The 65,009-nt window shown below is 56.6% G+C and overlaps 2 protein-coding genes across 9 annotated transcripts; both read left to right on the top strand.

Annotated features, from left to right (window-relative positions):
* Window positions 1–4,462: 4,462 nt before the first annotated feature.
* Window positions 4,463–6,043, top strand: LOC124089258 (basic proline-rich protein-like). The gene has a single exon (XM_046439253.1). It carries the CDS (start codon window positions 4,463–4,465, stop codon window positions 6,041–6,043), a length of 1,581 nt encoding a protein of 526 aa, XP_046295209.1.
* Window positions 5,329–51,019, top strand: Prdm15 (PR/SET domain 15). 8 transcript variants are annotated; one of them, XM_058577240.1, is made up of 26 exons: window positions 5,928–9,267; window positions 9,984–10,265; window positions 14,212–14,256; window positions 14,803–14,896; window positions 16,436–16,589; window positions 17,111–17,363; window positions 18,921–19,022; window positions 23,756–23,992; window positions 25,283–25,412; window positions 26,214–26,395; window positions 26,522–26,616; window positions 26,913–27,000; window positions 27,727–27,786; window positions 30,894–31,061; window positions 33,220–33,314; window positions 35,381–35,512; window positions 36,300–36,434; window positions 36,939–37,102; window positions 37,859–37,938; window positions 38,211–38,330; window positions 41,113–41,244; window positions 43,385–43,468; window positions 43,842–44,020; window positions 45,610–45,690; window positions 46,273–46,482; window positions 47,820–51,019. In XM_058577240.1, the coding sequence occupies exons 2-26, from the start codon at window positions 10,259–10,261 to the stop codon at window positions 48,294–48,296; spliced, it is 3,504 nt and encodes a 1,167-aa protein (XP_058433223.1). In that variant the 5' UTR covers window positions 5,928–9,267; window positions 9,984–10,258; the 3' UTR covers window positions 48,297–51,019. The 8 variants fall into 8 exon arrangements, with proteins under 8 accessions (XP_046294877.1, XP_046294878.1, XP_058433223.1 ...); XM_046438921.1 differs by lacking the exons at window positions 5,928–9,267; window positions 9,984–10,265 and adding an exon at window positions 5,329–5,389; XM_046438922.1 differs by lacking the exons at window positions 5,928–9,267; window positions 9,984–10,265 and adding an exon at window positions 5,333–5,393.
* Window positions 51,020–65,009: the final 13,990 nt, after the last annotated feature.

The following is a 65,009-nucleotide window of genomic DNA, read 5'->3' as shown; positions in this document are numbered from 1 at the left end:
AATGGAAGCACTTGTTTCTAAAGAATTCTCAACTCATTTTTTAAAAATTCAGATCTACCTGCCACTCACCCACCTCTCACCCAGTTTCACCCACTGGCCACGCCTGCCCTGCCATCTCCCTGTGTCCATCACACATCCACTTGTCCTTCACTGTGTATTTGAGGTTGTGGGGTGCACTGTGACGTGTCACCCTCGGCCCTTCAGCAGGCTCTGAGAACAAAGCACCCTACTGTCACGCACTCAGGATCACCCTGGGAAATTCGACCCTGTGTGGTACTGTCACCCAGCACCACAGACAGCATCTGAAGTTCTTACCCACAAGAACACCCTTTACAGTGAGTCGGTTTTCCTTTTTTTCTGCCCATGATTCAAAGATTTGTTGTGTCAGGGTTCGTAATGAAACTGGACATTTTTTTCTAACTTTGGAATTAAGGATATACATTTATTTGCCTTAGAAGGTATTATTTCCAGCCTTTAGTGAAGAAATATCCTGAACCCACAGAATTTTCTTGGCAACACAGTGACTGTTGTGAGTGTAAATTGAACACCAGCCGTATTGTGGGCTTTGACGTGAGAAATGGCCGGGGACTGAGGTGTGTCATAGACAGCCTTTTTGTTACCGTGACCGAAAGACCTGACAAGAACAGTGTGGAGAAGGAAAAGTTCATGTGGGCTCAGTTTCAGAGGGTTAGTACATCCTCGGGCAACCCCACAGCTCCAGGCCTGAGGTGAGGCAGAACTTCCTGGCTGAGGGTGTGGTGGAGAAGGGCAGCTCAGGATAGGTAACTAGAGCAGGTAAGCAGGTAACAGGTAGGCAGAGCGTGAGTGACAAACTATAAACCCCAAAGTCACAACCCAGGGACCCACCTCCTCCAGCCACATTCTACCTGCCTACAATCCATCAGTAGATCAATCCACTGACAAGGTTACACCTCTGATAATCTACTCGTCTAACCCCCGAAATGCTTGCATTATCTCACACATGAGCTTCTGGGAGGCACTTCATATTTAAACCATAACTTTCTATCCTTGGCCCCCAAAAGCTCATACCCATCTCACAATGCAAAATACACTTGGTCCATTTCCAGGAGTCCCCATGGTCTCAACAGTTCTACCACTGCCCCAAAGTCCAAGTCCAATATCTCATCCAAGACTTAAGATAAATTCATGGATGTTGTCCCCTGTAAAGGTCAAAAGCAAGTCACATATACCCAATATGTAATGGCCCAGAGTAAACATTCCCATTCCACAAGGGAAAAATAAGGACGAGACCAAAGCAAGACTGAAATCCTGGGGGGCGAGCAAGTCCTGTAGCTCCATGTCCAGCACCTGGGCACTTGGCAGGGTGATGGTCTCTCCAGGGCTGTGGGCTGCGGCCCACACAGCCTCTCTGCTGCTTGTCTCTGCCCGTACCTGCAGCTTTCCTCGGTGCTGTCCTATGTTACTGCCACCTTTGGGGTCTCCACTGAGGCTTCTGGCTTCCTTCTCACCTCTTCATGTATTGGCCTCTCAGGGGCGTCCCACAGGGACTCTGACCCGGCTGCACCCTGCCAGGCCTCCAGGCCTTCCTTTGCAATCTTGGTGGAAGCCTTCACGACCCCAAACTCCAGCATCCTTCATTCCTGCAGCACCAGCACGACGTGATGGATGCCAAGGTCTGCCGCCATCTTCAGCTACTAGGAACTGAGCCTGCTGGGACCGCGGATGCAGCAGCCTCTGCATGCCTGGGTGGCCAAGCATGGTAAAAACAAACCCCCAAACTTACTAGCACCCCCTCCCCCAAGCTGGATGCCCCTTTGGTCTCTTCTCAAAAAAATGTCTTCTTTTACACCCTGGAGAGAGAGAGGTGTGGTCTTACCAATTCCTGAGAAGCCCTCAAGCCATCTTTCCTATTATTTCTTTAGTGGTTCTAATTTCTTTAACAGCCACACATTCCTTAGCCTCAGTTTTGCGCACACTTTTCTGCCTGGAAGGTTTTCAAATCTTTCTGCTCCTGGTTATCATGGTAAGCTTGGCTAAAATCCACCAGCAACATTCATGCACTGTCTGAATGCTGCGCTACCTCTAAATTCCCTCCACAGACCAATCACTACATCCCCTTTAAATTCAGCCTCCCAGTCTCAGGACACGGGCAAGATGTAGATACCTTCTTTGCCAGAATGTGATATGAATGGCCTCCAGTCCAACTTCAACCGCATCCTCTCCTCTGAAACCTCAGTGCCACTGGCGTTCAGGTCTTCTGAACTCGCTGCAGTCACCCATCAAGCTCTGCTTACAACATTCTACGGCTTCTCTAAACTTTTCAAACACCCCTCCCCCCCATGCCACACAAACCAGCTCCAAAAGCTTCTGAGCCCCATGGTCGCATCAGTCACAGCAACGTCCCACTCCTCAGTACCAATTTCTGTTTTAGTTAGCTTTTTCATTGCTGTGACAAAAACAACACAGAGGACAGGTTTATTTTGGCTCATGATTTCGGAAGTTCCGTCTATGACCACCTGACTCTGCAGCTCTGGGCCTGAGGCGGGTCATCATGGCAGAAAACAGCAGCTCAGGACCTGAAAACCAGGAAGTAGAGGGCTCTGCTCAACAGGGACAAAATAGCAACCCCCAAGGCACACCCCAGTGACAACCTTCCTCCAGCCACACTCTACCTGCCTATGGTTATCATCCAGTTAACCCTGATCAGCAGAGTCACACAATCTCTCATAATCTAATCATCTCACCTCTGATTGTCACACATGGGTTTTGGGGGGACACCTCAGATCTAAACCACAAGGTCTTTGTTACTCTCAGTCCTTCACTCTTGCTATGCCTGCCACTTTCTGTCGGTACCTATTTAGTGTGCAGAGACCCAGAGAACTGGCCACCTGAGTGATGGCCAGAAGGGGTGCACAGGGGTTGCTGTGGTGTATATCAGCTATAGGTGTGTGGAGGGGGCTGGAGAGCATTTGGGCAAAGACCTGGATGAAGGGATGGCGGTGGAAAACCTGGGAGAAGGAAGGCTGGCAGGAAGCGGGGTCTGAGCAGGAAGAGGGGAGGGTGGACAGCTGAGTGTTCTGGAAAGGTGAGGGATGCTCTGGGTCAGCTTCCTGTACTGCAACTGGGAAGCCACTGTAGATGTTGGGGCAGGGAGCCCCCTGAACATCTTTCCTCTCTGCTACATGACCTGGCACCCCAGGAGCACCCAACTCTTCCCTTTGAATGGCACTTAGTTATGACTGACCTTACACAGGTGCCCCTCTGCATAGTGCATCTCTGCAGGGTGAGCCACATGTGGAACTGGTGGGCCAACGGCATCTGGAATCTCTACGGGTATGTACATTTACCTTCCCCCTAGCCCAGGACGGCAGTGCTCCTCTAGAATCCCTCCAAAGTAACGCTATGAATCTTTTATTTTTTTGCTAATCTAATAAAAATCCCCTCACTGGAATCCTGTTTGTTGTCTTATTTCAGATACGAGAGTTAGATGTCTTCTCATGTGCCTAAGAGACACTGTATTCTCTTTCTGTGAGTGACTCCTAGGACCTCACATACACGGGAAAGGAGCTCTTTGTGGTCCCAGTTCAAATAAATCTCCCCAGTTCCTCCTCCTCCTCTCACGGGAAGTCTTGGCAGGCAGGAACCGGGGGACGCCAGGACTAGATCAAGAGAGCCAAGTCCCTTCTATTTCCAGTGTTTTGTCATCACACACTTTTTATTTTAGAGCAGGCCTCATGAATGCCGGCCAGGCCCTTTAGCACTGAGACACATCCCCAGTCCTTGTAACTTTGAGGCAGGGGGTTGTTGACTGGCGCAGGCCTGCCTGTGCCTCCTGATCTGAGTCTGGGGATTACTAGCACAAGGTACCGCACACACACTCCATGGCAGGGTGCTTCCATGTCCCAAGCTTTTCACTTGGCTGCTCCGAGGCAGCTGCTGGAGTGAAGCCCCTGTGAGGATTCCGACTCCGGGCGCTGGGGCTGCTAGGCCTGTGACTTCACGAAGTCCTTATAAACCAAACAAAAAGCCAGCCCAGAATGCCAACACCAGCTAAACTCAGAAATTAGGACAATCTGGCAACCCCAGACCTGATCTGGAGAAAACTCGACCCCCTCCGTGTCACCACCACCTTCCACCCTCGGAAACCACAGTAACTAGCAGCTGTAGGGAGAAAAGGGACCAGTGGGGCTGGACCTTGCGTGGCGGCAGAGCGCCCTCCGCCCCAAGCTGGCGGCGTCCAAGCCTCCCGCTCCCGTCCTGCCCTTCCAGTCTGTCCAGAACACGGCCAGCCACCCACTCCTCCAGGTGCCCCGTCCATGCAGCCTGCTCCCCCAGCTCCTGGGTCCACGCTGTGCGTCACACGTTCCCCCAGCCCTCCATCCACACCGCCCCCCCACGCTCCCCCAACCCCTAAGCACGCTGCCCGCTCCACCGGGTCCCCATCGACGCCGCCTGCCACACGCTCCCCGACTCCTAGTCCATGCCCCCCCCCCCCGTTCCCCAACACCCCATCCATGCACTGCCGCCCGCTCCTCAACACCCCGTCCACGCCGCCCGCTCCCCGACACCCCGTCCACCCCGACACCCCGTCCACCCGGTCCGCTCCGGCCCCTCCATGTACCCTCGCCCGGTCCCCGACACCCCGTCCACTCACCGCCGCCCACTCCCCGGGCATCCACGCACCCGTGCCCACTCCCTCACACCCCATGTCCACGCAGCCGGCTCCCCGACACCCCGTCGGCTCCCCGGCCCTGCACGCACCTCGCCCGCTCCCAGACACCCTGTCCACTCACCGCCACCCGCTCCCGGACACCTCGAAAGCTCCCCGGCCCTCCACGCACCTGGCCCGTTCCCAAACACTCCGTCCACTCACCGCCACCCGCTCCCGGACACCTCGTCTGCTCCCCGGCCCTCCACGCACCTGGCCCGTTCCCAAACACTCCGTCCACTCACTGCCACCCGCTCCCCGACACCCCGTCTGCTCCCAGCCTTCCACGCACCTGGCCCACTCCCAGACACCCCGTCCACTCACCGCCGCCCGCTCCCCGACACCCCGTCTGCTCCCGGCCCTCCACGCACCTCGCCAAGCTCCCCGACACCCCGTCCACTCACCGCCGCCCGCTCCCCGACACCCCGTCCACTCACCGCCGCCCGCTCCCCGACACGCCGTCCACTCCGCCCGCTCCCCGACACCCCTCCGCTCCCCCGGCCCTCCACGCACCTCGCCCGCTCCCCGACACCCCGTCCACGCCGCCCGCTCCGCCCCGCCCCGCCCCGCCCGCGCCGGGCCGCGCACTACAACTCCCACGATGCCGCGCCGCCGCCCCCCGGCTTCCGGTGCTGCGCAGTTTCCGGAGCGGATCGCAACCCGGAGTCCGGATCCGATCCTGCTCTGCACATTCCAAAGGCAGGTAAAGCCCCGGGCCCGGCCCGCCGCCCGCCCCGGCGCGCGCCCCCGGCCCGGCCCGCGCCGCCCGCCCGCCGCCGCCCGGCGCCCGCCCGCCCCGCCGCGCCCGCCCGCCCCGGTCCAGCCGCCATGCCGACTGTTCTTTGTTACATTCGCCGGCCGCGGGCGCCGTGGGCGATCGGAGTCAAAACCCGGCTGGATTTCCGGAGCCGCTCCGGGATCGCCCTGCGCGCCCGCCCGCCGCCGCCCGCCGGGTCCCGCCGCCGCGGGCGCTCCGGGCCGTTCGCGCCCGCCGCCCAGTACCGGGCCTGCGCCGCGCCCGCCGCCCGCCGCCCACGGCCCGGCTCGCACCCTCCGCGCCGCCCGCCCGCGCCCACGCACGCGCCCCGCGCCCCCGGCCGCCCGCTCCCGCTGCGGGGCCGGCCCGGCGCCCACCGCCCTCCGCGCCGCCCACCGCTCTCCGCGCCGCCCTGGCGGGCCCGCTGCCCCCGCGCAGCCCAGTGTGGGCGCCAGGCCCCGGCCACGCAAAACGGCCCCCGCCTGCCCAGCGCGGGGTTTCCGCGCCCTCCGCCTCGCGTGGCCTCCCTGACGTCGCTTCCCGCGTCCTTCGGCAGAGCCCGGCAACACGGAGAGGCCCCGGGCCCCAGCCCCTAGTAGGAGTAGAAAAGCGGAGGGCTGGCGGTGGCCTCCCCAGGGCCCCTTGACCTTACTTGGGTGAACCCTTTGGTGCCAGAGGGAAGGGCGTGAAAGCGGCGACAGGTGCCCAGGGAAGAAGTGGACAGGTGGGGCGAGGGCCACGCGCGGCCTCCTGTGTTTTTGAGCACACAGACCTGATCACTACTCCCTGGAGGCCAGTGCCATGCACCAAGCCTGGGTGTAGCCCATGAGAGCTATTTTCACACATGCTCAGAAATTGCCACCCCTCTCCCCTGCCAAAGGTGGTTTAAAATGGCAGGAACCAGTGTGCCATCCAGAAGCAGGAAGACCAGTGCCTCCACTAGTGGTCCACCAGTGCCAGCATTTGCAGAAGCCACACCTAAAGCCGAGTGTGGGGACCCTACTGGGGCCTGAGGCATTTTGAGGGTGAAGAGTGTGGGAGCACCTGGCTGCACAGACCTCCTGAGGGCACAGGACAGTTCTCCCCAGGTAGTGCTGGGGTGAGCACTGGCCTGAGTGACACCCACATACACACCAAGCCTGGCCTTTTCCACCTCATTTTTATAGCTCCTCTCCACTTCCCTGGGTTTCCTTGAAATCACAGCCTTACAGTGAATCCTTAAGAAATAGGACTGTTAGTCTGGATTTGAAAAGGGAAAAATACAAAATTTTCTCATTTCTTATATCTGTGATTACTACTTTTGCAGCAAAGTTACCAAGAAAGAACATGTAAATATGTTTAGTTTTGAAGACAGATGCAACAGTTATTTCTCCAGAAGACAAACTTTAGAAAGCAACCATAGTTGCAAGGCTAATAGCTTATCTTAGAATAATTATATTTGAAAAGGAACTCTGCCCACTGAGGATGTAGCTCTGATATTTTTTTCATTGTTATTGGTGCACAAGGCCTCAAAAGAAAAATCATACTTTACAGACTTGAGGGAGACTTGGAACAGCTTCTGTGATTGTGAGCAGTGACTTAAGTGCTTCTCAGGCTCAGTTTCTCGTTTGCAAAGCATAGCTCACTCTGGCTGGCTCACCGTGGTGTTCAGGTGCACAGATTAGGTGATTTGGCCAACTGTTCACTCGGTAAATCTCTACAGAAGGACACTTTCATGTGCCCGGCACTGAGTAAGAGAAAGCCTGGGGGACCCCAGTTCAGGCAGGTAGGGGAGGCAGTGTAGACAAGAAGCAATAGGAATCCTGGGTAAGACAGTGGCAAGGGCTGCCAGGTGGGCAGGGATGATGCACAGGGCTGGGTGCCATGGGCCTGTCCTCCAGGGACTCCTACTGAGGAAGGACCCCTCTTGTTGCAGAGCAGGAGACTCATGGTGAGGGCTGGGGCATGGGCCCTTGGTCCAGCTATGTGGCGGGGACAGACCCTCAGTGGCTTGCAGGGTCCTGCAGGCTGATTGCAGCTATGTGCTTGGGACTGTTGGGGGCAGCCCAAGGCCCGTGTGCAGACCTTCCACTCCGTCTCACCTGTTCCCAGGCCACAGGTGCTCGTGTGCTGGGGAGGAGAGCTGCAGAGGGGAACATTTGTCCACCCAGGACTGGTGGGAAGAACGCCCGTCCACCTGCTTGAGCACAGCTTGCTGTGAGGTCGTGATGTTTGTTTGGTGTTGCGGGCAACACAGCGATGGCCGGAAGCAGCCAGCCAGCCTGCGGTCCTGCAGAATCAAGGCCAGTGTCCTGACACACTGTGTGTTGCAGAAAGTTGCAGTGAGGCATCAGTAGAGGAGACTCAAGCGCAGTGTGTGGCACTGGGCTTGAGTTCTGCAGTGGTAGAAGCAGGAATGGATGGAGCAGAAATGTGGTCAGCTTCCTGTGGCCACAGAAGGGTTTGTTCACATGTGCTGTAGATAGCAGGCCATCTCAGCGTAGGTGCAGATATCAGTAGATTTACAAGAGTGACAACGGTTTTATTTTAGAAAGTCAAGTTATGTCCCTTGTAGCTCTTGAAACTTGGTGTGAACAGGGCAAGCTGTCAGCTGAATGCAGGAAAGAGCAAGACCCTGGTGGAGAGAGGTGAAGAGATTCCCACACATCGTAGCAGGCATCAGGCTGCCACAGAGAGAGGGCCTGGGAAGGAGCAAGGGCTGTGGAGCACTGGCTTTGGTCAGAACTAGAGGGAGGGAGGACCAAGGAGCCGGCCTGGGCCATCCACTGTGGAGGATCGGGATGCTGGATGGAGGGGCGGCCAGTAAAGGGGCCAAGGAAGGAGCGTCCAGCCAGAGGGAAAGTGACCAGGAGACTGTAGCTCAAGAAGGATATCCAGGGGGGCCGGGGCCTCCCTGCCGGGAGTCACTGGAGGAGGGACAGACACGGGCAGGGGTCTGGTGGAGCCAGAGGCAGCCCACTCACATGCCAAAGGAGGGGTGAAGTGGGCCAGTCCTCTAGGAGGACTTCAGCAGTAGAAGGGACAGAGAAACGGAGATTTGCGTGGGGAAGGGACCTGCAGGCACACAGTGTGTGCTAGTGCTGGGCTCTGAGTGTCTTGGGTGCTGTAGGGAGAGGTGTGGTGTGTCGTGTGGCAGTCGTAGCCAAGAGGACTTTGGGCAGGAGGGGCATTTGGGTTGGGCTTTCAGAACTGAGTAGGAGTTTGACAGATGGAGGGCAGTTTCTGCCTTAGCCTGTTTTCTGCTGCTATCCCAGAATACGACCGACTAAGTAAATTATAAAGAAAAGAAATTAAACCTTAGCACTCTGGAGGCTGGAAGCTCGAGATCACGGTGCTGGCGTCCACTGAGGCCTCCATGAGGCCTCCTCCGTCCATGTGAAGATGGTAGGGTGCACGCCTTTCTCTCCCTCTTGCATGGTGAGAGTATGTGAGAGAGAATCTGCTTTTGCAGTCTGTCAGGCGCTGTATCCTGGGTGTCCCAGGTCTGTGGGGTGGATGAGCTCCAGTGGCCCTCAGCTTCCCGTTGCCACAGACTCGAGTGGAGGTGGATTCTCGGAGGCCCTGCCCCTCTCTGCCTCGTGTGCGCTGTCTGTCCTGGCTCCGCTTGGCCTGTTGGTGGTGCAGCAGTCTGGGCTTCAGGTCACAGGTCACCTTGCCCAAGCATCGGAAACCTCCACCTCGGACGAATGACACGGCTCAGGTGCAACAGCGCTGTCAGCCACTGACTTGCCCAGCGGGACCATTTGGGTTCTCGCTCCCACCACTCTGGGGAGGAAGGACACCTGCACCAGGGCCCTGCCTTTGAGAAGGGTGTGCACAGGTATGGTAACTCAGGTCTTTGCTCTTTGTAAGTGTAAATGTGTGAATTTGTAATTTTGTGGGTTTAATGGACTCATTAGTTATGCTGCTGGTGGCTGTAGAGTGAGCAAAACCTGCTACTCCAGCACTGTTGGGCAACAAGCCCGCCGCAGCCCTGCTGACCAGGCTGCTCAATGCAGACCTGGCGGGTTGGGTGCTGACCCAGGTGAGGGTCCACTCTGCCTCTGACCATGTGGAGATGGTAGGGCGCGCGCCTTTCTCCTCTTGGCCCAGAAATTCCTCTTAAAGAACCAGAAGTGAAAATGAGAACGCAGATGTCCTTTTGGGGGAAGCCAAGAGGTTCAGAGAGAGAACAGGGAAGAAATAGTGACAGAAACCTCAGGGCTCGGGACACAGTGCCAGGCGGAGAGGGCTGCCCCAGGGCTGCCCAGCGTGACGCTGAGGCCGACCTTCCAGGGTGCTGTGGTGGAGTGGCACCTGGGGCCTCTGCCAGCTGCAAAGAGATCAGACTGGTGGCTGTGGGGACATCCAGAAGATGGACCTCCAGGTCCCTGTCAGCCAGGGAAGCTCCAGGGAGAATGTCGCCAGATCCAGGGAGTGGACCCAGGAAAGGAGACAGTGGGCAGGAACAGGCCAACAGCTAGGAAGCTGCGGAGGATGTGGGAAGGCGGCCCTGCTGCCCCTGCTCCACAGCATCTGCAGGGCCTCTGCACACAGGCACAACGTCCAGACCCACCCAGGCCCGCCAGCCGGCACAGGACACAGGGCCCGCAGGAGACAGCTAAGCACACCCAGTACTGCGGCTTCCCTGTGCAGCAGAGCGTCATCGCACATGCACACAAAACAGCAAGCAGAACTGTGCACCAGAACCAAGCCAGCCCGAAACAAGCAGCAGACTTCAGAGGCGGGCTGGAGACGTGTGGCACACGTGTTGATGCCCAGAGGTTTTCAGAGTCACGCGTCCCACACTCTGACTTACCAGACCTGGGGGGATGCCAGGTGAGCATGCAAGCTCGTGCGTCCCGTGAACAAACGCTGGCTAAGGGGCAGCAGCAGAGGCCACAGGACAGCCAGAGAGTAGGCTGGAGATCTGCCTGTGGGTCTGGGGGCGGGACAGGGATTGACATACTGGGACGACAGGGGACCAAGCATCCCCAGCCCCATTCAGTTGAGTATCAAGTCACCAAGAACCATGGGGGGATGGATGCCTGAGAAGCAGTCTCGTCAAACTGGGGTCTGGCTCGTCAACATCTCCCAATGCTGTGAGGTCCTGACATCGTTATTGCCCCAGGAGCCCCCAGTTCCCCTCGGGGGCGACCTGCCTGCAGGACTCACTCTTCCTCTTGACCATATGGTAGCTGCTGTTCCCTTGGTGTCCTCATCTTGAAGGGGGACAAGGTCAGTTAGGTCATCACTTAGGGTCAGTCCACCTGCAATGCCAGGTTTCAGATGGACCTCCATAGTGGTGACCGCATCTGTGTGCAGAGCTGAGCAGGCTCCGCCCCGCAGTTTGATGTGGGAGGACAGATACAAAAGGAAGGCACCTTGGGCTGTGCGCTGGGTGTCTGCAGGCCCAGCGAGGAGTCCACACCGTGAGCAGATGCAGTGCTCAGTCCCTGACTGCGGCAGAGGCCCACTGTCTGGTGCCCGCTGTAGTCTAGGACATGTGCAACAGGACTCTAGAGTGCCCACTCTGCTCTCCTGGGCCACCATGGTGGCAGGGCCAGGTGGGGAAGCAGAGGCCAAGTAAGTGGTGCATGGAGACGTCTGTGGGCAGAGCAGCGCCCGACCTGCGGCCTGGGAACCTGTACCAGGCCTGCCACGCCCCCGGCAGTTAGGTCTGCCCTCCTGGCGTGTGGCTCTGGCCAGGAAGGAAGGTGTGGCTCATACAGCTCCATCCTCTGAAGCTGACGAGAAGGCCGGAGAAGAAAAGGTGAACCCCGGCCAAGAGCAGCGCAGGGCCGGGGCGGCCCAGAAGGGAGCCCCTTCCTTTGGCGAGAAGAGGGCGCTGTGTGCCGGGGAGTGGGGTCAGGAAGAGGGAAGCTACAGAATGGTCCATGCCAGGATCCCGAGTTCCAGCTTTGTGGGGGGTGGCAGGCGACAGCTGGATTTTCCCTGGGCTCGCAGTGTTGCAAGTGTGCTGTCTGCACTGGACTGCCACAGTGGTTAGGTCGACCCAGGTGTGGCAGCGCTGGAGGAGGAGGGAGTAGGGGAGGAGGAGTCGGAGGACACTTGTGGCACTGATGGCCTAGAGTTTAAGCGGGTCCAAGGCATGCAGAGAGTCCAGTTAGCCTCTCGTGGTACAGAGGAGGAGACAGGCTGAGGGGGGCCATGGCCAGCTCAGGTGCTTCACTTCTAGCACGCAGCAGTAGCAGGTGTTCCTGGGCTCTGGCCGCCAGTCCCCTTACAGCAGGACCCCAGAGCCCAGCTGTGGACTGTGGCTCCTCAGCTTGATAGTCAGTGTGCCTGGGAAGTGCCCTCTGCCCGGTTATGTTCAGAGGCTGTCATCCTGAGCAGAGTCTCTCAGATCTTGACCTTGGCCTGCAGGTATGCAGCACCCTCTGGACTGGGGTCTGAAGAGGCCTCTCAGAATGGCCGCAGAAGTCCTCTCTGCTTACCTGCTGACCTATCTCCTCTTTCAGAACTGTGCTGCGCATGTTTTTGAAGATGGTTTGCTTGCTTCTTCCCTTAGTGATCCCTCCCTTCGTGTCTCTAGGCCTGTCACCACTGTGGCTGCCACGGAAGCTCTGGTGTGAGTAGTCACACAGGACATTTGCTTGAGGTCCACTCTTCCTGCCACACCAAGGGAGGCCCTGGTGTCCTGGCCTGTCCTGGTGCAGCGCACTTTAGACCTGGGCTGTGGGGGTCTCCCCTAGGGGCCGTGGGAGCCCTTGCTGGCCCCACGGAGTCCCACCGAAGTTCTGGGTGGGGTCAGGGTTTACATTTCCAGGAAATTCCAGGCCACACTGGTCCTGCTGCCTCCTGGTTCGGGGTCCACACTGAGCACAGCTGGGGAGGCAGGACTAGTGGTCAGACGACAGACGCTCATGCTTTCCATCTATTTTCCTCCCTTTTGTGTGCACCAGAGCATCCTGTGACCTCACTGTGGGGGGCTTGTGGGCCAGATGCGGGACTGGAGTCCCCCTTCTCCATCGGCACGTGTTGGGCAGGGGAGGGTGCCATTTTCCTGAAGGCAGATGTGCTGTCCCTGCACGCTGCCCGGGGAGGCTGTGGTCTCTGTCTTGGGCTGCGAAGAGCTGTTCAGAGAGGCCACCCTTTGGGGACCAGGTTACTGAGAGTGTTGTCCCCAAAGCTGTTCGATGAGCGCCATGTGAGAAGCGCCCGCCCTCCTGCTGTGTGTTGAAACTTCTCCTCCAGCACCTCAGCCAGGTGTCCTCTCCCTGCAGCTCTACGGGGCACATGGAGGGCAGGGCTGTCTGAGGTGCAGGTCAGAGGCAGCTGCTGCCCCAGAAAGAGGCGGCCAGCCGGCCTCGGTGGACTCCGCGGGAACGAGTCCCTGCTCTCTCTGCTCCGGTTCTCACATCCTCAGGCTCTGTGCCCTGCTGGGGTCTGACTGCAGCCCTGGGTGGCCTCCCCCCGAGACCTGGTGTTCCCGTTACAGACGCTCCTGACCCAGGCAGAGCGGAGGGGAGGGGAGGGGTCCTGTGGCAGGTGTGTAGGTCCTTAGGCCCAGTGCCACAGGAGCCGCCGTCAGAGCAGCCCCCAGCCCACCCCACGCATCTGCCTCCTTGTCTGTCATGGTTTGGATCTTAATGTCCCCTAAAGCCCGTGTTAAAGGCGTGGTTCCAGCCAGCGGTGCTCATGCTTCACAGCTCAGTGTCGGTGTGCACATGCTCAGGGGCCCTGTGCAGTGATGGGAGGTACGCCGTGGCTGTCCCTGGCTGCTTACAGGAGACCTGGCAGCCCACCTCCTCAGCCTCGTGTCCCTGTAGCTGACCCCTCTCATCATGGAGCTTTCTGCTCTGCTCCGTCCATGACCACACGTGTGCTCAGTGAACCCAAATGTGCATCTGGGCTGCGTGTTGCCTGCTTTTCAGTCTCCCGGCTGCTGGGGCCGGTGGACGGAGGGAGAGTGGGGTCAGCATCGGGAACCAGCATGCACACTCTCCTGATAAGAGGCCCAGCAGAGGCCCAGAGGGAAGGCGGGAGGGGTGCAAGGCCATGCGGGGGCGGGGGCCCTGTGCCCCGCTGCCCAGCATGGAGGTGGTTTTAAGGTGGCCCCCAAAGGATAGGTGGGAAACAGAAGGGGCCAGGTTTGACCAAGGTCCGCGTGGAGCAGGAGAGCCTCCGCGATGTCATGTGTAGGGAGCTTATGGGACACGAGGCACAAGGAGAGACAGGGAAACCAGCCGCATTAGACATGACGGCTCCTGGGATGGAGGACGGAGGAGGGGCGGTGTGAAGGCTGGCGGCTGGTGTCTGTGTCACCAGTGGACACTGAGGCCTAAGGTGATGAGGTGGAGTCTGAGTCACGAGGACTCCTAGTCACAAGGCCCTTCCCATCCTCTGGGTTCATTAAAAACAGTGATATTTTAGTGAGGAAGTGTCCCAGAGACCTCCCCTGAGCGGTGCTACCCGCTGTTTCTTGCAGCACACAGACGTCCCTGCATGGGTCAGGGGAGGCCTTGCTGGGCTCTGTGTTTAAAAACGCTCTTCTGACTGGGCACAGTGGCACAGGCCTGTAATCCCAGTGGCTTGGGAGGTGAGACAGGAGGGTTGCGAGTTCGAAGCCAGCCTCAGGAACTCAGTAAGCTGCTAAGCAGCTCAGTGAGACCCTGTCTCTAAATAAAGTACAAAATAGGGCTGGGATGGGGCTCAGTGGTCCAGTGCCCCTGGGTTCAATCCATGAAACCAAAAAAAAACCAAAACCAAAAACGCTGGGTGGGGGAGCACATCAGTAATTGGTTCTCTTGTGTCCTGACAGGTGTGAAGATGGCGGAAGATGGCAGCGAAGAGATCATGTTCATCTGTAAGTGACTCGCAGACCCATCTGGGCCAGGAACACAGAGGGCCGGACACTTGCTGTCTGGGCAAAACCACTTCCATCAAAAACAAAAACACAGAAGTCTTTTCCTTTTAAACTGCTTGGAGGACGTGGCTCACTGCGCAGCAGTGCCCTGCCCGGGTGGGGTGTCCAGGGTCATCGTCCTCAGGACTCCTGGCAGGGTCGTGTTGCAGGGTAGCCCTCGATTCAAAAACAGAGTCCAGGGTTTAGAGACAGGGACGCATGTTGGGTTGACAGGCAGGCCGGTGCTTGCCCGGCCTCCCACCATCCTCAGGACTTTCTGGCACCCTGCCCTTGGGAAGGTCCTGGTCTTGGCCTCCACAGAGGTGGTGTGGGACTGGGATGCAGAGCTGGAGCTCTTCTGGGGAGGGGCGTGGTGTCTGTGTAGGCTCTGTTTGGGGATTACAAAGGGGAGCCGTGCTCTGCAGGGTCCCTGCGTCCTGGGCTTGTGGCTTCGGGTGTCTCCCTCCCTGTGCACTGTGCCCTCCGACACTCCGTGTCTGTTTGCAGGGTGTGAAGACTGTAGCCAGTACCATGACTCCGAGTGTCCTGAGCTGGGCCCAGTGGTCATGGTCAAGGACTCCTTCGTGCTGAGCAGGGCAAGGTGAGTGATGGCCTTGAGTTGCCTCATAGCCCTGTCTGTGGCGGGTCCTCTGTGGGGCGGGTGTCTATACACAGGAGTGGGGAGCCAGAGGAGTGAGGCCTGTGCGAGTGTGAGTAGGGCGCTGGGCGAGCGCAGGAGGTAGAGGCCATGTCCCACGCAGTGGGATGCTCTGGGGGCCGGGCCACCTCTGGGCGGGCTGCATTCTTTACGCCCTGAGCAGCAGTGGCCAAGCTGTGGGTCTGCTTCTGGGGTTTCCCCCGGGTTCTGGATCCAGGCCTGCCCATTGACAGGTGCACACCACAGGCAAGGTGGCTGGGAGGCAGCCCGGGCAGGGAGGCCAGGCAATGAGGCCAGGCCACGGCAGCCCCTGGGAAAGCACCTGCAGGTGTGTGGAGGTGTCTGCGGCCACAGCTGCTCCCCGTCCCTCATTGTGCAGGCCGTGCCCCTGGGGCCAGGGCAAGGGAGGCCATGCCAGGTCTGCCATGTGTAGCCCTGTGAACTTGGGCATGGTGTGTTCCTTCCCAAGACTCCGTCGTCTCTGAAATGTAGAGAAGGTACGGCTAGGCTGTGGGCTTGTGGTCTCACCTGTGATGGTGCCAGGCACAGGTGAGGCTGAAACAATGGCTGTTGGCACGTCAGTGCAGTCTCTGGAAGCCCCCAGCTGCCCCACCCCAGCCCACTTATTTGTTTTGCTTCAGACAGACTTAGTGTATTCAAAACAAAGAAGTGAATATTTTTTGCCCAAAGCAGAGAGCTGATCAACTCTCCTCTTCCCCAAACCCTCAGGGCATTGCCCGTTGTCCAGGAGCATCCAGGGGGGACATTGGCCACACAGTCAGAGCCCCGGTGCTGGGCTCCTCATACCAGCCCAGCCCCCGCTTGCCCCCACGGGGTCTGTGCTTCTCTCCACTTGTGCTTTTGGCCACATCTTGGTCCAACCCTTGTCCCATGCCAAAGCCCCAGTTCATGTGCTCTTCTCCTCCAGCCCTGCCCTTGACCTTCTCGGTTAATTGAAAAGGCCACTTCAGTGCTCAGGAAGAGTACTGTTCTGTGGTGTGCATGTACCCATGCGTAACAGCAGATCCCGCCACCTCGTACAGCTATGATGCACCAGTAAAAAACATGGTGGGAAAAAGGCCACATCTTCAGTGAGACAGCGGCCCGACCTCTTGGTACCCTATTCTGGTCCTTGGCATGCCCGACCCCTTTAAGTTCTTCCTCCCGCCCTTGAAGGCAACAACCCATCTTAATTGGGCTCCCTGTCTTTTGTGGGGTTCTTAACCATGTCCTTTGGTAAACATCGTGGGCACAGGCACATCTGCCTGGCCTGGAGGTGGTCTCTGGGTGACCAGGCCTGGGGGTCATTATGATCTGGCCGCGTGCTGTGGAGCAGCTGAGGAGAGCTCTCCTGCTGCTATCTGGAGAGTCACCTCAGCACCTGGTGGTGGTCAGGGAGGAGCTCCCAGTCCCCTGAGCTCTGCTGCTGCCCAGGGGGCAGGTAGGCAGAGCCTCCCAGGAGTCATGTCCTCTCACTTCCAGGTCTTCCCTGCCTTCCAACCTGGAGATCCGACGTCTGGAAGATGGGGCGGAAGGCGTGTTCGCCGTCACGCAGCTGGTCAAGCGGACACAGTTTGGCCCCTTCGAGTCCAGGAGGGTGGCCAAGTGGGAGAAGGAATCCGCGTTTCCCCTGAAGGTGAAGCTGCTGCAGGAGTTTCAGGATGGAGGGCTTGTGACCGTTCCTGAGGGCACGGCCAGCGGGGGCTGCTGAGTCCAGTGATTCCAGACCTTGGAAACAGCCGGGGGATGTTGTATGGATTTGCAGGAAAAGCTCAGGCGAGGGGCGGGGTCTCCCTCAGTGAGGGACCATGGTCAACTAGAACGTAGGGGCCCTGCCCCTGTGGGATTGACTGGAACCAGAGCACGTGGGTTCCCCTGCCCGGCCTGCATCTGCTCACCAGGCTGTGGGCTCTTTCAGACCCGGGCCCTGAGCAGGAGGTCCCCTCGGGTCACGGGTATAACTCGGGTATCCTGATGACACAGGGGCCGCCCACTGTGTCTCCTGCTTCCTTTGCCTATGGCCGCCCATCCGCCCCTTCCACGCGGTCTCCCTTTGACTGCACACCTAGGTCCCTGCACAGGTCCCGTGGGGCCCCTAGGCCTTGGGCACGATGCACCAGGCGGGCCCCTGAGACCCCGCTCCTGGCCGCACCCCAGGTGTTCCAGCAGGACGGCCACCCTGTGTGCTTCGACACCTCCAACGAGGATGACTGCAACTGGATGATGCTGGTGCGGCCAGCAGTGGAGCCCGGGCACCAGAACCTGACGGCCTTCCAGCACGGCAGTGATGTGTACTTCACCACCTCGCGGGACATCCCTGCTGGCGCTGAGTTGCGCGTGTGGTATGCGGCCTTCTACGCCAAGAAGATGGACAAGCCCATGCTGAAGCAGGCCTGCTCCAGCGTCCACGGTGGGTCCCGTGACCGTCTCCCAGCTCCTGTGGGTGGGGCGGGCCAGGCAGGTGGGTGGACAGAGGGTAGCACACACAGCGAGGCCTACACAGTGGGTCTGTGGACCTGCTTGCTGAGCTCAGGTGACAGGCAGGTGGAAGCTTCCGCTCCTTGGGATTCTTGCTGGTGAGGAGTGCCACCTCAGCCCCTCCAGGTAAATTGGGGCTCTTGGATAGGATAGGATAGGGGACAATGGCCATGCGCTTGGCCTCCCATGGTGACTTATCCCCCCAGTGCTGTGTGGGGAATTTATCCCTGAGGTCAGAGTGGTTCAGGAACGGGCTCAAGGTCAGTGTAATAGGTAAAGGAACCCCTACCGGAACCCCAAATCCAGCTGCAGTCTTGCTGCTCTGCCCCAAGTAGCAGCCTGCACCCTGCCTCGGGGACTGTGTGTGTGCACGTGCACATGTGTGCAGGTGTGAGTGCCATGCCTAGGCATGTGTCTTAGTGTGGGTGCATCTTAGGTGTGCGTGGTACACAGACATGTGCACATCTGTGCAGGGGTGCCTAGGCATGAGCGTGTCTTTGTGTGTAGGTGCCTAGGTGTGTGCATCTTAGGTGTGCAGGGGTGCTTAGGTGTGTGTCTGTGTGTTGGTGCATACACAAGCATGTTTTAGTGTTGTGCATAGAAGCATAGGTACACAGGTGTGTGTACAAGTTTGTATGTGCAAGGAAAGACTCGGCAGGTGCCATGCAAGTGCCCTGTCTGCCCCGTGTGTCTGCTGGAGAAGCAGATCCACGGTTGTGGTGCTGGTCAGGTCTGGCGCATCTCCACCCCAGAAGCAGGGTGGGTGGGATTCCAGGTTGTCCTCCCCACATTGTGGGCGTGGGACCTCGTCATGTAACTTTAAGAGACCGTGTGAGATTATGGGAATTGGACATTCTGACCTGCAAAGCAGTGGTCTCCTACGGCTCTCAGGACCCCTGCCCAAGGGAGCTCAGGGTACCTGTTGTCATCGTGAGGAGTGGCTGCCCGCCAGGGGTGGACGCCGACTCTCCTTCTTACTCTAAAGTGAAGGGAGTCTCACTTGAGAATGGTCTTTTTTAGCACAGCCATGGCGTGACATAAGCAGCCACATGGGACAGTATTGTGTCCTGCTGGCTGGGGACGGCTGTGTGTCCTGCTGGCTGGCGTGGCAAAGGTTTCGTGGAATGTGGCCTGGCACACGGCAGAGGAGTCAGGAGAGGCCTGTGGTTGTCCTGGGGCTGCCCTGAGAGTGCCCCATTCTGGGGAGCTGGGACGCAAGTGCACCCACTGCTCACTTTCTTCCTGAGGCCTTATAAGGGGTGCGCCTGGTCCCACCGGCTTTGGCCCCTGCAGAGGGTGGCTGTGACACCGCCTCTGCTCTCTGGTTCCTCACCTGTGAAACAGGGTCTGTGTGCACGAAGCTGAGACTTGAGACTGCAGCCTGGGCTGCTGCTGCTGGCACGTCACTGTCATTGTCACCCGCCAGGGTCTGTTCTCCCAGCTGGGGCTCCGTGGACCCTGGCCGCTCACCTCTGCTCCTCTGTCTCAGCTGCAGGCACCCCCGAGCACAGCGGCCCCGTGGAGTCGGAGCGCAGCCCGTGGGCTTGCAAGGTGTGCTCCAGCGCCTTCCTCGAGCTGCAGCTCCTCAACGGTAAGGGCAGCCGCTGGCGGGTGGGGGACGGCCGCCAGTGGGGGGGCCGCCTCACCCCCCCCCCCATGCACACTACCTCTTCCCCGTGGCTCCCAGCCTGTCCCAGCTCTGTCCTGTCTGCCCCGTGTTCCCTCCTCTGTCATGGCCACACAGCCGCCTGCTGAGGGGCTTGAGGTGGGCATGGGCCCCCCTGCTGCCCCTGCTCTGCTGCTTCCTCTGCAGGGTGCTTGTCTGCTCAGGCTGCCTTACCCGTCTAGTGGCCGGCCGGGGACAGGATGGGTTAGAGCCCTGTCCACAGGATGGCTGGGCTTGCGCAGGGTCGTCTTCACTCTTCTGCTTGGGGAGGACTTTTCCTCTTGCCTCCTGGGGACTCTCAGGACCTTGTATTCTCTGTGGGACGTGCTCAGAGGCGGGGCCTCGGAGGTGATTGTGAGGACGTGGCCCAGGCAGCTGCTGGACTGGGGGTGCAGGATGACCCCTGCTCCATCACCTGCGGTTGGGACGTGCTGGAACCTGTGAGGGGCTTCCTCCCAGACCGGAAGGGGCCACTCTTTAGTGGCCATCTCTTAGAGACAGATGCTGCTGGCTTTGGTGCCCTGGTCCTGTGTCCTGGGATGGCCTTCTAACCCTGGCCAGGGTGTATCGCACACTCGGGCAGTGAGAAGCCTCTGTGTTTGTTGCAAGGTGGGAGCAGCGAGCTGCTTCTGAGCTTCCTAGGAGTGCCATCTGAGATGGACAAGGTCCAGCTGCAGGGACTCTAACAAGCAGGGGCAGCGCACCTGAGTGGAATGTGGTCACTCGGTTCATGAGCACTTCTTGTTTTATGCCCCCACTTTGGCGGTAGAGTTCTACCAGCACGCATTGACTGAGGTCTCCAACAGCCTCTGAATGGCTCGGCACCCATTTGAGATGAGCATACTGAGGCCAGAGTGGACAATGACCTGCCAGGTCGTGCGGCAGCCCAGCCTGCCCCTGGCCCCTGCTGACCTCAGCCTACCCTACAGAACCCCCCACAGGATCACAGGCTTTCCTTTCTGCTGCAGCCTCTCTTGGGGTGTCCTGTGGACAACCTGATGGCCCAGGAGCTGAGGGTGGAGGGCCCTGTGTCACCGTGGACTGGCACTGAGGACAGGTCCAAGCCTGTGGTGAGCCAGTCTGCAGAGGATGGACCATGCATTTGCACCAGCAGTGCTGCACGAGGACTCCACGGTGCCACATGGCGCATGGCCACACCGTGCCAAAGCTGCCTTCCGCGGGGCAGTGTCTGGGAGGCTCACCTGTCTGACATGAGGAGGCTCAATTTTACAGCTTCAGGGCCCTGGAGCTTGGTTAACTTCCAAACCAACTTTGAACTTGAACTTCTGTGTTTCTCCTTCGCTGAACTTGGAGGAAGCGTGACTTCAGGCAGTTGGCTTGTGCGCTGCAGGCCACTGTGCAGAGGGCCAGGACCCAGGGGCAGTTGTTAACTGGGGAAGTAGATGCTCTCGTCCTTTTCCCTGAGGGGCCAGCTGTCCTGGGTGCCACAGAGCCTGCTCATGCCTCAGGAGTCCACCGAGGCCCTGGCTGGGTGGGGAGCACCGGTGGGTGCACTAATTGAGTGCCCTCTGGAATCCTGTGGGAATGACGGGTCTATACAGAGTGGGGAGCGTGAGGCAGCAGGCCAGCCTGGAAGCCAGCAGGTGGGACGGTGACGTCTACCAAGCCAGCAGGAGCCACTGACACTGGCCAGGACCCAGGAAGCACATCCACTCCTGCCACAGCGCTCCAGAAGTGTGGGCAGCTGGGAGTGCCACGTGCCTGGAGGAGAGGACAGGGCAGTCGCTGGGAGTCTGCCTGGCGTGCTCAGGCCTTGGCTCGCTGCCCCATTCCTCAGCTGCATCACTGCCCTGTCGGCCCAGCAGAAGGCCAAGGGTCCCCCTTCAGGAGGGGCCAGCACAGAGGAACACAAGACTGGGGACACCAGGAGTAGAACTGAGCCCCGGGGACTCGGCAAGTCTCAGTCCTGAAATGTGAGACCCTTTCCCTTCTCCCTCATGTCTTTCTCCAAAATAGAATCCTTCTCCCAGAACAGGGGCGGTCAGGGTTCATTCCAGGGAGGGAATCCCTAGGGAGAAACTGGCCAATCCGAAAGAAGAGATGGCTGTCCCCCACAACATGGCCACTCACCCCAACCATCCTGCAGGGAAGCCCAGCCACGCCCCCATGCACCCATCTGGAACATGAGTGTTGTGGACATTGAAGAAAGTCCAGTGCAAGAGAAGACCCCCAAACCACCCTTTAAAATGGCTTGTTCTGAGGAAACTGAAAACCAAGCCAAGTCCAGAACCCCAAGAGGTAGCAGTCGGTGAGTGGCAGACACTGCACCTGGAAGCCAGGGCAGCATGCTGTCTCAGACTTCAGGACAGCAGGGTGACAGGAGAGAACAGCTGTGGTCGCAGAGGACAGCATGGGGGAGTCTTCCAGGAGGAAGGGCATGAAGACAGCATGCCCTGGAGAAGAGGTGAGAAGGCTGGAGGACCCTGAGCCACCCTGCATGGCCAGGGGCGGTCAGGGGAAGGGGAGGGCAGAGGACATGCCCAGAGCCTGAGGACTGGGTTCCACGCTGGAGGAGCCAGCGGCACCTGATGAATGAAAACTTGAGATTAGAAGAAGAGCCTAAGAGAGAGACAGAGAGGGCAAATGACACATGACACAGAATCCAAATGGCGTCACCCTGCTTTGCCCCAGATGAAAACACTTTCCCAGCCAGGTGTTGCTTACAGGTTAGGTTTGAACAAGGGCATTTTCACACGGGGCAGGGGTTTCAATTTGAACCCCTATGTCATTTACCCCCGGAAGCTGGAGGATGGACCACTGGAAAAAGAGGGCCTCTGTCCAGACAGGAGGACACCTTCCCACTGGCTGCTGCTCCAGCAACAGACCTCGCTTGCTGGTGCTTGAATGGGAAGGGGCAGGTCCAGGCCGTTAAGGCAGCAGGATCCCCAGGAGGGGTGAGAAGGAGCGACGCCCGCCGCAGGGCTGTTGCAGCAGACCCCTGGGCTCAGGCGCCGCCACCCACACTGGCACTGAGCTCCAGCCAAACTCTGCAGCCTGGACAGCAGACGCCTGCTCCGACCTGCCAGGAAACACATCCCGGGGCTGCTGCTTCCTCACTGCCCCAGAGCCAGGCCGCAGACCTGCAGAGGTCCGGGAGGGGGTTCCTGGGAAGGTGGGGCACAGATGGGGAGATGTCGCAGAGCACAGGAAAGGTGTCTGACAGATGGCCAGAAGTTGTCACAAATGCCTGCCACACCTGGGTGCAAGGGGGAGAGGAAGCCCTCATCTCCCAGCCCCCGGCCCTCTGCCAACTGAGCCTGTGTCTCCCAGTCCATGTGGAACTCATAGGTGCTTAACAATGAGCTTCATCCTCAGCCTTTTTTCATATTTTATCTAAAGATACGGTCTCACTGAATTGCTTAGGGCCTCACTAAGTTGCTAAGGTTGGCTTTGAACCCATGATCCTCCTGCCTCAGCCTCCTGAATCACTGAGATCATAGGTGTGCCATAGTGCCTGCCTTATGGACCTGAGTTCGCGTCTCCCAGCCCCTGGGCCCTGAGTGCACTAAGAGCCTGTCCCACGGCCACAGCCCGGCTTGCCTCTGATTCAGCGTGTGCCCACGCTCTGGCTGTCAGCTCCCTCTGTGTGTTGGGCAGAGGCCTCGTTTCCCTTGCTGGGCACCTGCCTCCCCGTGTTTTCAGTCAGGTGGGCGCGTCGACCACTTGTCCTGCTGGTTGGCTGTGTGACATTGGCTGTGTCTTTCTTGTTGTCTTTCCTATACTGGACCTGGGTTTGGGGGCTGCTTCTCCTGCAAGGTTCCTCTAAATACTGAACCAACGAGGAGAAATAGCCTCTTGAGCCTGTGCCCATGGTGAATAGTTCAGGTTTTCCATGGGAAGAACTGATCTTTGGCACGAGTTTGCAGAGGGGCCTCCATTCTGCATGTGCCCGGTCCCCTCGTCCCCTGGCCACTCCCTCCTCCTCCTTTCTGTGCCCGGCAGCTCAGCTCCTCTGAGCCACTTGCCTTCCATTTGCCGTGGTGGCCGCCTTGGCCTTGAGTGCCATTCCTGCCTGCCGTTTCCTGTGCTCTCTGTGATCTGCCCACTGCAGTCTCCCAGGCTTTCCCAAGTTGAAAACAGAGCAAAGCCCTTTTGCTTTGATGTAGTGTTTTTAAAGAAAATTTTATTATGGGTTGAGTTTTTCTTAATCGTCTTCTTCAGATGCTACCTTTTTAGTAAGTACCACTTATTCACTGCAGGAAAACTAAAAATAAAAATAAGAAAATAAAACTAAAATAAATAGAAAATAAAAATGAGCTTAGAGGTGTCACCTGTAATTGCATCACAGAGAGGGCGCCCTGTGCGTGTGTTCTGTGCTGGTGTCTGCGTGTGCTTTCATGGTGTGCAAAGCTGCCTTTGTGGTGAACCTGCCCTGCCTTCCTCACGTGATTTACAAATTGGGCATCCCTCCTCTGAAAATCCAAAATCTGAAAGGCTGTGAAGTTCTGAAATCCCAAGTCCACAGTCCTCCTGAGTCTGAAAAGCTCCGGCCGCGGGCACGTCGGAGAAGGGAGGCTTGGCCTGGCTGTGTTGGGTGCAGTGGCGTGTGGTCTTCGTTTCCCGTGCCGAGGGCCCACTGTGGGAACAGGACGGGGCAGGGCGGGCACACTGCTCCTAACTGCTGCTCCCTCCTGCAGAGCATCTCCTGGGCCACCTGGAGCAAGCGAAAGGCCTTCCTGCCGGCAGCCATCATGAGGCAGCCCCAGAGAAGGAGCCTCAGCCGCCCCGGGTGCAGCCCCCTGCAGTGCCGGAGAGTGCCAGCGTCCAGAGCAGGGCCACCAAAGAGCAGAAGAAAAAGCCTCGAAGGGGGAGAAAATCCAAAGCATCAAAGCCGGAGCAGCCTCTGGTCATCGTGGAGGACAAAGAGCCAGCAGGTGAGAGCCATGCTGGCTGACGGGTGGCCTGGGACCACTCACCTGTTCCCCTCCACACAGAGGCCATGTGGGAGCCCGCCCCGACCCCTCAGCCCTGTGAAATGCAGTTTCCCCGTGACACATCGTACACAAAAGGGTTATGGAGCCTGACAACCCAGCATACCGTGTGACCCGTCCTGCCATCAGGACAGAGGACACTCCCACCTCCCAGCACTCCCCTGTGGTCTTGGGCATGGATTAGGCTGCCCGTGCCAGGACTCCCAGCTTCTCACAGGAGCGTCCAGGCGTGAGGCTTGTCCATCAGGTCTGTCAGTGTCCGTCTCCTGAGCACTGCCAGCATCTGGCCCATTGTGCAGATGCCCACAGTTTGCTCACCCACTCCTGTGCGTGGCCTCTGGGGCCGGCCCTGGTGGAGCTCATCGTGCGGGCCTCACTTCCTGTGTGTGCAGCCTCCACAGAGCTCGGCCCTGCAGTCCTCGCGTGGCCTCTGCCCGAGCTGCTGGCTGCAGCAGAGCCCCAGTGGCCTCATGCCTGAGGACAGGGCATGTGGTCAGAGGCCAGCCCCTCCCACCCACACCACTGGACTGGACTTTCTTCTGACTCTCTGGGCGGCCCTGGGGTTTCTTGTGAACGAGGAAAGTCCTGGAGTTGGAGGAGCTCTGCGAGTGGTCTTCACTCTCCCTGTCCTCCCCGCCCGGCCCAGCTGGTTGGGAAGTGACAGAGGAGGAACAGTTTGCTGTCCCGGGCGGGTGGAGAAGATGGGAAGGGGCAGAGGGGTGTGCCACTGGTGTGTCACTCGTGGCTGGAGAGGTGTGCCGGCACGTGGCCGTGGTCTTTCCAGGTTTCATCCATCCTGTCCTGGCCTGGGCCTGTCACTGTGGGCATTTGACATTTGACTCTTTCGCAGAATGGTTACTTGCTTTTTGAACATTCTCAAGGTGGTGTATCTAATTCCAAAAGTTCTACATTTGTCTGAACTAGCTTATAAATTAAAAGATTCCATTACCTGTACAGAATGTGTTGGAGAGGCAAGTAACGTTACAGCGATGTAGCTTTAAAACAGAGCCACCATGACGAAGCTCCCTGGGTCCAGGAGCTGTTCTGTCTCTCTGTACTGGGAAGGCACAAGCGTGGGGCTCCGAGTGAGCCTACTTCTCTTCCTTTCTGAAGTTCAACAAATGGGTCCACCATTATAGCCCTCTGCTGTCATAAAGAACACACGCTCCTGGAATAGACGGGCTTTGTCCCCGTCCAGGGAATGACATGGCTTGTCATGTCCCCTTTGCACAGAGCAAGTGGCTGAGATCATCACCGAGGTCCCGCCAGACGAGCCTGTGAGCGCAACTCCAGATGAGCGGATGGTGGAGCTGGTTTTGGGAAAGCTGGCTCCTCACACACACGACGGCAGCACGGTGCCAAAGTAAGTCCTGCCTGGACGCTGCAGCCTCGCGGGGAGCGCCCCGTGGCTACCCGCCCAGGGAGCCCCATGAGTGGGCACGAGCTGCCCTCAGAGCCCTGCATGCCTGGGAAGCATCAGAATGTTCTGGAGCTCAGGAGCTTACTGGTCATCCACTGTGGGAAGTTGAGGCTTTTTTTGTGGTGACAAAGTGCACGTGACATGAAACGCACCCCTCTGGCCGTTTTAAGTGCTCAGCTGGAGGTGCAGGTGTTCTGTGGCCATCACCGCCATCCATCTACAGAACCTCCTGTCCCCCACAACGAAACCCTGACCCCATCCAACGTGACTCCCGTCTCCCCTGCTGCTGGCACCCGCAGTGCCCCGGTCCACATAAGTAGCCTGCTGTGGTCGTCCCCTGGACCTAGCCTGCTGTTCTGCAGGTCTGTCCATGATGTCGCATGTTGGCACGCCTCCTCTGTAAGGCATGAGAGCACCCCAATGAGGAGTGCCTCACTCCATCTCTGCGTCTCTGGCTCCTGTGACTAGGACCAAGAGGGACACTGGAACACAGGTGGTACAGTCCAGGCTCCACCCGAGCTCCGGGCTGTCTGATGGAAGTGTGTCTGTCACAGGGCACCTGGCGGTGCTGCCTGAGGTCCAGGCCTTGCCTGTGAGCTGCCTGGAGCTGCAGTGGCGCGGCCCTGCCCTCCTCTCTGGCAGTCTCGGTCTCGGGCAGGTGTTGGTGGGAGGCCCCTCCAAGGTGACGGCAACCTGGACTCGTGCTCTCTGAGCGCTGAGTCTCCACCTGTCTCGACTGGGCAGGTTCACACACCATCAGAGCAGCACCATCGCCCTCAAGAGGAGCCTGGTTCTGTCCAGCAGACACGGCATCCGGCGGAAGCTGGCGAGGCAGCTGGGGGAGCACAAGCGGGTGCACCAGTGTGGCATCTGCAGCAAGGTCTTCCAGAACAGCAGCAACCTGAGCAGGCACGTGCGCTCCCACGGTGAGTGCCAGGCCGCGTCCCGCCGCACAGGGCCACTGAGCTTCCCACGCACCTGGGCCGTCAGCAGAGCGGGCGGCCTGCCTGGTGAGTGCCTGAAGCAGTGACCTGGTTCCTTCGGTTCCTCAGGTGACAAGCTGTTTAAGTGTGAAGAATGTGCAAAGCTGTTCAGCCGCAAGGAGAGCCTGAAGCAGCACGTCTCCTACAAGCACAGCAGGAACGAGGTGGGTGGACTGGTAGCCTGGGGAACAGGCTGTAAGGAGCTGAGCCTCCTGGAGTCCTGCTGCACCCTGTCCTCCGGCCCTGGCCTCCACCAGCTGCCCAGCCTGGTAGATGTCGGCGGGGCATGGGGAGGAGTGGTGGGTGCTTGGAGTTTGGTTTCCCAGCATGGTTCTCCCTCTAGGGCAGCTGGACAGCCCCTAGGTGGAGTAGGAGAGAAGGGCTGTGGCATAGCCAGCCCAGGAGGGAGTGGTCTGGCCCCACGTGCGGGCCTCCCTTTCTGACTTGTCTCCTCAACCAGGTGGACGGCGAGTACCGGTACCGCTGTGGCACCTGTGGGAAGACCTTCCGCATGGAGAGCGCGCTGGAGTTTCACAACTGCCGGACAGGTGAGGCTGCGCAGGGCTGTCCCATCCCATGTGGCCCGTGCTCAGCAGGGCAGAGGCTGAGCCTCAGAAGCGAGGCCGTGCTGAGCAGCGAGCAGCCAGCTGGACCTCCCGCTCCTTCTGCCTGGGTGCAGTCGCCACTTACTCTGGAGATAGGTCAGAAGTGCTCGTGCCAGAGAGGATGTGTGTCCTTTCCTGTGCTCCTGGGACCCCTGTCTAAGGCCACTGTGGAGCAGGGCCCCCGAGAGAAACGAGAAGGTGGGGACAGGGCTTGGGAAGAGAGGGCCCTGCGCCTGTGGGACAGTTTTCCACCCGTTGTCTCGCCTGTGTCCCTGCTGGCACCCAGCAGAGGGCTTTGCTGCCTCCCTGCCAGATCACTTGGTTCTGAGCCTGCTCTGTCTACCAGTCCCCAAAAGGAGAGTGAAACCGCGTAATTGTCGTGAGAGGCTGGAAGCTCTGTGCTCCGCGGAGCCTGTGCTGGGGAGGCGGCCTCCCTGGCGGGACACCTCAGGCTGTGCTCACAGCAGCCATGAAGCGTGAACGTAGAGGCATGTCCGTGAGGAGGGAAGCACGCTACAGGGCCAGCAGGCACCTGTCCTGCCTGGCTGCACCCCACTGGGTGGGGGAGCCCTGCTTCTCCCAGTTGCCCCAGTGGAGGCCCAAGTAGTGGGCAGACCAGAGGGAGCTGGAGGGAGGGTCACTGTTGCTTTGTGTTCTCCCTCTCTCTAGGACTCATAGCAAACCCGGGAGAGGGGGGGACCAGTGGCAATCGGCTTAGAGACCTACCAGGTTAGCCCTCAACCCCACCTGTTCTTGTTGGTCGTGCTGTCCGTCCGCGCCTCCGTTTGAGCCCTCGCCGGGGTGCTGGCCAGCCGCCGTGTCTCTGAGCCCTGTTGCCCCTGCTGCCCAGCCGGGCTGTCCTTCCTGTGTCTGCCACTCTTCCCCATTTGTCTGTCTGTGTGTTTCTTCTGTTTTGAAGACTCTGCTTTGAGACCGTGGCCTGTCCCCTCTGCCTGGGCCCAGGACGCCTTCCTTGCTGCGTCAGGCTGAGCAGGGCAGCGGGGCCGCGTTCTCTGGGCCTTCGCACCTGGAGCATTCTTGTCTGGGGCAGGTGCAGCCTCCAGAAGCTTCCGGGTGAACGTCCAGCGTGCTGCTTCCTGACTCAAAGCCCCCTTCTCAGGTGTGCCCAGGGCCTGGCAGGCCTCAGCCTCATGTCCCTGCTCTGCACGCACCGGGCAGGCAGACAAGCCAGTCTCACTCTGCTACTGGCCAGTCAGGCCTAGGAAAGAGACGCTGTCCTCTTCTAACTGTTTTTGTGCACCCGAGTGAAGCAAGGTGACCAGAACAGTAGCAGATACCTGCCAGCTCAGAGTTCCGCTGAGCCCGACCTTGTCTCTGTGGGCTGTGTAGAAAGGGCAGGGCAGGTGGGCAGCGGGCAGCTCTCCTCCTTGGAGGCTCTGTTTCCAAGGTTCGAGCCAAGGCTGAAATGGAAGGCCGCCTGTGGTCTGCTCATCTGCACGACTTGTGCCCTTGGCCTTCTGGGGTGCTGCCCTAGGGGAACGCACGTCCTCCCACCATTGAGTTCAGATTTGTCCAGTGAGGGAAAGTCTGAAGACGTGGTTGGCAGGCTTTTCACAAGCTGCCCAGCAGGCCCACCTTTGTGTCCTCCTGGGTCCCCTGGGTCCCTGTGTCCCTGTGCTGTGACTGGTGTTGCTGTCTTCTCTGTGTTCACTGCTGTCTTTGACCTGAAGAGGGTGCTAGGGAGCAGCAGAGGAGCACGTCCTGTCCTCAGGCACAGGGGGACCCTCATTCTCTGAGAGGGTGGCTCCTAGCAGTCCACGTCCCCTCAGTGCACCCTTCCCGGGCCCCAGGCGTTGTCCTCTGTGCTGCATTTATTACCTCATAAGCGTGGACTTCCCTGGCAGTGGGGTCGCTGGGGCAGGGATGGTTATTGGGACACGGAGCCTGTCTGGGTTCCATGTGTGGGGGTCAGGAGGCAGAGTCCAGACGGCTCTGCCCCAGCTCTGCCCTCACTGAGCACAGGCCACTGTGGGCTCAGGGGATGGTTTGAAGTGGGGGTCTCTTTCCAAAGCTGGGACAGAGAATGCTGTAGCCCAGCGCAGCACTGTTGTGTCCCAGGGTGCCAGGCCCCCAGATTAGTGAGCCCTCTGCTGAAAGAGGCTTACCTGGGCTGCTCAGCACTTGTCATGAAGAAGGCTCCCCTGGGCTGCTCAGCAGGCTCAGGTGTGGGGGGGTCTTTGGTAATTTAATGGAACAACCTACAAATGTGACTCACAAAGTCTCACAGCAGCGGGTCCCCAGCGGACCCATCCTGAGGATGCACATTTAGGAAGTGAGTGGAAGGTAACTTGCACCACTGAGGAGTGCATTGCTGAGTCACCTGCAGTGCCAGGTATCGCGGAGTCGCGGTAGATGAACCAGGTAGAACTCGGAGCACCCTTGGAAACGATGGTGAAAATGCTGCATGTCACAGGCACACGCATCCTGCAGGGGGTGCATGAGTGTGCACGCGTAGCAGGCCCTGAAGGGGGCAAAGCTTTCCAATACTGGGCCACAAAGAAACCGCGCATCGCCTCGAGAGGGACCAGCTTAACCATGAAAGTGATGGCGGGGAAGGGAGGCTGCGTAGTGTCCTCCTGACAGCTTCTCCTGGCCCGGGTGGCGGAGGCCTCATGCAGGGCCTGCAGCCAGGCTGTCCTGCTGGGCATGAAGCCCACAGAGACACTGCTGTCCCCACTGCCCCCTCCCCTCGGCTCCCAAGCCAGAGGGCTTGTCCTCGTGCCTTTACCTGCTGGGGTGGGAGTGAGGCTGCGTGACCCTGGGTGCGTGTGGTCTTCCCTCCCTAGGTGCACGCTGGAGCCACCTGAGTGAAGCTAAAGACGTCCTGGCCAGCAGGCCTCAACTGCAGGGGCAGGGGCAGTGTCTGAGGCATCTCGGGCGTCACAGCCGCCTGGGGCCAGCGGGAATGCAGCATCTAGTGGGTAGAGGCCAGGGTGTCACTCTGCATCCCCAGGGCCCAGGGCAGGTGACCCAGCTCAAACGTCATCCCTGAGAGCACCTGGGTCCATGGTGGCTCCAGTGCAGCAGGCAGGGCCAGCACAGGGGGCAGCAGAGCACAGTGGCTCTTCCTGGGCCTCAGGGACGTGCCTGGCAACACAGACTGTGTGGGAATTGGTCAGTGGGCTGGAGCCTGGTGCGTCACTCTGGACAAGGGAGATGACCCCTGTGTCACACACCTGTGTACCTGCGTCAGGTCCACTGCGTCGCAGCATAGGGAGGAGGGCAGCTCTGCAGGGCTCGCTGAGAGGAGCCGGGGCCCTGTACTTGGAGGGAGGGAGGGTGCCATGGGACAGAGATGGCATGGAGCAACTCAGGAGCTGAGGGGTAGGACCTGCTGTTTGATGGGCTACCTTCAAGAAGGGACTAGATTTAGGACCCAGGGCACAGGGTGTGGGTATCGCTGGGGGCTTGGAGAGTGTGGGGAGTGTGTGTTGGGGTGATTTGTCCACTAAAGAGAGACCTAGAACTAGGAGGCAGTTTGCGGACAGTGGAGAACTCTGAGGCGCTGTGTGGTGGGGAAGGAGCCTGTGGAGGGTGCCATGGGGGGCAGGTGGGCTGAGCCTCGAGGGGGAGGACAGCCCCCTGGGGTCTGGGTGGTACAGGTGGACGAGCTGAGGGCGCAGGCTGGGGGTCTCGAGTTTGGGGAAGGAGGAGGGCTATGGGGCGCACGCGCTCACCGTGTGCCCCGCGTGGAGAGGCCCGCGTGCTGGCAGGCTCCTGCCCCAGCCCTGCCCTTCTCTAGCACCAAGACACACGCTGAGCCTGGCCAGGAGTTATTCACCCGGAGCCTGTGTGTGTGTTTGCTCTCTGGACAGATGACAAGACGTTCCAATGTGAGATGTGTTTCAGATTCTTCTCCACCAACAGCAACCTCTCCAAGCACAAGAAGAAGCACGGGGACAAGAAGTTCGCCTGCGAGGTCTGCAGCAAGATGTTCTACCGCAAGGACGTCATGCTGGACCACCAGAGGCGGCACCTGGAAGGTGGGCCGCAGGCACCCGCGAAGGGCGGGCTGGGGGCCACGGCGGCGTCCTGCCGCCTCCAGGGAAGCAGTTAGGCAGTGCCCAGAAATGCCCGCTGCCTGCCTCGTGGCTCCCCAGGCCCGGCCAGCACGTAGCGCCCAAGGGGTGGGGGTGGTGTTGTGAGCGCTCGGGAGGAGCCCGGGAGAGACTCCGAGGACCCTCGGGCGTAGGGTTTCACGCCAAGTGGTCAGTAGAAGAATTTCCTTAAAGGCTTTTATAATGTTGTGTGACACTACTTCCAGTGGGGCAGCAGGTCAGAGGAGCTGGGCGTCAGGCGCACGGTGGGCTCTCAGCAGAGTGCAGCACAGAGAGCTGCTGGGCGCCGTTGGGGGGCCACAACCGTCCCTCGTTCCTCACGCTCTGTGCCTTCGTGGTCACCAGCACAACTGGCCTGGGGCTGTCCGTCCTCACAGAGGGCTCGAAGAGCCAGAGCAGGGCCCGTCCACAGGGCCAGTCTGGACCCTGGAGGCAGCAGCAGGGTGAATGGGACCCAGGGAGCTGGGCTGGGGGCGAGCAGTCGCCCAGCCGCCGCAGGCCTAGGAAGAGCCCTGTGCGCCGCGCAGCTGCTGCTGGTTGGGGGACCCCGGGGTGACCCGAGGGTTCCGAGGCCTGACCCAGGACGTCGCGTGTTTTCACTGTTTCCGCTCCAGCAGTCCTGGGGCAGCTGCCCTCGTGAGCAGAGCTCACTGACGCTTGGAGCGTCACAGAGAACCGCAGCCACGCACTCGTGAGGGGGCCAGGGTGAAACCGCGGCTGCTGTGCTCTGTGACTCGCCTGTGTCCTCGTGTGCCCCGGGCCCTTACAAACAAGGCTGGGCTGCAGCCCACGGGGTCTTCAGCAGGCCCTCCCTGCGCTGCTCCATAGAGACCCGCAGCCGGCCTCCAGGGCGCTTCACAGCTGCGCGGGCTCTCTCCGCGGGGACCGTGGCCCCCCTCCCCAGGTCCATGTCTGGTTGCACCAGACCCTGCTCAACCAGCTCCCAGCACGGCACAGCACAGAGCAAGTGCTGGCAGCTGTCTGCCACTGTGGTCCCTGTCAGAGGCCCCTTGTCCCCATGTCCAGGTGGCTGGGCTGCAGCCATAACTCATACCTCCCCCAGACCCCGTTTCTGTGGCGTCTGCTCTTGGCCTTGAGGCCATTCTGTGGTGTTTCCTTCATCTAGACCACACCCTGCCTCAGACCCCGCGTGGCACCTTTGTGCCCTGGAGCCTTCTGGACTCTGCCTGATGCATACGCGCTGGCTCTGCCCATGGCTCAAGACCTGAGGACCTAAGGACGTGTTTCTCTCTGGTTGAGAAATGACCTGTTTCACATGAGCTCTGACTTGAATTTCATGTTGTTTTGAACCCCTGGGCTCCAGCTGCTCTCCTGCTCCAGCCGCCCAGATACTGGGACCTCAATTAAATGTCACAGTTCCTCTGAAAGTCTGTTTTGTTTATGCTTTAATACTGGGTATTGAATCCGGTGTGCTTTACCATTGAGCTACATCCCCAGCCTTTTTTAATTTTGTATTTTGAGATAGGGTCTTGCTAAGTTGCCTAGGGCCTCACTAAGTTACTAAGGCTGGCCTCAAACTTAAATCCTCCTGCCTCGGCCTCCCAAATTGCTGAGATAAACAGGCATGTGCTACCATACCTGGCAAAAAAGTCTGTTTTAACCCTGGTCTTGAAAACTTTTCCTTAAAACCAGAGATTTTATTACCTGCCGACTTTTTATTCTGATCCTGATTTGACTGATTTTAGTTGGAAGACATGAAAGTTAGTATCTTTTTAATAAAAAAATGAAAGTCTGCCTGCTTACAGCCATCTGCAGGACTCGCTCGGCCTCGAGCTTTCGATCAGGTGCTGGCACAAGAGCACCGCAGCTGTGTGCTGAGGCCCGGCGCTGGGTGCCCAAGCTCTGCAGCCTTGGGTGCGAGGCCCTTGCCAGTCCCGAGGGCAGCACACCACTCTTCCTTCCCCAGGAGCTGCTGTTTGCTGCTGGTGCCCCGGTGTGTAGGCAGCTGGTCCGTCCTCTGAGGACATTCCAGCCCGCTGTCCAGCTGGGAGGGCCGGCCGTGCTCCACCCCACCTACTCCTTGTGTGCTCACTCTGCCTGGTGGGGGTTTCGGGGATTTCAGGAGTGCGGCGGGTGAAGAGAGAGGACTTGGAGGCTGGCGGGGAAAGCCTGGTGCGCTACAAGAAGGAGCCCTCCGGATGCCCGGTGTGTGGCAAGGTAATGTCTGCGAGGGGCATGGGGCCGTGAGGGCGGGCCCAGGGCTGCCTGGCCCAAGCACCTCGGGGAGTTTTGAGGGCGGCGGCTGCTGCTCGGGTCTAACAGCTGTCCTCTCACCCCACACCTGCCGCTCGGTCTCTGCCACCGAGGATGGCTTTCCAGTGAACGTGCTGAGGCCGCACTTGTTCCTCCGTAGCCCTTCCCCGCTGCGGTGAGCTTCGCCCGCGCTGCTCTGTGGCTCCCACTCCTTAGATCTCGTCCTGGTGGTAGGACCTGGCCCCGGGCACCAAAGGAAGTGGGAGGTCACAGAGCTTTATGTGGCCTGTCCTGCTGGTCTCCCCTGCCCAGAAAAGGCAGGCCACCTTTTCTAAGGGAGAGATGAGCCATTCTTGGTGACCACTCCTGAGGCAGGGCTACAGATGACCCTCCATGGTGATGGCTGTGGTTAGCTTTTTGTTGCTGTGACCAAAATACCTGATAAGAACAACTTAGAAGAAGAAAGGTTGGTTTGGGGCTCGCAGTTTCAGAGGTCTCAGCCCATAGATGCTGACTCCACTGCTGGGCCCAGGAGAGGCGGGACATCATGGTGGAAGGGCCCAGTGAGGAAAGCCGCTGGGTTCTTGGCAGGTTGGGAGCAGAGGGGCCAGTGACCCCCCCAGCCACGCCCCACCTGTCTGCAGTTGCCAGCGGTTCCAGGCTGGGCTGGACTTCTTGGGTCACAGCCTTCACAGTGCAGCCGCTTTACCTCTGCAGTTTCCTGCATCAGCAGGAGCTTTGGGGACACCTGACATCCAGACAGCAAGTGACAGCCTCCATACGAGCAGACCCCCGTGCCCAGAGTGGCTGCTCTGGTGTGACCTGGTGTCTAGGGACGTGCGTCTGCTGCTCAGAACCCATCCTGCTGGCTGCCACCGCCGTGCGGGCTGCCGTGGAGGCACGGCCCATTTCTTGCAGATGAGAACCTGGTTTGGAGAAGGGTGCTGCCGCTTGTGTTGGCCGCAGTGTCCACTCCCTGGGTGTTGCCGACTCTTCCTCAGAGGACTCGTGTCCTCACAGCATCCAGGCAGGTGCCGCAGTGGAGCTGCCCAGAGAAGTTCCCACGTGGCACCGCTGTCACCCAGTGGTCTTGGGAGTCACCAAGAGGAGGGGGCGTTCCTGGACCTGTCACAGCCACATGGCTCACGTGAAGCACCTGGTGCTGGCTCCTGCGGCAGTGTCACATGCCAGGTGCCCCAGCCCCGGGGACACAGGTCTCTTCACACTGGCGGTCCCTGCCTGCCAACATGTGGCACCAATGCTAGATCTTTTGACCTTTTCAGGGAAAAATGGAAATCCATATTTTTATATGAGATTTTCTGATATTTTTTTTAAACCTCCGAGCAAGACAAAGCTCATGGGACAACTGTGCAGTGTGGCCTCAGGGTCCCCATGAACCTGAACTACAGTGAAGGTTTGGTGTCTGGTCCAGAGTGGGAGGGTGCAGAGCTAGGGGGCAAGGTGCCTCCAGACACCTGCACTGTTACCTACCCCCCGGGAACGCCATCCAGGTGGAGACACTCAGCTGCCTGCCTTGTCTGCCCCTCCGCCAGTGGGCTTAGGGGCTTCCACACAGGTGACCCTGGGGATGAGTGTGCGATGGACGTTACCACACTGGGGATGCCAGGGCAGCAGGGATGTGGGGCGAGTGTGCAGGAGCCCCACACACTCACTGAGGGTTGGCTCCTTCTCTGACATCCACCTTCCCAAAGCTGCACTGTTTTTGACTCGCTGGCCTCTTGGTTGGGACCACGATAGCAAAACACTTAGTGCCCGTGGAAGCCCTCGAGCAGGTGTAGCCACAGTGAGGACGGGGCTGGGCCCTTTGTGGACTGTGGCGTGAGCAGGGATCCAAACAGTGGGTCACCCTGCTCCAGTGCCGGGGATGACGTGCGGGTCTCACACTTGAGTTGTTGGGGCTTAGAGTCTAGGAGAAGTCGCCCTGTGTTTTGTGGGCCGAGGTGACAGTCTGCTCTGTGTCCCATGGGCACAGCCCTCACCTCCCCACGGTGCGGCCCCTCTGCCCCCAGGTATTCTCCTGCCGCAGCAACATGAACAAGCACCTGCTGACCCACGGCGACAAGAAGTACACCTGTGAGATCTGCGGGCGCAAGTTCTTCCGCGTGGACGTGCTCAGGGACCACATCCACGTCCACTTCAAGGTGTCAGGCATGCGCCAGCTTCCCAGTGACACACAGCGTGCCAGGCCCCGGGCCAGCATCTTAGCTGCGGTTGTGCTAACAGAGTCTGTGGCGAGGGCCAAGGCTGTTGTCCGCTGTGTCCTCACCTGGTGGGGGGAGCTTTCAGGGCCTACTGCAGGAGACCAGTCCCAGTCACAAGGGACATACCCTGGCGGCCTCGCCACCTTGGAGGCCCAATTCCCGGCACCATAACCTTGGGGCTGAGGTTTCAGCACATGAATTTGAGGGGTGCAGACGTTCAAACCATCACTGTCCCCCAAAACGATTGTCAGCCTGGCCACCGTGAATCTCTTCAGGCTGACTTCCATGCCTGCATTAGCTAGCGACACGGTCCAGCTGCGGGCTTGAAGTGCGGCTCCTCGGTGTGGGCTGACGGGGAGAGTAGCATGTGGGTGGTGCTCTGTCCCTCCCTCCTTGGAGGGTGGCCTTGTTGTGATTCAGGCCACAGAAGTACTGACCCCAGAGAAAAAGGAGGAAATAGCGGTTGGAACCAAAGGCCCAACGGGCTGGGGAGCGCCTGGGCCAACTTGGGAAGCCTCCATCAGCTCTGCCCTGGGCACGAGGTGGCATTCTCTGGGCCCTGGAGAGGGGGTGAGAAGGCGGGGCAGGAGAGCATGGCACCCCAGGCCGTGAGCGGCAGGCCCGGGGTCCTCGGACGCAGCAAGGTAGTGCCTCGGGCCTGGCTCGTCAGCCTTGCACATGCCGGGCAGAGCTGGGCCCACGTGAGGCAGGAATGTGGCTTCCCCAGGACATTGCGCTCATGGACGACCACCAGCGGGAGGAGTTCATCGGCAAGATCGGGATCTCCTCAGAGGAGAACGATGACAACTCCGACGAGAGCGCGGACTCGGAGCCCCACAAGTACAGCTGCAAGAGGTGCCAGGTACTCGGGCCAGCCGACCTTGAGACGCCCAGGAGGTGACTGCCAGCTGTGACGCTGCACGGACCCCAGGGCACCCGTGCGAGCGTGGGAGGCGCCTGCCTCTAAAGGCCAGGTCTCCCGGGCCCGGGGAGGGGGACTGGGCTCACAGCCCTGCAGAGCCCAGCCCCGGGTCTCCTGCACCTACACAGGCAGTGCTGAGCAGGGTAGGCCAGGCTCCCTCTGTCCCTCTCCCCGCTCCATCCTGAAGCCCCCCCAGGTCTCCCCTGTGCTCAGAAGAGGCGTCTTAAAGGGAGGCAGCTCACTTCCGGGGACCCCGCCCCGAGTTTTTGTCAGCTTGTTGTGCAGGTGGCAGCCAACCGGCAGGCACCCCTGCCAGGAATGTGCAGCTCCTGCCAGCCCCTGGGTGTCCTTTGCCCCGCACAGTGACGGTCCCTATGGGGCCTGGTGACCTCTGGCGAAGCAGAGGCCCAGAGCCTGGGTGTCAGCGGTTGGCCTGCCCCGCAGCTCACCTTCGGCCGCGGGAAGGAGTACCTGAAGCACATCATGGAGGTGCACAAGGAGAAGGGCTACGGCTGCAGCACCTGCCACCGGCGCTTCGCCCTCAAGGCCACCTACCACGCCCACATGGTCATCCACCGCGAGAACCTGCCCGACCCCAACGTGCAGAAGTGAGGCCCCCAGCTTGCAGCCCCGCAGTGCAGTGGATATGGGCAGTGAGGCAGGGCAGGGTGCTCGGCCAACAGCTGCGCCAGGGCTCTGGGTGCCCATCCACCCAGGCCTCACCCTCGCCTCCCCGGTAGGACTTTCGGAGAGAAGTAGCCCAGTTCTCAGCACAGCTGAAGGACGACATGAAGCCCGTTCCTCCCAGTGATTCGGTTTCCCTGGTGCCAGCCCCGGCTCTGGCACGTGGCACGTGATCAGGGCTGTGTGGCGAGCGAGTGACATGCTGCCTTCAGGCTAGCCTGGTCTCCCAGGGCACCTGTGACCCAGTGCAGATGGGGGGGCCAACGCAGCAGACAGCCTCCGCTCTGCCCTGGAGGCCAAGGAGTCACGGGATTGGCCAGTGGTGTCCCCCAACCCCATTTCCTCACAGGGTCAGCCCCTGTGTGTGCCTGTGTCCCGATCTTTTCCTCTGGGGACACCAGTTAGATTGGATCAGGGCCATCCCAGTGACCTCATTTTACCTTCACATCTCCAAAGACCCCGTCTCCAAATACAGTCACTGTCCGAGGGCTGGGGCTGGGGCTAATGCCCAGGGATATGGGCACACGGTTTCGCCCATCATAGAGCTGAAGCATGTGCCACTTTGTCCACACGTGGCACCTTCTGCCTCACTTGTGCCTATAGAGGTGTTGGGAGCGTGTCCTCTCCCTGACGGGCCACTCGAGCTGGGGCCGCGTCCTGAAGCTCCTCTTTGGTTTCAGATACATTCACCCCTGTGAGATCTGTGGGCGGATCTTCAACAGCATTGGGAACTTGGAGCGACACAAGCTCATCCACACAGGTAGCCTGTTCCCACAGGAGTGGGGCCTGAGCAGGCAGTGCTGGGGTTGCCAGGGCTCTCCCTGCACCTGAGCCTGGCAGCCCCCGGCCTCCCCCGAGTACATTCTGCTGTCCCCCAGCTTCTCCGACCCCCACCACCCTGTGCTCATGGCCCAGCCCCCTCCATGTCCTCGGGGAATTTTTCAGGCCAGGGACCCTGGAGCGGTTCTGTGCAGGCTGGGGAGAGGTGGCCCATCCCAGCGCCACCCTTTGAAATGCTGCCTTGTCTTGCAGGTGTGAAAAGCCACGCCTGCGAGCAGTGCGGGAAGTCGTTCGCCAGGAAGGACATGCTTAAGGAGCACATGCGCGTGCATGACAACATCCGCGAGTACCTGTGCGCCGAGTGTGGGAAAGGTGCGCACCTCCTCCAGACGGGGCCTCGCGGTCTCACTGCTTTCTCCAAGGAGGTGGGGCAGGAACTGGCAGGTCACAATGATACGGGTGCCACCGGTGCCCCAGGAGACCCACGGGCTTCAGTGGTGCCCTTAACAGGAAAGGGAAGGCGTGGCGAGTGGTATGGAGCAGCTGCTTCGCGAGCCAGGAGCTGCGGCGGGACACACAGGCAGCTCGCTGCTAAGAAGCCACCAAGGAGACGTGCAGATCAGGAGGGAGGAGGAGAACCTGGGGCATGCTGCAGTTGTGACCCGTTTCTACTAGAAAAATTCAGAGTCCTCCCAAGACTCGGGGGAGGGGGGGGTTGGGGTCAGGTCATTCTTGGGCCACTCTGGTGATGCCACAGGCTCTGCTGCTGGGCAGCCCATTCAGCTGCCAGACAAACCAAGGTTACCTGCTTTGTGGTTAGCACTTTCTAGCATTTCATAGTCCATAAGTGGTTTTACTGTTTTCCTTTTTTGGTTTTTACAAAAACTGAACAGAAGAAAACTCAAATGTCAGTAATTCTGTGCACCATATGGGCCCTAATAGTGCATATGAAAAACACTGATAGAGTAAGAAAGAATTCAGTGTAGAGAAACCAGGGAACGAGACATCGTCCTCCCACCTCCTCTCCAGCACCTCTTATTGACCTCCAGCATGGCTGTGGACAAGGTCTCAGAGTAAGGTCAAAATGGGAGGTTGTCCTCCATCCTCCTGGGTGGCCGTGGCAAGGTCACAGCTGCAGGATATTCTCCATCCTCCAGGGTGGCTGTGGGCAAGGTCACAGCTGCAGAGAGATTGCCCTCCATCTCCCAGGGTGGCTGTAGGCAAGGTCACAGCTGCAGAGAGATTGCCCTCCATCTCCCAGGTGGCTGTGTACAAGGTCACAGCTGCAGAGAGATTGCCCTCCATCTCCCAGGTGGCTGTAGGCAAGGTCACAACTGCAGAGAGATTGCCCTCCATCTCCCAGGTGGCTGTGTACAAGGTCACAGCTGCAGAGAGATTGCCCTCCATCTCCCAGGGTGGCTGTGGGCAAGGTCACAGCTGCAGAGAGATTGCCCTCCATCTCCCAGGTGGCTGTAGGCAAGGGCACAGTTGCGCTTTGCCCTCCTCCAGAATGGCTGTGGGAAAGAATATCACACAGGTTTCTTTACTGAGAAAGCGACAGAGTGGTGCGCACCTGTAGCCCCAGGAACTTTGGGTGCTGAGACAGGAGAACTGCAAATTCAGGGCCAGCCTCATCAACTTAGCCAGATACTCAAATACTTAGCAAGACCCTGTCAAAATAAACAAATACTAAGTGGCTAGGATCTAGCTCAGTTGGTAGAGTGCTTGCCTCGCATGCCCAAGGCCCTGGGTTCAATCCCCAGCACCACAAAAGAAAAAAAAAAGAAAAAAAAAGGTCTGGGGATATAGCTCAGTGGTAAAGCACCTATGTATTGGTTCAAGTCCCAGTACCCGCCCCCTCCCCAAGAAACAAGAAGAAAGCAGCATGGTACAGATGGGCCATAAGCTCTCCAGCCCCTTCACCTGCTGTCACCTCCCCTTCCCTCTCTAACCCCTCAAAAGTTGAAATTTTTAGAAAATTAGTCAGACCTGGCTGAAGGGGTCCTGCTTCAGGCAGCCAGGAGATGGGAAGGGTCAGCAGTAGACCATCATGGCAAGGGATACCTCCTGGGGACAGAAGGACCACACCAGGTGGAGTCCACGTGCTACTCTGAGGTCTGGCGAGAGCCTGTGTGCCAGGAGAGCCCAAGGCAAGACGTGCATGTGGTCAAAGCCGCAGTTGTAAATTTTGATATTTGAAACATGGTAAATGCTGCGTTCCCTGATTTCCTTCCTGAATTCCAGGTGGTTTGGGTAGACCGCAAGTTAGTGTTTGGGTCCCCACTTCTATGATGGTTTAAAATGACAGATTTGGTATTGTCATTTTGCCCTCTTTTCATTCAATGCAAACACAAGCAAATGTTGTGCTTGCTTGTTCTTTACCTAAAAATTCACCCTAGCGATCTTTCAAATCAAAACAGTTAAATATTGCCTGATTTTCTTTTTTTTTTTTTTTTAATATTTATTGGCTTTTTTAGGTATAGATGAACACAACACAGTTCCTTTTATTTTTACGTGGTGCTGAGGATCGAACCCGGGTCCCGCCCGTGCTAGGCGAGTGCTCTACCGCTGAGCCACAATCCCAGCCCCACCTGATTTCTTTTAAAGCTTAGGGCCCGCGGGACTGGACAGTCTGCCCTGGTGCATGAGCCAGCCAGGGTGCGTGAGCTGCCCGCGGGCCCTTGCTGCTCCTGCTGGGGTTTCAGGCACAACATTGTACACCCAGCTGGTCCTGGGCTCTTTGAGACTGTTCGCTCCCCCGACCCGGGCCTTGTTCAGGGGTGCCCCCTCCCCATGAGCTCCCTCAGATGGGCTGTGTTGACATGCACTAAAGGTAGATGGGGGTGCTTATTTCAATCACGTGGTGTCCTGGCATCTTGACTAACATTCTGTCAAGATGGGCAGGAAGCCCTAGTCACCCCCCTCCCTCCCTCCCTCTCCAACTTGTCCAGTTGGGTCACGGTGGTAAGTCATGGACGTCTGCAGCAGCTGGTGTTGCGGTTAGTCTCCAGTGGCTCTGGGGTGGTGCCAGTCCTGTGGCTGGTGGAGCCCAGACCTCCGAGGTCCCCGTATAGGCAGGCCGCATCAGGGCGTGGGCAGCTGGAGCGGGCTCTGGAGGGCCCAGCTGGCACAGCCTGGCCTCCTGTGTCCCCAGGCATGAAGACGAAACACGCGCTGCGCCACCACATGAAGCTGCACAAGGGCATCAAGGAGTATGAGTGCAAGGAGTGCCACCGCAAGTTCGCGCAGAAGGTCAACATGCTAAAGCACTACAAGCGGCACACGGGTGAGGCCCGCGCCGCCCGCCTCTGCCCCCAGTGGCCCCAGAGGCTCCCCTGTTGTGAGCACCAGGCCCCCCCCACCTGGCTCCGAGCCCACAGGCAGGAGCACCCAGAGCTGGTGGGTCTCTGATAGGTTTGGCCCGTGGTCCCAGGCCGCGTCACCCTCTGGGCACCTGGGGGACTGCAGAGGGCAGAGACGCGCCCACAGTGTAGGAGAGCCCCCTTTCCACATCCTCCCCGCATTTGCTCATGTTCTCAGGGTGACAGCCTTTCCCACTGGCGTGGGGTTCTGTCTTGCTCTAGTTTTGGTTTGGCGTCCCTGTGGCTCGTGACATTGAGCATTTTTGCATACATCTGTGTCTGTCAGCACACTCGTCTGTGTTTTAATTGGATGAACTAGTTTTTGGTCAAGTGTTTGAGTTCCTCGTGTATGTGGACGCCCACCCTTCGTCAGGTCCTGTACCAGTGTCTTGAAACATCTGCTGTGTTTTCTAGGAGTTTCGGCTTCAGGTCTTACATTTCGGCTTTGGATGGAGTTTGACTTGATTTTCGTGCAGGGTGAGAGTTGGGTCGAGTCTTCCCTATCCAGCTTTCCCAGCACCCTTGATTGAAGAGGCTGTCCTCTCTCTAATCAGGTTATTGGCATCTCTGTTCAGAGTCAGTTGGCGTAGACTGTGGGTGTGTTTCTCTCGTGTTTCTGGCTGGTACCTGCTGTCTCTGTGGCTCAGGGCCAGGCCTCCAGCTTTGGTCTTTTGTTCAGGATGGCTTTGGTAGTCTTTCACACTTCCAAATGAAGTTTGGGATTCTCTCTTCTAGTTCTAGATTCTCTCTTCACGTCTGACGTGTCAATGGAGTTGCACTGAACACTTTGGATAGGATGGACATTTTGACGACATTCATTCCTCCAGTCCGTGAACATAGAATGTCTCCGTTTTTTGTGTGTATTCTTTAATTTCTTACATCAGTGTTTGTTAACATTCTTTGAAAGTTATTTTCCACTTCATGGTTAAGTGTATTCCTTGGTTTTTGGTTGGTTGGTTGGTTGGCTTTCTTTTTCTTCTTCTCCCCCCACCTCCTCCCCTCCTCTTCCTCCTCCTCCTCCTCCTTCTCCTTCTTCTCATAGCTGCTGTGAATGGGATTGCTTTCGTGGTTTCTGACCAAGTTTGTTGTTGGTCAGTACATTTTTCGTGTTGATTTCACACGCTGCATCCTCGCTGAACTCAATCATCGGTTCGGTTCTAGAGGTCTTCAGTGGGTCTTCAGGTTTTCCTGCATAGGATTGTTTGATTTCCTCCTTTCCTGTTGGTGTGCCTTCTGTGTCTCGTTTTGCCTGACCACCCTGGCTAAAACGTCCAGTGCTGTGTTGGATGAGAGCACTGAGAGAGGACACCCTGGTCTTGTTCCTGGTTTTAGAGGAAATGCTTTTGGTTTCCACATTTGGTATGATGTTGGCTGTGGGTTGGTCGCAGGTGGCCTTTATTGTGCTGGGGTGGGGTCCTTTGACACTTAACTTTGCTCAAGGTTTTCATTTTGAAGGGACGTTGAAATCCATCAAATGTCTTTTCTGGTCTATTAAGATGTTTATGTGCTTTTTCACCCTTCCTTCCGTTGATGTGACGTATGACACGTATTGATTTGCATGTGTTGAATTGTCCTGCCTCCTTCACAGTGATCCCACTTGATTGTGGTGAGTGGTCTTTCTGTGTGTGCTGTTGGATAGCAGAGATGACTGTGGTTGGCCGCAGCAGTCCTGTGGTCTCTTGGGCTCGGCGTGTTTGTACCCTCCTTGTGTTTGGTCTGGGTTCCTCTGTTCCTCTCCTCTGTCTCGTGTGCTACCTGGACTCAGTGGGGTGAGTAAACTAACCCTAAAGCAACTGCCACTGCTTCATACTTGTGCTGCTCCACCTCTGTGATTTCAGACAGGCCTTTCTGCTTTTTATTTTTTAATATAAAATAGCGCCCTAGAGGGGTATATTTTAAAGCCACAGTTTTCTGGGAGCGAGTTGAGTTGGGATTGAGGGCTTTTTGTTTACCACCTTCTGGCAATTTCCCTCCCCCAGAGGCAGACACTAGGCTATGTCACGGGCAAGACCTCCTTTATGTTCAGCGCTTCCTGCCTGTGAGACTCACGTGCTCTTCCCACAGGGATCAAAGACTTCATGTGTGAGCTGTGTGGGAAGACCTTCAGCGAGAGGAACACCATGGAGACCCACAAGCTCATCCACACAGGTGGGTGGTCTGCAGGAACGCCCTCGGCTGCACCAGCTGGCGAGGCTGGCACGGCTGCTCGTAGGCCGGGGTCCCCAGGGTGCTCGGTGCTACCCATGGCCTGCGAGACCCCTGCGACTTGAGCCCAGTATTTATTGGTGGGGCAGCACTGTTGTGGGGCCTGTTGTGGGGCAGACAGGGGCCTTGAGCCACCCAGTATTTGTGGGGCAGCGCTGTGGGGGAGAGGCCTCATGTGCTCCCCAGGGCTGACCTGGTGGGCAGCTCTCACAAGAGGAGCAGTGGGCTGGCAGGCACAGGCTCTCCAGAGTGGGGTCAGGGGAAGGCCCCACGGGTGACCTGCACCTCTCTCTCCTCCTGCCTGTGTACACTTGAGAAGTGGGCAAGCAGTGGACGTGCTCCGTGTGTGACAAGAAGTACGTCACCGAGTACATGCTGCAGAAGCACGTGCAGCTCACCCATGACAAGGTGGAGGCGCAGAGCTGTCAGCTGTGCGGGACCAAGGTGTCCACCCGGGCCTCCATGAGCAGGCACATGCGGCGCAAGCACCCCGAGGTGAGCCTGGTGTCTGACCCCGCCCTCTGTGGCCTGGGGTGTGCCTCCCCTCTGCAGGACCCCACTGTGGTGCCTGGGTCTGTCTTGCTGGAGACCCTGAGTTCCTGGGGCAGGGCCTGACCACATACCCTTGAGTTGTGCACCTGCGCAGGAGGAGGTGCTGGACGAATGGCCAGGACAGAGGAGGGCCAGGGTAACTCACACCAGTTCTAAACCTTCCCTCCCTGGGGTCACACCAGGTGGACGCCCTGCCCGCCCTCTCCCTGCTTCCTCCCATTGAAGTGAATAGTGTGCAAAACAGGAACCATCAGAGTGCCGGGGTGGGGGCTCAGGCCCAGTGGGAGAAACTGGAGAAGTGCGGCCTGGCCCCCCGAAAGCCCTCCTAGAGAAGGTCTGGGGGAGCCCAGCAGTGAGGTACACTTCAAAGAAGAAAATGCAGGTGAATGGTCATCACCTCCTGGAACGGGAAGACTTTCCCAACCAAAGTGGCAGAAGAAGTCAATAAAATATCGCTCCATTAGACTGTACCCACTCGAGGGCCTCTGTAGGTCAGAGAGAGTGCAGAGGCCAGTGGGCAGACGGCGTGAGCATTCCTGGTGATGATGCCTCGCGACAAAGCCGGGGGCCACGTGCAGAGGAGAGAGACCCTGAGGGAGGGAATTCACGTGGCCCCAGAAACACAGCACAGCCTCCCCTAGTCCTGAGCTGGAGGGGTGAGCACAGGTGTCCCCAGCACCTGCTTGAGGCTCAAGGCCACAGGGTCCTGTGCAGAGGACAGGCCAGAGACGCCCTGCCCGCCCTCGGTCTTCAGCCATCCAGAGCCTCTGTTCCATCTCCAGGGTGACTTTCCTCAGGGGCCTGCAGGGCTGCCAAGTGCAGAACCCCCCAGACACTGTGGTTCCCACACCCCGTCCCGTCTGGCCGCGTACCTCATCAGTCTCTGCCTTCCGTCCGTCCTATGTGCTGTGTCCCCTCCTTGTGACCTAATCAGGGCAGTCATCACAGAATGAGCCTGAGGAACGTGCGCAGGGGCAGGCTGGTGGTGAGGTGCTCACCCGCTGCTCGCACCCAAGCTGTGGGAGAGCCATGGGCACACGGGGCAAGTCCCAGTGCCAGCGTCACAGGCTGAGGGCATCGCTCAGCAGGGCTGATGGAGGGGAGGGGAGGGGCTGCACTCCGCCTGCCACAGAGCGACAGGTGGGGGTGAGGGTGCTCTGAGTGAGGAGCCGCCGTCCGGTGCCGGCCCACTGCACCTGACTTGCTCAGCTGCTCTGCGGGGCGCCAGGGGCTCTGGGGTCTCACTGAGAGCTCCTGTCATGGGGCAGCAGAGGGAGGACGCAGTGCCCGCCGCGGCTGTGCAGTCACGAGAGCACCTTGGTGCCAGCAGCCCCGCTGTGTGAGAGCCTGCAGGAACCTGGTCAGGGGCTGGGGCTGGGGACCCTCCTGGATGGGCTGCTGAGTCTCAAGCCAGCCCCCCGCAGAGGGCCTTCTCTGAGGGGCCCCCACCCCCGTGTCCGGGTTCCTCGGGTGTCACCAGGGCTGCTGTCATGGGGGCTGGCAGGCCTGCTCACTGTCCCATGCCCCTGCAGGTCCTTGCAGTGAGGATCGACGACCTGGACCACCTGCCTGAGACCACCACCATTGACGCCTCCTCCATCGGCATCGTCCAGGTGAGCCGCACGCGGGCCCCGCGGGCACGAGGGACTGAGGGTGCAGCATCGACGCACGAGTGCCGTGCCACGGGTCCTGAGTGCAGGGCAGATGCAGGCCGCTGGGTCCAGTGAGGGAGTGTGTGGCAGCCATGTCCAGACCAGAGACCCACGAGGCACTGGGCCTGAGCCGCGGGCAGCCGGTGGGAGGGAAGCCACTGTGACCACGCCTTGGCAGACTACTCTGGTCTGTCTGCCTTGGGGGCATGAGTCACACAGGAGGGGCAGTGGGACCACATGGAGAACCTCCCCGGGCCCCTTGCTGCCCGGGGAGGATTGACCTGGCAGGAGGATCTGGCCACGGCCCGTCTCTCCCTGCACCCTGGCAGGGGGCACGTGGGATGGGTCCCCGGGAGCCGTCCACACAGTTGTCGTGGGCAGGCCCTTCAGACCACAGCCGTTCCTACAGGGGTCTCCTTCTGCCCGGGGAGAGTTCTGCTGGAAGCCTGCACCGTGGGCTGAGCCTCACCGCTGGCCTGCTGTGTGTCCAGGGCGGTGCGGGGCTGCCCTGGCCTGTTGTCGCTGAACCTGGTCTTCCCACAGCCTGAGCTGAACCTGGAGCAGGAAGAGCTGGCTGAGGGGAAGCCCGGGAAGACTGCCAAGCGCAGCCACCGGAGGAAGCAGAAGCCCGAGGAGGGGGCAGGGGCACCGGCACCCGAGGACACCGCCTTCAGCGAGTACTCGGAAAAGGAGGCCGAGTTCACGGGCAGCGTGGGCGACGAGACCAGCTCCGCAGTGCAGAGCATTCAGCAGGTCAGCTGGTCTCTCTCTGTCAGATGGGGCGCCAGGCCCCTTATGGAGGCCGCTTCCCCGAGCACAGGCGTCTGCACGCGCAGGACGCCAGCCCATCTGCAGCGTGCGCCCCGCACACGTGGACTCCTCCTGGGTCTGCCCTGAGTCCTGCGGTCCACACCGGCCTTGTTTCCTGTAGCACGCCAGGCTCTGACCTCCGCATCACACTGATCGCTCTCAGCAGTGACCTGACATCCCAGTGTGTGAAACGGACATCACCCTGGCTGGGGTCCCAGGGTGGGGAGACCCCAGGCTGCCAGTGCGTCCCCTGGTTGTGGAGGGGCAGTCGTAGGCACTGCAGTCCAGGAGGGCCCTCTGCAGGGGGCAGAGGACAGGACGGGGCGGCTGAGCCCCTCCTCCCACAGATCTCCTGCTCAGCCTCCTCATGTTTGCTCCTGAGGCCCCGCGTCTCTCAGGGCCCTGCCTCTGCGTGCCTCCCACTCTGGAGGGACCCCTGCACTCGGCTGTCCTCTGTGCTGCTTAGGAAGGAGAGCCACCCCCTTGCCTGGCTGTTGGGACTGCGGTGTCGCGTTCTCCTCCTTACCCTGCGGTGAGGATATCGTGCCCGCTTCCCACCACTGTGACAAAATGCCCAGGAAAGTCGCTTAAAGGAGGGAAGCGTTATTTTGGCTTGTGGTCTGAGGTTGTAGTCTATGGTCACTTGGCCATCACTTTGGCCTGTGAGGAGGAAGAACGTTCCAGAAGAACATCATGGTGTGGAGTTCAGGGGCAAGCCGTCACCTCATGGCTGCAGGGAAGCCGAGATGGGGTGTGGGGACAAAAACACCTTCTAAAGGGCAGACCCCGCAGTGACATGCTCCCTCCGACCAGGCCTCTCCTAAAGGTCCTACCACCCCAAATAGTGCCACCAGTGGGGCGCTCCCTTGGTCCCAAGCCTGGGGTATCTCTGGGGAGCATTGTAGACCCAACCATGGCAGGTTCTCTGTGGCTTGCGGGCAGCAGGGCGGGAGGCAGTGCCTGCGGGAGGCTCGGCCTCCGTTTTCCTGCTGGCTTCCTCTCCTGCCCGCCCGGGCAGCCCCTCCCTGGAGTGTTCTGCCCCCTTGTGGCCTGGTTATTATTTGCATCTTGTTTCTCTTTTCCAATGGAAATGATTTTTCCAGGACAAGATTAACTTGGTGTCTCCTTCACCAATAGCTGTTTGCCTCTTATCCTTAGCCAGGAGCATGTGACAACCCCAGTGTGACTGTGACACTGCAGCCAAGTGCACTCTCAGGAGCCTACTCCACCCTCCCTCTGCAGCAAACCTCACCATCTCTTGCTCTGTGTCACTCTTCCAGGTGGTGGTGACCCTGGGAGACCCCAATGTGACTGCCCCATCAAGTTCCGTTGGCCTGACCAATATCACCGTGACCCCCATCACCACTGCAGCTGGGACTCAGTTTACCAATCTGCAGCCAGTGGCTGTGGGGCACCTCACCACCCCTGAACGCCAGTTGCAGCTGGACAACTCCATCCTGACCGTGACCTTTGACACCGTCAGTGGCTCCGCCATGTTGCACAACCGCCAGCACGATGTCCAGGTCCACCCGCCGCCAGAGGCCTCCAGCCCCCAGTCTGTGGCCCACTTCATCAATCTGACCACCCTGGTCAACTCCATCACACCCCTGGGGAGCCAGCTCAGTGAGCAGCACCCACTCACATGGCGGGCAGTGCCCCAGACAGACGTGTTGCAGCCGCCGCAGCCGCCGGCACCCCCACAGCAGGCGGCACAGCCCCAGGTCCAGGCAGAGCAGCAGCAGATGTACAGCTACTGAGCTGCTGCCGCCACCGGACAGAGCCAGGGACTGGGGGTGTCTTGAGGAGTGTGTGCTGGATACCAAACAGAGCAAAGGTGCATACGGTGCGTCGTGCCTGAGGTGGACGTAGCTCTGCAGACCGTCTCCAGGTACCCCAGCAGCTGTGGGAGTGTCGGCTTAGCTCCAGAAACGACCCGGCAGGCAGGGTTGGAAACTCGGTCCGTGCCAGATATGCCTTACCAAGGTCGTGCAGCCGGCCTCAGAACGCTGAGGGCAGGGCTGGAGAAGGGGCGTAGAGGTAGAAGCAGGTCCCAGGAGCGATTGTCATGAGGAGCACAAGCCGTTGGTTTTCTGTTTTCTTTGGAGCTCATTACTGTACTGAACACACAGTAGTCACGGGGCAGCACACAGCAGAGAACACGGTTTCCCCTCACTCCTGGATATTTTTTGGCAAGTAAGCAGATAGAGGTTGAAGTAACTTCGCTTCAAAATATGGCTTGAGTCTAGTTTGCCGCCCGGCTGTGGACTGAGGCCACATGTGAGATGTGCCACAGTGGCATGGGACTCTGCCTTCGAGTTCCTCACAGGCAAGGGGTCACGTGAGGCCACCCACCCAGGCACAAAAGACATGTTGGGAATGTCCATCAATCAATTTTCATACAGTTTTTCATTTTCTTTTTTATTTCAAACGTGTATTCAAGATCTTGTTGTGGCCAATATTGTTTTTCTAACTTTAAAATGATGAAGTCGATTGCACTGTAGGACTGTCCACGTCCGATTCTGCACTGCTGCCCGTGCAGAGGCGCTCTCTCCCAGTGGGAGAGTTCACTTCCAGAGGCTCCTTTGGAGTCGTCTCAGGATTCTCTGCCATCCAAAAGTATTTATTGTGGCTGAATCTCAGTCAGAGCCCTGAACAGAAGGACAGGGAAGAAATCCATGTTTTCTTTCTGTGTGAACCTCAGTTCCAAAGGTGGATGTGTCCAAAGACCCATTCCCTATAAAAAACGTTGAGCGATCAGGCTCTGGACAGGGAAGTGTGTGTGTTCCAGAAACACCGAGGACTCGGCTGCCCGCAGCTGGGAGTGGAGGCAGGCGAGGTTAGTCTAGCAGCAGATGTGTGGAATGCTCTTACAGCCAGCTCTGTAGGACACACGTCACGCCCGTGTGCCACCCGGGGGTGAAGGGCCTGGCTGGCTGACCCGCTGTGTGCAGCCAGCAGTGTGGGACATGCAGGCGTGGGAGAGGAGCTTGGTTTCCTCTCCTGCTGTCTTCAGCACTGCCTGTGAGGGTCAGCTTGCCTACTGTTACCAGGGAGGCCACCTGAAGGGACCCCAGTAACTGGGCAGTGGCTGAGTAAGGCAGGAGAGCCTGGCTCTGGGGCGCAGGGTATGTTGGGCAGCATGGGGCTTTCCTGGGCCTTCAGTTCATTCCCAGCAGCAAGCTTCTGAGGGTGGCTCTGGAGCTGGTTTTGTGCAATACGTGCCCTCTGAGCCCGGAGCCGGTGGGCATGCCGAGCCCTGGCCCCCACCCTGCCGGGCCCACGCGTGCCGTCTTGCCTCAGCAGACTCCACAGTGGGAGAGTGTTTGAATTCTTAATTTATGGTAGTTATTTTTTGTTATTTATATATATATATAAGGAACTGCTTCACGTGAGGTGGCTTCCCTCTTGGGCAAGGGTGGCTTGTTCTCCATTCTCCAGCCACAAGTCGTCCAGCCGCCCCTGGACTCGCCGGGAGAGCCAGGGTTCCTGAGCTTTCTCTCTAAACGTTAGTGCCAGTCTCTGCGCTTGCAGAGTCTCCAGGGCAGAACAGCCTGGCGAAAAGCCTGTGCAGGCAAGGCTGGTGACTGACCTGCACGGGCACCTGTCCCTCATCCTGCTTCCTGGGAAAGAAAGGCCTTCTCAATTGTTCTGATTATTATTTTTTTTTTTAAAGGAGTTGTGTCAGATGTTTCTGAAGAACCTGATTCAGGTCCTGTGGCGCAGGCGCTGCCACTGTTGCTGAAACACAGAGGCAGCTTCTCCCCGGGTGGCGGGTGGGCACTCACACAGCCGGACTGTCTCCCGGGCTTCTGTGGACACATGATCTTGATAGGGTCACTTCTGAGCAAGCGTGTTGTCCTAAAGCAATTGCTGTGAATCTCACAAGAAACTGGATAGCGAACAAAAGGTCCTTCTCAGCCCAAAGAGTCCTCAAGGGCCGCGGCTGTGCCCCTACACCCTTGTTATCCAGAGTGCTTGACTCTTTACGAGACCCAGGGTGCTCAGGGGTGTCTCCACAGGAAGAGGCCATGTGGCCAGCGAGCCCTGCTGCCCATCTCAGTGGTGACAACTTAAATCATGAGGACGTGTTTGACCGGTGACCTGGTGGAGCTGGCCTGCCTCTTGGAGGCAGAGCACAGGGTCCGCGGCCTGCCATGCGTCCTGTGCTCTGTAGGAGGGGCGCGGCCTCTGGAGCAGCTGTAGCGTGTGACGTGTTCTCTCAGGAAAGTGCTGTGCGCGTGCCCCACCCTGTGTCCAGCTCAGAACCGCTGGGCAGGTTGGTGGAGGGCAGATTCCAGTGCCTTGCCTGGTTCCACTGTCAGGGTCCACAGGCGGAGGCGCGTGGCTCCCAGCTGAAGGCAGCATGCTTGACCTTCTCGTTGGGTTTCAAAAGGCATTGACTGTCCTGAGATGCTGAGTATCTTTCATGTCACATCATTTGTATAATGATAAATAAAGGTGCTGTGACCTGTGTTCTCCATTGCTAGCCCTCTGCTTGCCACCCACAGTGACGTTCTGACTCCCACCAGGGGTGACATCTTAATTTTCCTCCAGTCCTGGGCCACAAGTGTCCAGATGGCTTAGAGCTAAGTCCTGAGGTGCTCACTGAGGAGCCATCATGATTCCAGAAAGAGACGCCCAAGAGCCCGTGTGGCCTCTTATGAAGCCTGGCTTGGAGAATGGGCACAAAAAGATCCGTAGGCAGAAGGGACCCTAACCAAGGCATTTCTGTGGCCCTGCTGTCCTGTTGATCAATATTAAGTTACGTGTTCCATGTTTTTAGTTTTGAAGCACCTCAACGTCTACCTTCCTCTAGGGAAGGAGGGATGGGGCACCGTGGGAATTCTAGGTGGTTTCTGGCAGCTGTCCCATTGGCAGATGGGATCCACTCATTGGATGCCTGCCAATTAAGACGCTTCCTTGTGTGTACCACGCGCACAGGGCTCTGCACACCGGGAGCTTTCAGACCCTCCTGGGAGAAACCAGTGATGTGTGTCCATCCCTGGCCACCGGCAGCTTGCATCTCTGCCTGGGGCCTGGACTAGGGAGAGCCTGTGCTGCCTCCAGCCGAGGGGTGAGGAAGCACAACAGTCCCAGTCCCCAGTCCGTGAGTGCCGTCCCCAAACAGCAGGGCCAGAGCCCAGAGGGGAGCTGGTGGGGCCACGGCTCCTCTTGACCGTCTCCACTTCTGATACAAGTGCACCGGCACTGAGGGGCCCTAGATCAGGACAGGGACTAACAAACTCACTGGTGAGGCAGTGCACTTGGCAGAATTATCCAGAGGTGGTCCTGGGTTTCCAGAATAAGGGGTTGACCGGGACCACCCTTCCACCCAAGCCTGTGTCCCTTCCTTGACCAGAGACCATTCCCTCAGTCCCTGGGGACCCCAGCTAAGGCAGCCCAGGCAGCCGGCACCGCATGAACTGGCTGCCTCAACCCTGCAGCCTGCGCCCCCTCCCAGCTGGTGCCCTCCACAAGGAGGGGGACCAAGAGGGAGAGTGCCCCTCACTGCTGCGCAGACCCTCCCTGCATCTCAGATACATCCTGGGCAGTGGGAGTTCCACTGGGGACCTGGGAACTGGCTCCCTCCCACTGTGTGTGGTGTCAGGTCTCCTGAGAGCTTGGTGGCCGCTCGCCCGGCAGCCCGGAGCTTGGTCCAGGCTTGAGCTGCTTGCTTCTGAGTTTTAGACACAGACTGGTAGCACGGTCACAAGGGAAGGAGGAGCTGACTCCGAGAGCCACAGGCTGCTCAGGAGCATCGTGCCCTGGGCTCTGCCACTCCTTTGTGAGCACCAGTGTCCCCCTGGTGCCTCTGAGAACAGCCCTGTTGGATACAGCCCACTCTCGGAAGGGACGATCTCACTCTGCATCCTGCTGCCCCAGTCTTGGCCCTGTGCTCCATCCCCACACCCAGCCACCAGCCCTGTCGTCCACCTGTGGGTGCAAGCCCAGCGTCACCCTGCGCCTTCTTTCCACACTAATGTCCTGAGCATTTCTGAAAGTGTCCAGTTCTAGCACCCTCCGGAACCCCCTGGTTCTGTGGTCAGCTGAAACCTCATAAGTGACTGTCCAGCTCCCCCCCCACCCCGGGATGCTTCATGCTTTGCCTCAGCCACCCTTGGACAGGCAGGCGTCCCGTATTGTCACCTACACGCCGAGCCAGACGATAGATTCCTGAATGCCTTGCGTGCAGCACCAGGTCCTGCAGGCCCTAGGGCTGCAGAGAGGCTCTTCCGGAATGCCGGGTCCTGAGTGCTCTCTGCAGCCCACCAGGACCCCTCCACAGCCCTGGGCTCTGCTGGGTCAGCCCACCTCCTGGCTCTGTACCTTCCCGTCCCCTGGGTGAATGGCTGCTTGTTCCTCAAATCTCAGCCCAAACTCAGCAACCTTCCAGAACCCTCTAGAAGCTCACAGTTCCTGCGCTGATGGCTGCCTGCACGCTCGGCCATTTACCCAGGAGCTCACTGTCTTCTCTCCGTCCTCCCTGCTGTGAGCGAGCTGCAGGAGGGAGGGCTGTGTGGGCATTGTGTGGGCATTCCCCTGCACAGGGAGGGTTATCAGGCAATGGCAGGACCGACCAGGGGCCAGGCCGTCTCCCCTGTGTGGCCCTCACAGGCCGGCACTGTCCTGCACACTGTGCTGTCTGTTTCACACACACACAAGTGTCTTCTCACACCATGTCTCCTTTCTCGAAAGATTCTGTTTCATCAGAGTAAAGTAGCTCATTTTTTCAGGAACAAACAACCCTAAAATCTTAGCAGCTTAAGACAATAAATATTTCTCTCTTGCTCAAGCTATGTGACTACCAGGAGCCGTATCATGACAGCCGCTCAGGGTCGGACAGGGGGACCTGGGACCTGGAGCAAGTCCAGTCACGGTGCAGAGAGGAGCCCAGGCGGAGCACAGCAGCCTCAGCTGAGGGACCAAGAAAGAGTCCAGGGCAGAGTGCTGGGGAGGATGGGGCTGCACAGGACCAGCAGAGGGCCCGGGACTCAGCTGAGGACTGACTGTGCGCTTGGAGGAGACCACCTATTCCCACCTTGCAGAGTCAGCCTCCTGAGGCTCCTAAGGTTGGATGGAGTTTACAGGAAGTTTGCCTAAACGTAGGGGAAGTTAGCCCTGCACTCCATCTGACTCCACCTAATAGGACAGGGTTACGAGGAGCTAAAGGTCCCGAACACAAAGAGGCAAGGAATGCTAATTATTCTGATTGGTCATTACACCTGGTACACAGGCATTGACTGATCACAGGGAAGCCCAGAAATATGTGCAATGTTAGGTGTTAATTAAAAATACAAAGTATAATAAAAAGGAAAATCCTGTGGCCCAGCGTGGTGGCGTGTGCCTGTCATCCCAGCAGCTCGGGAGGCTGAGGCAGGAAGATTGCAAGTTCAAAGCCAGCCTCAGCAAAAGTGAGATGCTAAGCAACTCAGTGAGACCCTGTCTCTAAATAAATAAAATACAAAATAGGGCTGGGGTGTGTCTCAGTGGTCTAGCGCCCCTGAGTTCAATCCCTGGTACAAAAAAAAAAAAAAAGGAAAATCCCATCGTATAAATCACTTCACAAGTATGCAATTTTTTATTAGACAGTTATATTTACACTAGTATCTGGGTTCCATTTGACACAACTAGACACACAAAGAATTTGATTTCAATCCCCCTTCCTCCTCTGCTCTACTGATCTCCCTTTCACTCCTTTACTTATTTATTTTTGACTGCCACTTTCTGCATGTACATAAAGGTGGAATCCCTTTGGTACATTTATGTATGAGTGAGACATGATTCTGTGAGACTCATTCCTTATTTCTTCCCCTTTCTCGTCCCTCCCCCTCCCCCTCTCCTTCTACTCCACTGATCTCCCCTGTATCTCTGTGAAATCCCATCCCCCTCCTTTCCCTCATTTTGCTCCAGCTTCCACAAGACACAAAGCATTCCACCCTTGACTTTCTGAGCCTGGCTTATTTCACTTAGCATGGTTTTCTCCATGTCCATCCATTTACCAGCAAATGCCAAAATTTCATTCTTCTTTATGGCTCAGTGAAACTCCATTTTGTATATACCACATATTTCTGATCCATTCATCTACTGACGGGCATCTAGGTTGATTCCATATTTGGTTATTGTGAATTGTGCTGCTACAAAGATTGAAGTGGCTGTGTTGCTGTAGTATGGCAATTTTAGTTCTTTTGGATTAATACCAAGAAGGGGGAATAGGCTGGGTCATATGGTGCTTCCATTCTTACTATTTTGAGGAAAATTCAATTGTTCTCCAAAGTAGTTGAACTAATGTGCAGCCCCACCAATGATGTTATAAGTGTACCTTACCCCACGTCTTCACCAACATTTATTATTATTTATATTCTGGGTAACTGCCATTCTGACTGGAGATGAAATCTTGGTATAGTTTTGATTTACGTTTCTCTGATTGCTAGAGACATTGAATGTTTATTCATATATTTATAGACCACTTGTGTTTCTTCTTCTGAGAAATTTCTGTTGAGTTCCTTTGCTTTAGTGATTGGGTTATTTGTTTTTTGGCTTTGAGTTTTTTGAGTTCTTTATATATTCTGGATATTAACCCCTTGTCAAGGAACAACTGGTAAAGATTATATATCCATAGGCTCTCTTCTCCTTCTTTCTTTCTTTCTTTTTGTATTTATTTTTTAGTTATAGGTAGGCACAATATCTTTATTTTATTTTTTTCTCTGTGATGCTGAGGATCCAACCCAGTGCCTCATGCATGTTAGGCAAGCACTCTTCCTCTGAGTCTCAAGCCCAGCCCTCTCTTCTCTTTCTTAATCATTTCCTTTGCTGTGCAGAAGCTTTTGAGTTTGATGGCATCCCACGTGTTGATTCTTGGTTTTATTTCTTGATATTCTGGAGTCTTGTTGAAGAAGTTGGTGCTGCATCTCTATGATGGAGTATGGCCCCGTGTTTCATCAGCATTTGCAAGCTTTCTGGTCTCATTCCTAAGTCTTCAATCTATTTTGATTTGACTTCCTTGCTGGGAGGAAGACAGGAATCTCATTTCACTCCTCCACGTGGAGATAACCGGTTTTCCTGGCACCATTTGTTAACAAAGGCTATCTTTTCTCCAATAGATTTTGGGTTCCTTTATTAAGTATTAGGTGGCTATAAGCATGTAGGTTTGTCTCTGTGTCTTCTATTCTATTCCATTGGTCTTCTTGTCTAGTTTGATGCCAGTACCATGGTGTTTTTGTTACTAAGCTCTGTAGTATAATTTGAGATCAGGTATTGTGATGCCCCCTGCCTCACTTTTCTTATTCACAATTGCCTTGGCTATTCTGGGTCTCTGATTCTTCCTCATTAATTTAATGACTTTTTTCTAGTTGTGTGAAGAATGCCATTGATATTTTGATGTGTAATGTGTATCGTGTTGAGTCTGTATATTGCTTTGGGTAGTGTGGTCCTTTTGACAATATTAATTCTTTCTATCCAAAAACATGGAAGGTCTTTCCATATTCTGAGGTCTGCAAGAATGCATTTTAAAGAAAAAAAATGAAAAGATAAAATCGTGTCCAAAATACTTAACTAAGTCCCAGAACAAAATTCGATGATTTTTATTTAAGAATACAAAAAATATAGTGATCAACATTGTAAACTTCAGAATGGCATCAAATAAAAAATCATCAGGAGAGGAGCTGGGCATGGTGGCACACACCTGTAATCCCAGTGGCTCAGGAGACTGAGTTAGGAGAATTTTAAGTTAGAAGATATCCTCAGTAATTTACTGATTAAGAGAGACCATATCTCTAAATAAAATATTTTAAAGGGCTGGGGATATGGCTCAGTGAACGAGTGTCCCTGGGTTCAATCCCCAATACCCCCCTCCCCCCAAAAAAGAAAATCAGGAGAGAATCAGGAAAACATACCAATGAAGAAGTGCAAAATTAATCCAAACCAACTTGGAAATGGCAGAATTGGTTGGTAGACAGTGGTATTAAGAGAGTGATTCTATTGTTCATAGGTTCAAAAAGCTAAAGGAAAGATTGAACATGTTAAAGTCGTGGAAGACATTTAAAAAAAAAACAACTCAGTGAACTCCCAGGGATGAAAACTTCAGTGAGAATATAAAAAATAGACTGAATAATATTAACAGCAGATATGGCAGAAGAAAAAAATCAGTGAACTTAAAATGATAAAATATCAAAATTGAATACACAGAGAGGTCTGGGAGGAAATGAGCAAAGCATCAATGAGCCCAGGACAACTTTAACCAGCTGAATCTATGTGTTGTTGGAATTTTCTGACAGGGAAAGGGTGAAAAGAAAAATATAAATGAATCGTGAGCAAACTTGCTCCACAGTGATGAAAACTGTAAACCTCTATATTCAAGAAACTCAATGAACCCCAAGCATGAGAATGATAAAGAGAACCATGTCACGACTTGTGGTAAATTGCTTAAAGCCAATGATTAAAAAAAAAAAAATCTGAACTGGTCCTAAGAAAGGACATGGCATGTACAAAAGAACAATGACAGTGACTTCACGTCAAGAATAATGCAAGTCAGAAGACAATGGAAGGGCCGGGGTTAGAGCTCAGTGGTAGAGCGCTTGCTTCACACGCATGAGGCCCTACACCACATAAAAATGAACAAATAAAAATAAAGATATTGTGTCCATCTACAACTAAAAACAATTTTTAAAAAAAGGACAATGGAGTAATGGTGTGAATTCTATACCCAGCAAAAATATCTTTAAAAAAAGAAGACCAAATAATGACTTTCCTAGACACAAAAATCTCAACAGCAGACGGCCTGAAGGTGCTGCCAAGTGGAGATGTGGGCCCACAAGAGCCTGGGGAGCAGTGCAAATGGTGGCTAGGTGCATAATACGCAAGACTTTATTTTCCTACTCATCAAATAAATTTAATAGATAACTTCTTAAAGCAAAAAATAAGACCCTTATACTGCAGGGTGTATGATACAGTCACACACTGCACAGTGGACCACATATGTGACCGTGGTTCCATAAGATCATATCCCCAGCGACTTCTCAGTTTATGTAAATACACTCTGATGCTTGCCCAGTGACAGAATCAGCTAGGGATGTGTCTCTCAGAACACACTCCTGCCATCAGGTAATGCACAAATGTATACAGCCATCTCGCCACTGTCACGTGTGATTACAAGTGTGATGACAGTTGGGCACAATGGCACAGGCCTGTGATCCCGGTGACTCAGGAGGCTGAGGCAGAAGGAGTGCAAGTTCAAGGCCAGCCAGGCAACTTTGTGAGGCCCTGTCACAAAATAAAAACAAACAGATGTAACTCAGTGGTAGAACACCCCCCCCCCCGGCTTCAATCCCCAGAGAGGAAGGAAGGAAGGACATGGGGGGAGGGGGAGAAGGGCCATACCACGGGCCAGGAGGAGGAAATGAGGTCTTCTGTTGGAAGGTGCTTGTCCTGGACATGGAACATCATTGAGACAGATGGTGGTGAGTTAAAGTTGGGTGTCATAAAGCAACAACTAGAACCTATTAACAGGCTAATAAGTCAGCAAAAGTGATGCTGCGTATCCGACACGACCCTCCCACCATGCCAAAGAAGGCCACAAAAGGGGAACAATGCACGGGTGGGACCTAGAGAAAATAAGTAGCAAAGTGGAGGATTTAAATCCAACCACATCAGGGAGCATTAAACAAAAGGATCCCAGGGCCCTGGGTTCAGCTTTCCGTGACTGTAACAAACGTCGGAGATAATCAACTTAGACATGAAGAAGGTTCGTTTGGGCTCATGGTCTCAGAGGTCCCAGTCCATGGTCTGTTGATCCCGTTGCCTTTAAGCCCGTGGCAGGGTCACCCCATGGTGGGAGCACTTGGTGGGAACCCCTCGCCTCTTGGCTGGGAAACAAAAGAGAGGAGGAGAGAGAAGTGAGGTCCTGCTCTCCCCGGTGGGCACTGCCTCAGTGGCCCGAAGACCCCCAGGGGGCCCCCTCCTCTGAAGGGACCCACCACCTCCTAAAATCGCCCAGCTGGGCCTCTGGGGGACACTCGAGGCCTGTGCCACAGCACACCCCGTTAAAAATGAGGTCACCAGAACTAGACTCCAGGAAGCAGCAGTAGGGGGAGGGGAGGAGGACGGGGCCTGTGTGGCTGCCGGGAGCCCGGGCCAGCTCAGCGACCGCGCTCCAGGTCTGACACTCCTCACAGCTGCCCCCTCCCTAGCCAGGCCTGGCCACACAGCCCACCCGGCCACAGGGCAGGACACGCATCCCACCTGTGCGTGGGGGGATGGGGCTGCTGACCAGCGCTAATGACCGTCACTTAACCTGCAGGGAGCAGTGAAACAGGGCAGCCTGCTCGGGGCCACAGGGTGAGCTGTGACGTCAGGCTTTGTGCCCGCTGCTGCCTGACTCTGGGCTGGGACTCTTGACCTCCCGCAGGACCTCCTGGAACACTCTACAGGAAGGTCGTCACGGGCTGAGCCACACAGAGCCGTTGCTCCCACAGGTCAAAAACAGTCGCACACGGTCATCCCACATGGCCCAACATGGTGCCTGCCCTTCCTGAGAGCTCTGTGGTGGCGACCATGGTTTCCCTGGCGTTTGGATCTAGGGTCCAGGGCTTGGTGTGTGTGCCTGTTGTGAAGGGCACGCTCGCTCACCACACGTCACGGCAGCCTGACCCAAGGTGCCCATCCCACAGACAGGCATGACGAGGCACTCACTCTCACAGGTGCCTGCAGACAGCAGGGCCCAGGCAGGCACTGGGCCTGGTCAGTACGCACTGGTTACATCTCGCTCTCTTCTACAGAGCCGGTCAGATCTGTGAAAATCTACATGAAACCACACACACACACACACGCACACATGCACCCAGACACACACACACAGGGTCTGTATGATCTGGATAAGTCTGCACAAGCCCTGGAGTCCAGCTAACCACGCTGATCCCCGCCAGCTCCCTGGCCGTGCATTGCTTCCGTGGGAGGAGCAGCCTCAGGACTCCTGGTGATAGACCCAGCCTGATTCCCTCTTAAAATTGGGAGCCATCTCGCCACAAAGACATGAAAAGCTAATTTCGGCTTTACTATAAATTACTGCAAATTCTGAACCTGCTTGGAATGCCTGCCGTGCCTTGAACTCACCCATGCCTGGCTCTCTGACCAGATAGCAGCCCTCTCTGAAACTTTAGTGACACAAATCTTGGCCTTCCCTGGCCAGATAACAACTCTCTCTGAGGCTCTAATGACCTTCATAAATTCTCATGTCGGGGCCAGCAAAAATGTAAACTACCATTAGTGTTATGCTCGTCAGAGTTTTGTTATCTGTAACCGCCCCCCTTTGTGTAACTTTCTGGGCTGTAAAGCTGGGCTGCAGGAAAGATACAGCTGCTGCCTTGTTCCTGCGGTTTTTGTGGGGAGAGGCAGCCCGGCCGGTTGAAATAATAAGCTTGCTTTAGTTTGATTTTAATTGGAGTCAGTGGTCTTTTCTTTGTGTCCTGGTACTGGCACTATGCAACTTGCTGTGAGTCTCTCATTATTTGGAAAAAAAAAAAAAATCCCTTGGCCTTGGCCTCCCATGCTCTGGAACAGAGGATCTGCTTTCCGTTTCTTAGTTCCAGTGCAAGAAAGCCTGAAAAGGAGAATTAGAATTCACCTCTGTGCGCCTCCCTCGCCTCCCTCCCCGCCCCGTCCCCGGCTGTCACCACCCAATCTCACGCCTCTAGCTTTGTGGACTCAGGAACCTTAGATAAGACGGAATCACACATTATGTAACGTTAAGAAATATTTGCCTGGCAGGGTATCCTGTACGTCTTTTAATGGAAACTTATGGAGATGTATCCACTCGAAGGCAGCAGTGGGAGGTAGAGAGGTCTCTTGTCCGTTCCCAGTTCCCCCAGGGCTGACAACTTTTAAAATGGTGACTTTGATGCCATCCAGGTCTGATTCTGATTGCCCGTGCAACTTTCGCTGGTCGTGTGCTTGCACCATCTCCACGGTGTCAGTGCTGGTCTGGGCAGCTGCCATCACAGTCCAGATGCCCCATGTTCCCCTCCTGAGACTGGCTTCTCCGCTCAGCCCCATGCACCAGGCCGCCGGAGGTGCTGGGAGCACCCACAGAGTCCAGGCTACCCCAGTTCCTGGGGCCATTCACCCACTGAGAGACATTTGGGGCTGTTACCAACAAAACCTGCTGTGAACCTCTGTTTATGCTTGGGCACATAATTTTTCATTACTCTGAGATAAAAGCCCAATAGTATAATTACTGAATCGAAGGTCAACACAGACTTTTCTGGGAAATAATGGTGGAATCGCCTGACGATTAATGTTAGGTTGTTTAAGAAGTGGTTTGTGGGGTTGGGGATTTACTCAGTGGCAGAGCATTTACCTAGCACAGGAAAGGCCCTGAGTTAGATCCTCAGCCCTGAAAAAAGAAAAAGTGTTTTTTGGGGCTGATGTGGTGGTGCACCTGTAATCCCAGCAACTAGAGAGGCTGACACAGGAGGATTCCAAGTTCAAGGGCTGCCTGGGCAGCTTAGTAAGGCCCTAAGCAAGTTAGCATGATCCTGTCTGAAAATAAAAAGGGCTGGGGTTGTACTTCAGGGGTTGAGCACCCCTGGGTTCAATCCCCAGTGCTGGTGTGGTGGGGAATGGTGGTTCATGCTTTCCATGTAACTAGTATTGTCAGGTGGAAAAATTATCCACCCAGGACCTTAAAAGCAAAATTTTTAGCCTAAGATCATAGATTGAGGAGATAAGAAAAAGCATTTTCTAGCTCAGATGGATGGAGAAGGACACTTGGCATCTTTATTTATAACCTTTTTATTTTTTTCCTGTCCTGGGGATTGAATCCAGGGGTGCTCTACCATGGAGCTACATCCCCAACCCTTTTTATTTTGAGACAGGGTCTTGCTAAGTTGCTGAGGCTGGTCTTGAACTTGTGATCCTCCTGCTTCAGCCTCCCAAGTTGCTGGGATCACAGGCTTGTGCCACATACCCACATTCACTATGTATTTTATTTTGTTTATTTATTTGTTTATTTTTTTAGATGTTGATCGATCTTTATTTTATTCATTATTTTACATGTGATGCTGAGAATCCAACCCAGTGCCTCTCACATGCTAGGCAAGCGCTTCACCACTGAGCCACAACCCCTGCCCATCACCATGTATTTCTAAGTGACGGAGAAAAACATTCTTCCTTGGAGACCAAAGCTTTGAAGCTCCAAAGTAACTGAATTCATTATACCCTCCAAGAGTTAGCACTGGAAGTTTCTAGGTTATAATGAGACTTGGAAATCCTGATCCCCAAGGATTCAATTGTATTAACAAGATCATTAATGGATTCTTCCACTGTGTTCATTAGGTAATGAATTGTGTCCCTTGTTAGCAAAGGGGGACACGTGACCTTTCAGGTCTCTTACTGTCCACACTGTCTTAATGATGAATGGCATGTGACGTTCAGTAGAGAGTAGTTCTTTCGTCTCCACCCAATCTCATTCTGTTAAATGGTCAGACAATAGAAGTGGCAGATTAAAGAGACTTTATTCGGTCCCCATCACATGCCTTGCACCTAAGTTCATAGCACGCTCGGAAGGCCCTCAGATACACATTGCATTCTAACATAGAGGTGGGGAAGTATTACTCTACCCTATTGGTTTTCAAAAACCATATTCCCTAGGCTGTCCCACACATCTCAGTCCTTCCTACGTAACTTTCTAGTCTCCTACCTGTAATAGTCTAACAAAGACCCTTGATGGGTGAAATAAAAGAAACAATGGAAATTCCAGCCAAGATTACAGTGTGTGTGGTGGGGGCGGGGCACACAGCCATGCCTCATTGTCTATGTTTTGTTGCTATAACAAAATACCTGAGGCTGGGTAATTTATAGAGAAAAGAGACTTATTTGGCATGTGATTCTGGTGGCTGGAAAGCCCACACGGCATGGCCCTTGCTGGCCAGGCCCCTCTCTGTGCAGCATCATGGCTGGAGCCTGAGACACACAGGAAGCGATGCAGCAGGAGACAAGGTGGCGTTGAGTGGGGCTCATAACAACCTCCCTCACAGGGAAGAATTCCTCCACCTCTGGAGAGCCAAACCCCCTCACCAGGTCAGACCCTCACCAGGTTGGACCCTCATCAGGACGGCCTGACCTAGTTACCTCCCACCAGGCTCCACCTCTTAAATGTGCACCTCTCAGCACCATCACGCTGGGGACTGGACTTCCCCAAGGGACCCTCTGGGGACGCAGTGAGTCGGGAACCACAGCCTCCTGCCTTTGTCCTCACACCCCAAGCAAAGCCCCCTTCACGGCACATGGTCAATTTGGGGTGGGTTGGACATCAATGTTTTGCATTCTTTAGAAACTGAAGATGGGATTATGTTATAGATTTTCAGTTATTGGGGACATCTCCTAAGCATCAGTAAAAACATGTGATTGAAGTTGTTTATATTTGAACACACAGCCCGTTAGCACAAGACAAGAAAAATTGTCCCAGCATCAACTGTCACTCAGCAGGCACTCCACCATGGTGGCTCAGCTAGCCCCCCGGTGGCCCCCTGGATGGCTGTCATCTCATCTTGGATTATTAGGGCTCATTGTGAAAGAGGAGGTGTCATTACCAGTAAAATACCATCACCACGATGCACTGACTCAATGAATCTCTGACTTCACACTGTGGAACTGCATTTCCTCTCCTGTGTTTGGAAATCTATCAGTGCTTTTGGAGAAATCGTGTACTGGGAGAGGTTGCCAGCCCCTACTCAGGCCATGTAGCTCCCTTCAGGAAAAGAATAACATCACTGTTAGCCGGGCGGGGGCTCCTGCCTGTAATCCCAGCGGCTCTGGAGGCTGAGGCAGGAGGATTGTGAGTTCAAAGTCAGCAACTTAGAGGGTCCCTAAGCACTTAGCAAAACCTTGTCTCAAAATAAAAAGATTGGGAATGTAGCTTAGTAGTAAAGTGCCCCTGGGTTCAATCCCCAACCAAAAAAAAAAAAAAAAAAAAAGATCAACATCAGTGTGAATTGTCCACATGGAGCTGAACTTCTTAGGCTCATGGTGAAGGATATCCATTAAGACCCTTCAAAATGTTCCCCAATTAACCAGCATGTGAACGTGGTACCAAACAGTATAGAGACTTAAAAAACAAAACAAAAACAAAGCCAGAGATCTGTGTTTTTCCTTTATAATTTAAAAGGTAACAACAAAAACCTAAATGCCCCTGCTGGCTTCAGCACTCACTGACACTGGGGAGCCCACCACCCTGAACCTGATCAGCCACCCCACCCCGCCTCCTTCAGGTGGAGTCAAGGCTAAGTATGTACCTGATGATTCACCCGCCCAGGCCAGGCTCCCCAGCTCCAGGCTGGCACTGCCCGGGTTTGCCGTGCGCCCGCACTGTGAGAACTTCCGCTGGGTGGCCAGCTCACCCCGCTGCGGTGACTCACCTGAGCCTGGAGTCCTGTCCTCCACTTGGGACCACATCAAGTTTTATAGCCCTCGGCTGCAATTGGAGCACCATGATTTCAAGCCAAAAACAGAAACGTGGCCAATCTACCCCAGACAGGATTTATTTCATTAAGGAAGCAAGTGAAAGAGATTTTGCAACTGCACACAATTACCTGGCATGCCCTGCCCCAAGCACCCTCATGTTGGATGACTGAGGTACCTGCTCTTGCTCTGTTCTTTGTCAAACTCAAGATCAAGAGGAGCTGAGGAGAGCCTCTCAGCCTCACTCCTTAGCGGCTATGATCTTCCAGTGCTTTCTCCAGACACTTTCTCCTTCCTGGCTCTCTGAACCTCCAGGGATTTCAAATGTTGGCTCTAAGCCTCAAAGTGCTATTTTGCATGTCTTCATTGAAGGCTCTTTCTTGCAAGGGCTGTGTGCGTGATTGGAATCTAGTGACTTAAAAACTCCAAATCCTGGACCCCTAAAGCTCAGGAAATAATGCCAAGAGTTAATACGTGGGATGATAACAAATAAAAACCTTCTGCACAGCAAAGGAAACATTTAGGAATGGGAAGAGAGAACCCACAGGATGGGAGAAAATCTGTGCTAGCTACTCTCTTAACAGAGGACAAATATCTAGAATATAAAAAGAGCTCAAAAAACCTTATGCTAAAAAACAAATAACCCAATTAATAAACGTGAAAATGAATTAAGCAGACATTTCTCAAAAGAAGAAATACAAATGGCCAACAAATGTATGAAAAAATATCCAACATCGGGGCTGGGATGTGGCTCAACGGTAGAGCACTCGCCTAGCACGTGCAAGACCCAGGGTTCGATCCTCACCACCACATAAAAATAAATACAATAAAGGTATTGTGTTCAACTACAATTTAAAAAAATCCAACATCATTAGCAATTAGAGAAATGCAGATCAAAACTACACTGAGATTTTACCTCACTCCAGCCAGAATGGCAGTCATCAAGAAATCAAGAACACAACTAATAATAAATGCTAGAGAGGATGTGGAGAAAAGGATCACTTTTACACTGTTGGTGG

This window comes from Marmota monax, unplaced genomic scaffold (assembly GCF_021218885.2).
Source record: "Marmota monax isolate L192 unplaced genomic scaffold, Marmota_monax_Labrador192_F-V1.1 WCK01_AAM20220418_F8-fsc00125, whole genome shotgun sequence".
NCBI classification, from domain to species: domain Eukaryota; kingdom Metazoa; phylum Chordata; class Mammalia; order Rodentia; family Sciuridae; genus Marmota; species Marmota monax.
This window is presented reverse-complemented; position numbering and strand designations above follow the sequence as displayed.

Excerpts from the sequence above, each read along its gene's own strand:
- Prdm15 (XM_058577240.1), top strand. Across the intron at positions 17,364-18,920 it reads GGCCTGCTCCAGCGTCCACG|CTGCAGGCACCCCCGAGCAC; the intron begins GTGGGTCCCGTG and ends CCTCTGTCTCAG. Across the intron at positions 27,787-30,893 it reads TCGGCTTAGAGACCTACCAG|ATGACAAGACGTTCCAATGT; the intron begins GTTAGCCCTCAA and ends CTCTCTGGACAG.
- LOC124089258 (XM_046439253.1), top strand. The coding sequence starts at position 4,463 with ATGCCCCCCCCCCCCGTTCCCCAACACCCCATCCATGCACTGCCGCCC.